Genomic DNA, 70892 nt, shown 5'->3' with positions numbered 1-70892 from the left:
ATTATTATCCAATTAAGTGTTGCCTTGAGGGGAGTTGGTGCACTAGCTTAGATAAGTGGCTGGTAGACAGTTGGAATTTGATTAAGAATGAACATCCCCCTCTTTTATGCCAACAGATGGAACTAATATATTAATTAACATGTATCAAGGGCTTTGTACTAGACACGAATGCAACCCTACAACATGTAGGTAAGAAAAAGAAGCAGGGTGGTGGAGAAGGGCTTAGGTTCTCATTCAGGTGATGGAATACTCCTCCTAAAAATTGAGTATAATTGCTTTTCAAAAACAAAAAACAGTAGTTTTTAGTCAAAATACAGTCCATCAAGTAATAGTTGATATACAGCAAAAGCAAATATAGCTCTCAGCCACCAATCCAAATTGTAAGTTCTAAAATTTTAGATTCTCTCAACTGCACTTATGAATACATGCTTCTAAATCATAACTGTATAAGTTATTGTAACTCACACAACATGCAACTCTAAATCAAGAGTCTAACATGGCAGAGCTAACCAAGCTTTGACAGTTACCATTCACATTCTATCAACTCCAAGCTTATGAGTTCATGCTTCTAAATCGTAGTCGCCTATGTTACTGTAATTGAGGAAACTTGCAACCCTAATTTAAGACTTTCACTTGGTGGAGCTAATCAAAGCTTTGACAATTCCCATTCGAATCTTGCAATAAACTGAGGCCAATTACGCCTGTTTCTCACACACAAATGAGACAAAACAAGTGAGGCCATCGCCAATCGATAAATCATTTTCAGAGCAACTCTTGACAAATCACCAAACCACAAATTTGATTGTTTGCCAACCAGACCCATGGATACTCTCCCATTCATTGAGCTATTCTGGCACATACATGTTTTGCATATGCTTATGGGAGATGGGTTGTCCAAATCACCTCAGACAAAGTACCTAGCATATCAACATTTGTTAATTTGTGCAGTCATGGTGCCTTTTAGTGCCTTAATATGGCAGCTGTTGTAGCTTTAGGTGTTTAAAGATCGTTGGTATTAGTAGAAAATTTGTAGTTGGCTTTTCTTTTTCAACCAGTGTAGTGTCAGACTTACTTTTCCAAAGCAACCATTGGCAGTTCCACCACAATAAGACTGTATGAAAGATTAAATGGTTTCAATAACTAAGTGAAGCAATCCAGCAATGATCTAATCACCTAAGTAGCTAAAAGACCGTCGACTTTCATGAACCTGCATCAACACTAAGCTACAGAAATTTTTTAAGCTACAGAATTTTTTCTCAAATCATAGGCACTAACAGAAGTACAACAGAGTGATTAGTGCAATACCCAGTAATTTTTGTAAAAAAAAAACATGGTTTAACGTGGTTCAGTCTAATGATGACTTACATCCACAAGTAAAGAGCACTAGCTGCTTGCTCTGTTTTTCATGTTTTAATGTCTTTCTCTAGCTCCAGTATTTATACAGAGATATACGAGAGACATTAGGATTACAACGGTTATTTCCATGATTCTCTCTTGGATAAAGGCAACCTGTTAGATTTTCCTCATTTGTGCTGAGTTGCTTGCGGCCTTGATCTTCTCCTTCGCTAGTGAGAGATCCTCCTCTGATCTTCTTTCCTTGATTGATTTTATCTGCTGGTTGGCATATCTTTGAGTCTTTGACCTTATCACTTCTGTCACTATTGGTTCCTATGAACAGCCCTCCTCAAGCTAACGGTGGATGCTACCAGTGGAAGCATGTTGATCATGTGCGGAAATTGTTGCCGTCTCAATGGCTTACTGAAAACATATGCAATCTGCTCCTTAGAGGAAATATACTTGACATCAAGTTCTCCACTAGCTATCTTTTGTCTCATAAAATGTATGTTGATTTCAACATGTTTGCAAAGACTGTGGTGAAAAGGATGAGCTACAAGATGAGAAGCTCCAATATTGTTACACCATGGTTTGGCTTTGGCTCCTTCTTTAACACCTAGTTCTTGCAACAAAAATTTGATCCACATTATTTCAGCAGTGGCATTGGCCAGTGACCTATATTCAGCTTCGGTACTAGATCTGGAAATAACATCTTGCTTCTTCGAGCTTCAAGATATAAGGTTGCATCCAAGGAAAACAGCATAGCCTCCTATTCACTTGCGATCATCTGGGCAGCCGGCCCCATCGACATCAGTATAAGCTGAGATAGATAGAGAAGCACAGGGTTGAATGATTAGCTCATGAGATATGGTGTGCTTTAAGTATCTGATGATTCTTTTTATTGTGTTCCAATACTCATCTATTGTTTGATGCATGTATTGGCATACTCTATTGACAGAGTATGTTAAATCTGGTATTGCCATGGTGGCATACTGAAATGCACCGACTGCGACTGCACTCCTATACAAAGTGAGATCATGGAAGTTGTGACCTTGATCAGCACTGAGAGGAAGAAGTGCCATGGGAATGGCAACCAGTTTGGCACCCAACATGTTTGTCTTCTTGATTTGGTCATAGACATATATTTGTTGAGAATGTTTTAGGCCTTGCTTTGAAAATTTTTCTTCTACACCCAGGAAGAAATGAAGTTGGCCAATGTCCTTGATGGCGAATTTCTCTCTAAATCTCTGAATAACACTATGGATTTAATTAGTGCTGCTTTCAACAATGAAACACATATATAACATAATGCTCGTTCCTGTAAATAAAAAGTGAAGTGTCATTTTTAGCAGTAATAAATTCCAATTGTAAGAGAAATTTGTTTAATCAAGCAAACTAAGCATGAGGTGCCTGTTTCAATCCATAGAGAGCCTTTTCAAGCTTGTAAACATGGTTAAGTTATCTTATATCCTCAAACCTGGGGGGCTGAGCCATGTACACTTCTTTTGAAAGATGTTCATGCAAAAAAGAGTTTTGAATGTCTAATTGACGTACTGCCCACTCATGGCTCAAAGTAATGGTTAGCACAATTCTAATTGCAGTGGATTTAACTACAAAACTAAAGGTTTGGGTATAGTCCACACCTTTAATTTGGCTATAGCCTTTAGTCACAACACGAGCTTTATACCTTTCCAAACTTCCATTTGCCTTCTGTTTAATCTCAAGTTCTATTTGAATCCCCCGACATGTTTAGTAAAATCATTTGGAACCAGTCTCCATGAGCTGTTTGTCATGAGAGCATTGTATTTGTTTTGCATTGCTGCTCTCCAATGCTCATTTGCAAGAGCCTCTCTAATGGTTTTAGGTTCGCTGTTTATATTAAGTTTGGAATGAAGGGCAGTAGGCAATGGGTGTTTGTGAGAGGAATATAGATGATAGTCATTGTATCTAGGAATAGGTTGACGAGTGCCTACTTGGAATTTTGTAGTCATTTGGTGTGTGCGGACAATTTCTTGAACTGGTTCATGGGTTTGTTGACTTTGACTAACTGATTCAGTACCATGGAACCATGAAGGTGGACGTTTGATTGATTTTCAAGCGAAGGAGGAAAGAGATATGACTATGCCTTGTTTTTGTGAGTCTTTATTTTCTTCTTTGGAGACTTCTCTTTTGTTTTTGAATGGAAAGTCGGTCTCATTGAATGTGACAAGTCGAAAGATGTAGAGCCTTTTGTTGTTCATACTCATGCATGTGTACCCTTTGTGTTGAAGAGCATAACCCAAGAATACACATTGTTCAGATTTGAAATCCAACTTGTTTGATTGATAAACATCAAATTCAAACACCAACCACTAGATAAGCATTCTAGTTCACCATACCTCACGCTCTTTGTCATCTTCCTCTTTGATTTTGGCATCTTTTTTATCAATAGTACCGACAATCAAACTCAAATTTAAAACCAAACATGATCTTACAGACTCAAAACAATGAATCACATTTTAGACAAATCAAAAGTAAAAGTGGAGAACCAGAGAATCCTGCTACTCAAATGTGGCATCAGCCAAGGCTCGGTAGCTTTCCTTCTTGATTAGAGCCCAATTATCGTTGTACCGCTCCAACAGCTTGCTGAGAACGGGCTTCACTGTCTTCCGCGGGATGCCAATATCCCTGATGGCCTTAACGGCCAAATTGAACCGTGAGTGCGGCGCCATCACTGCCGATCCCTATTGGTTGGAAAACCACAGTTTCAAATGCGGTCCCAGAATTCCATCATCAGTTAAATGAGAAGGCAAATGCACGAAACCGCGATCCCACAACTACTCAATTCCTTTGATCCAAACACCGATCAAAACAAGAAAAATAAACCAACAATGGATGTTGGGGTGTCTGGGTTTAGGGTTATAACTGAATGTGGGCAACGAATATGCAAGAAATTGCAACATAAACTTTCCATGCAGAGAGGGCAAGTGGGTAGGGAAGAAGGAAGGCCGAGGAAGAAATACATGCCAAAGAGGATAGAAGGGAGTGCACACCTGAGGCTTATCCACCGCTCAGTGATGGATTCAACAACAGCAACAGAGAGAGAGAGAGAGAGAGAGAGAGTGCGTTTAAGGTTTTTTGGCTGCTGAGGCATCTACGGAATCTTAAACAGCCACCTGTTTACGAATCGGAAGTTTGAATCGTTTCGAATCGATTGAACTTCGAAAGGAAATGGTGAGGGAGCGGCTTGCTGAGCCGTGGGCGCTATGAGACAAGCCAAGCTGGATCCCGAATGGCTTGGCTTCTCTCTCTATCTCTCTCTTGATGTTGCTGAATCCATCATTGGGAGGAAGATATGCCTCTCTTTGGCACTTGTTTCTTCCTCAGTTTTCCTTCTTCCCTATCCTCTCTACATGGAAGGTCTATGATCTTAAATTCATGAATTTCAAATTCTGAAGGATTTTAATCAAAAGCACCTTAATAATAGTATAAAATATGTATAAGTCTCATCATATACTGTCATATAGCTACTATTGAACTTACCAATACATAGCATTTTTAAAGAGAGTCAAAACATCAAACTGCAACATCCTTTCTTATGTAGAGAGAGAGAGAGAGAGAGAGAGGCCACCTTTTTAAAAGGCTAAAGCGCATCTGCACATCCTTTTTGGATTCCCTTGGCTTTACCTAACACTTGATTTTTTCTCCTTTTACATTTATTGGTTCCGTTCTTGCTTTTAGATCTGCTGTTTTCAGGATTATGTGAGCAAATTTTTCAGTCATTTTACTTCCTATCCAATAAAGGGCGAAACAGAAACAAGGTGAGAGAGAAAGAAGGTGGCTACATAAGCTAGAAAATGATGCATAGACAACAAAATCAGAAATGAAAATTATAGTTACAATTAAATATGAAGCAATCGTACTAACTAAAAAAATTTCAAGCGATGCATATATGAGACAAAAAATGGTTCCATCCATTTACCTTTTTAATCAACTCGGCTTTTGAATGGAGCGGATTATTCTAAGCAGCATGAATTAATAATAGCAGGCGGTGAAAAACGGATGTTTGGCCCTTTATTGCATATGAACAATGATTAGCCACCTTCATTGTTCATATGCAATAATGGGCGAAACATTCGTTTTTCACCGCCTGCTATTTTTCGTTCATGTTTCCTAGAATCATCCGCCCCATTCAAAAGCTTAGTTGAATTAAAGTATGGAACCGTTTTTTTGTCTCCTATATGCATCGCTATTTTTAATTAGTACGACTACTTCATATTTTGTTTAACTATATTTTTTGATTTCTTATTTTGTTGTCTATGCATCATTTTCTACCTTATGTAGCCACCTTATTTCTCTCACTTTGTTTTCGTTTTGCCCTTTCTTGTATATGGGCAATGAAGGTGGTTGCTTGTTGATGGCTAAGCAGTAACATGACTGAAAATGTTGCTTACATAATCCTGGAAACAGAAGATTTAAAAGCAAGAATGAAACCAAAAAAAGAAAGACAGAAATATTCAATTGTTATGCAATGACCAAGAGAATGCAAAAAGGATGTGCAGATGTGGTTTTAGCCTTCTAGAAACGCGGCATCTCTCTCCCTCTCTGAAAAAAGAAAGGGTGCTGCTGTTTGATGCTTTTGCACTCTTTAGAAATATTATGAGCATTATGCTATATATGCAAAACAAATAAAACTGCGTTTATAGTGCATAGTTACTGTTTTATATCTTACTTTTTCTTAGAATTATTCTCTCTTTTTTTTTAAATTATTTTGATAAACCAACATCTCAAATAAGATTACTAAAAAATAAATATGAAGCAATCGTACCAACTAAAAAATTTTCAAGCGATGCATATATGAGACAAAAAATGGTTCCATCCATTTGCCTTTTTAATCAACTCGGCTTCGGAATGGAGCGGATGATTCTAAGCAACATGAATTAATAATAGCAGGCGGTGAAAAACGGATGTTTGGCCCTTTATTGCATATGAACAATGAAGGTGGCCAATCAAAGAGTCATTAGCCACCTTCATTGTTCATATGCAATAAAGGGCGAAACATCCGTTTTTGACCGCCTGCTATTATTAGTTCATGTTTCCTAGAATCATCCGCCCCATTCAAAAGCTGAGTTGAATTAAAGTATGGAATACATTTTTTTGTCCCAGATATGCATCGCTTGAAAATTTTTAATTAGCACGATTGCTTCATATTTAGTTTAACTATATTTTTTCATTTCTGATTTTGTTGTCTATGCATCATTTTCTAGCTTATGTAGCCACCTTAGGACACAATTAAAAATACTTTTAATGTAATACTCTTAAAGGGTACAAGTCACACCCAGACCTTGTATCTAGAGTTAACTGTAAGCTGCAAGTCCTGCATTTTTGAAGCATTGTTTTGATTCTTCAGATGAGCTGCATGGGTGAAAGAGATAGTGGTAGATTGATACGTTGAAGCATGATTTTTGGCCATTCATTGGAATTAGCATGCTTCGGTAAATCGCCATAGGATCTGCGCAGGTCTCAACTGTTTCTTCAATTGTTTAATGCCATGTTTATAATGTCTAACTATACTAAATGGTTCATACCTACTGTTTAGACCTATATTGTAGAGACTTTTTTCCAAAAAGAAAAAAAGGAGAGTGAGGGAGTGGAGTTTGCTGATTCATTTGAACCCAAGCATTAGCAAATTGGTTTAACTTAAAGCTGATCTACTATCATTCAAGTCAACAGTGAAACTGTCCAAAAATTTAAGAGAGAGAAAGAGTTTCAAATATATGGTGTTTTTTATGCAGTGCAGGTGGAATTTTGGCACAAGTGCATCTTTTCAAGAGGCTTAAATCAAGGATATTGAAGAAATCTATAGAAAATAAATGAGAGTAACCAATCATGGCTGTATATAATAGAATATTTGTCCCAAAATGTCAAATGCATCTAGGTATTGGATTTTGAATCACTTTGGGTTCCAACTCTCAATGGGATCCTTAAAAATTGATGCATATGCTCAAACTGTATCCTGCCATGCCAACCACAAATGAAATAGAGAGCTATATTTTTGTTATTTTATTAATGTATCATGAATCCATATTTTATATGGTATGGATGAAACAATATTGATAGAAATATTGCATGCATAGACAAAGTTCTTATCAAATTTCATTTAGATATATAATTTCAGATATTTTATGTTTATTGTCCGATAAAATTTTGAATATAAAAGTTGGATTGGGGTTAGATTCAGAATTCAAATGTAAAAGATGAATTCAGTTAGATATCAGTTCTGAACAATTAAATCATGCTTTTTAACAAAATTTTGCTTAAAATGTCGGGTACTTTATGAAATATAGCCGGTATGTGTCACATTCACCTAAGCTTTGATTAAAATTAGGGTCTAGTGTGTGACACAATTTCCCATGCAAAATTTAGTCCTGTAATTATTGTGGAGGGAAAGTTCTTCCTTCTCTGCAGCTATTAATAGAGATGACTTGTGGGAGGTCAAGGCACGAATTTTAGGGCAAAGAGAGTTGGGAAAAAACCCAAATCATGCTCTGTCTTTGGTGATGAAAGGCCTCTTGGAGGCTTTGCTTATGTGATAGACCATATTATATTTCTTGCATGTGCATATAGTTTCCTTTAAATTATTATATATTTCAACTCATTGGGCATGTAGCTTGAGATTTTTCAGGGAGACACCGGAATCATTGTCGACGGCGATGGGTCTGGCCTTTCGCTGGTCGGTTCCGTCTATGAAATTGGCGACCATCCGGGAGAGAGCGACGCTGCCCAGTTCCGCGTCTGCATGATCACCAAAGGGCACTCTTCCTTCAAGCAGCCGCCTCAATCTTGTGCTTCCGACGGTTGATGATCTGAATGCCGATGCGCTCCTCGTGGGAGCGTTTGGCATTTGAATTGCTTCCAGAATTGGTATGCAGAAGAAGACAAGAAAAAAAAAGCAAGGAAGAAGCAAATAATAAGGAAAATCCTTCTTCCCTAATAATTGACCGATCGAAATAAAAGGTTGGTGGTTCTCAGAACTGATCAATCGCGATAACACGAAATAGAAAAGAAGGAAAAATATGAAAAAAAGGTTGGATGGTGTCTAAGAGAAAAACACTCCATCCAACCTTTTTTCATCTTCCTTCTTACTTTCTGTTTCGTATTATCGCGATTGATGAAAACCACCAACTTTTTATATTTCGATCGGTCAATTATTAGGGAAGAAGGATTTTTCTTATTATTTGCTTCTTTCCTTTTCTTTTTTTCTTTTCTTCTTCTGCATACCAATTCCGGAAGCGATTCAAATGCCATCCACTCCCATGAGGAGTGCATCGACCACATTCAGATCATCGGCCATTGGAAGGACGAGATTGAGGTGGCTGCTTGAAGGAAAAGTGCCCTTTGGCGATCATGCCAACATGGAACTGGGCAGCGTCGCTCTCTCCCGGATGATCGCCAATTTCATAGACAGAACCGACTGGCAGAAAGTCAGACCCATTGCCGTCGACAACGATTCCGGCGTCTCGGTAAAAAATCTCAAGGTAATGCTACAATAATTTAAAGGAAACTGAATGCACATGCAAGAAATATAATAGTCTATCACATAATATCACATAAGCAAAGCAAAAGCAAGTTCATAACTCAAAACAGTAAAAAAAAACAAAAAAGGAATAATTACCCTTGAATGATTTGGGTTTTTTCTCAACTCTATTTGCCCTAGAATTTGTGCCTTGACCTCCCAAAATCATCTCTATTTATAGCTATAGAGAGGGAAGAACTTTATCTCCACAATAAATACAATAAATACAGGACTAAATTTTGCATGAGAAATGGTGTCACGCACTAGACCCTAATTTGCATCAAAGCTTAGGTGAATGTGACAGTTGACACATACCAGATATATTTCATAACGTACTTTGAGCTGAAGGCGCCTATGAGACAAGCCGAGGTGGATCCCGACTTAAGATGGCATCTTGTTATACATGTCAAATTGTATTGCTAAAATCCACTTCGTCCATGTGACATGACATGAGACCACCAGAATAATTGATGTTAAATGAGCACAGTCCAACAAACTACTTTGCTCCGGAACCCCAATAAAAGGAAGAAAATTAAAAGTTGGATATGATAACTAACAATGGTAACAATGGCCCCAAGATGCAATAAAAAGAATGTGCAGTTTAACTACCATGTATGAATCACATGGACTCAATCTCGACACAAATGGGAAGCCTTTATCAGCATCAAAACCCAAGATTTTGGCACTTCCATACTAATATGTATGACGTCCCACCCATCATCCACCAACTTTCTAAGAAAATGATCACTTCAGGAAACAAACAAACCCCAAATCTAGTTTACAAGTTTGTCGAGCCTTAATATGGCATATAACTGCTGAGTCGAGCTCGAGCTTAACACGTAATTGTTGAGTCAAACTCAAGCTGCTTTAGTCGAGCTATTCTCGAGCTCGAGCCGAGTCGAGCTCGAGGTTTCATTAGTCGAGCCGAGCTCGAGCTGACTGAACTCGGGCTTGACTCGGCTCGTGTTCACCCCTACTTAAAGGGGTAATGGGCAAGGCCCTCTATCTGCTCCCTGCTCGGTGTTTCTGCTTTGGTTTTTAATATTTGAATCTAAAAATCTTAACAATATTAAAGGAAGGAATAAGTTAAAATTTCAAGTTACTATGATGTTGCAATTGCCTCTTCCTTTTCCTTGTAAATCACCAAATTCCATAATCAGGAATCAGGAAAATCAAGGGAGCAACTTGCTAAGTACTGAGTGGAATGGGTTAGGTGGACGTAACAAAGTTAAAAAGCCCTTTAGCCACCAGCAATGGGATCTGTCTCAGTATTGCAGACAACTATTGAAGGAAAAAAGTGAAGATGAAAACAAAACAGATCTAATTTCTTAAACCCAAACTGAATAATTGTAAGTAGGGATGTCAATATATTCAATTTGAATATGATATCTGACCAAACCAATCCAAAAAAATCGGATATGGAAGAAAATTTTAATATCGGATTAAGAAATCGGATTGGATTCAAATTTAAGAAATGACTTCCAACCAAATTGGAATAGACATAAATACCAGATTTAAAATTATTTTGATAAATCAATGTTTCCAATAAAATTACTAAAGAATAATTAGCAGCACCTGGATGAATGTGCAATTGTAGAATAAACTGACCCACTTATGCATATTTTATTCTCTGCAGAAATCTACATTAGAATTTAAAGAAAATAAAGCAGCCGAGTACCCTCTCCAACACTAGTTAATCTAAATTCATATTGGGCACCACAAGCAAATACTTAACCTCAAATTCTTTGATAATTAGAATAAGTTTGAAGTTATTAGGTCACAACTGAACTCTTTAGTTTGCTAACCTCCAAATTTAACTGCAAAACCCCTCCCGTAACAACGAAGTTATGGAACATCAATGTAAAGATTTGTGCTTAACTAATTTAAATCCATTTTGAAATCATGAGTTATAAAGTGTATCCAATCATGAGTTAACATGTTTCACTTAACTTTTGAGTAGGCAGGTCGTGTGCAACATCTGTATAGATCCACAAGTGCTACAATTAAAATAATGTGTCAATGCATGCCTAATGAGCTAAAATATACAATAATTTCAAGGAAACTATATGCATATGCAAGAAATATAATATAGTCTAACACATATGCAAAGCAAAGCAAGATCACAACTCAAAACAGTAAAAAACAAAAAGGGAATGAAGCCAAGCCGCCAAGAGGCCTTTCTTCACCAAGGACATAGCATGATTTGGGTTTTTTCCCAACTCTTGTGCAAGCTCTTCGCCCTAGAATTTGTGCCTTGACCTTCCAAAAATCATCTCTATTTTTAGCTGCAGAGAGGGAAGAACTTTCCCTCCACAATAAATTCAGGACTAAATTTTGCATGGGATGTCGTGCAATGCTCTAAACCTTAACTTGCGTCAAAGATTAGGGGAATGTGACACATACAAGCTATATTGCATGAAGTACTTGACATTTTAAGAAAATTTTCGCTACAAAATATGATTTAACTGTTCAGAACTGATATATAAATGAATCCATCTTTTACATTTGAAATCTGAATCTAACACAAATCCAACTTTTATATTAAAAATCTTATCAGAAAATAAACACAAAATATCTGAAATTATATATCTGAATTGAAACTTGTTAGGAACTCTGTCTATGCATGCAATACTTATGTCAATATTGTTTCATCCAGACCATATAAAATATCGATTCATGATGTATTAATAAAATAACAAAAAATATCGATCTCAATTTCATTTTGTGGTTGATATGGCAGGATACAGTTTGAGCATATGCATCAATTGTTAAGGATCCCAATGAGATTTGGAACCCAAAGTGATTCAAAATCCAATACCTAGATGCATTTGATTTTTTAGGACAAACATTCTATTATATATAGCCATTATTGGTTACTCTCATTTATTTTGAATAGATTTCTTCAATATCCTTGATCTACCCCTCTTGAAAAGATCTAAAAGTGCCAAAATTCCACCTGCACTGCATAGAAAACACCATATATTTGAAACTCTTTCTCTCTCTCTCCCCCCCCCCCCCCCCCTTCTTTCTTAAATTTTTGGACAGTTTCACTGTTGACTTAAATGATAGTAAATCAGCATTAAGTTAAACCAATTTGCTAATGCTAGTTTAATAATAAAACTAAGGGGCAGTGGCAGGCAGAGCGTTGTCAAACTCTTAGAATGTTTTTTTCTATTCTAACCAGAGTTTTTATGACCCAAGTCAATATTTTTTTACATTGTTCAATATTAAGTTAATATTTTTGTTCCTTTAAAAGAAAGCATATCAACTTAAAATTGTATCATTTTGCTCAATATTAAACAAACTAAGAGGTGCCCTTTTGGGGATTCAAACATGAGATGATGGAAGAAACGTTACAAGCTAATTGTAACCCAGCAGAAAGCGTGACTGGGTAATTGGACCAACTGGATGCATGGGTTCGGAGTTGGAAACCATTCTAATTTGGATATAAAATTGGTCCAGACCTGGATTGCGGCTAGAATTAATTATTTACCGGTAATCATATTTATAACCTAAGCAGTTGGATAAATGTGATGCACAAGAATTTGATCCACTTTTGTGTGACAGTTTCTGGAGAAATTAACCGTTCAAACACACAGGAAAAAAAAAAAAAGGAATATCAAGAACAAGAAGCACCGTACTGTTTTACTGGTTGTCCTTAAAAACTAGGTTTTCTCAAAGAAAGGAGAAAAAAAATCCGATATGGAAAAAAAAGCTGACATCCGATTAAGAAATTGCATTCAGATTTAGAAAAATGGCATCCAATCCCATTTAGTTTTTGGCAAATATCTATTCAATTATGATTCAGTTTTAAATAAATATCTTGAATCCAATATCCATACATTATTTTGAAAGTTGGTTTTTCATTGTTTGTGTCCAAATTCGAATACGCGAACATTCTATGCATCTGATTCGAATTAGACATTTGATATCCTAATTGGAGCTTGCATTTTCAAAATATCCCGATTTTGGTTACAGGAGGTATGAACAAAGCGTTTCCGGTTATCGTCTGTTTAAAAAAAGTAAGTCCCTGATATCGCATTATTACTTTATTATCATTTAAACGTAAGGTTATCGTTTTTTGCCTTTAATTTTAAACATGAATACTATAACTTCGTCTGGGTGATTGGGAAAGAGGACCGCGGCCCCCCCTCCCTTTTACAGCACAAAGAGTTGATATCTCAACATTTTGAGTTTCAAAAAAAAAAAGTTTCTTTTTTATGTAACTCAGGCAACTGAAGTGCCTACTGCACTTAAGTTTCAACCACAACGTATGAATGTTGGTAACTCCAATTCTTTACATTCATGCACTAAATCAGCGAAAGCAAATATAGCTCTCAGCCACCAATCCAACTTGTAAGTTTTAAAATTTTAGATTCTCTGAACTGAACTGCACTTATGAATACATGCTTCTAAATCACAACTGTATAAGTTATTGTAACTCACACAACTTGCAACTCTAAATCAAGACTCTAACATGGCAGAGCTTACCAAGCTTTGACAATTGCCGATCAGATTCTATCAACTCCAAGCTTATGAGTTTATGCTTCTACATCATAGCTGACGAAACTTGCAACCCTAATTCAAGATTTTCACTTGGTGGAGCTAATCAAAGCTTTGACAATTCCGATTCGAGTCTTGCAATAAAGTGAGGCGAATTACACCTATTTCTAACACACAAGTGAGGCTGTGACCAATTGATAAATCATTTTCTCAGCAACTCTGGACAAATCACCCAACCACAAATTTGGTTGTCTGCCAACCATGCTCAGGGATACTCTCCCATACATTGAGCTATTCTGGCACATTCAGGTTTTGCATATGCTTATGGGAGATGGGTTGTCCAAATCACCTCAGACAAAGTCCCTAGCATATCAATATTTGTGAATTTCTGCAGTCACGGTGCCTTTTAGTTGAACCCAAGCTTTATGCTTTTCACCAACCAAAAAAAGAACTCCTGAGGTTCGAAAGTTAAAATTGGTGAAATAAGAACATGTTGATCATATTTAAACAAATAAAAGCCCATTAAAGGCAAAAAAAACAGGATTTAAGTTGTTGAGAACACAAAGATGGAAACGGATTTCAAGCCTTATCCGATTTTCTCTCTTGCTTGTGGGGGAAGACTATTCACAGAAAAATAGAAACATTTTTGTGGTTGAAGCTAACTCTTGCTGTCAGCAAAACACAACTTTTCATGTGAGTCACATGCACAGTTGTGAGTCATATACACAGTTGTGTTTTGCTGGCAGCAAGAGTTAGCTTCAACCACAAAAATGTTTCTATTTTTCTATGAATTGTCTTCCCCCACAAGCAAGCAGTCAATCCGATAAGGCTTGAAATCCGTTTCCATCTTTGTGTTCTCACCAACTTAAATCCGGTTTTTTATTTTTGCCTTTAATGGGGTTTTATTTGTTTAAATATGATCAACATGTTCTTATTTCACCAATTTTAACTTTTGAACCTTAGGACACATTTTGCGTTCGGCCCGTTGTACTGAACGCCCTTCGTGTCGAGCTCCTAATCACAATAGTGGAAGTTTTACTGACACTTTACCGCCTTTTATTGTCCTTTTTTTGGTTGGTGAAAAATATAAAGCTTGGGTCCAAATGAATCAGCAAACTCCATTCTCTCACCCTCTTTTTAACTTTTTGGAAAAAATTGTCTCTACCTTGACAATTTTGAAAAAAGAAAAAAAGGAGAAATATTCAATTCTTACGCAATGACCAAAGGAAGGCAAAAGGACGTGCAGATGTGGTTTTAGCCTTCTAGAGAGGCGGCATCTCTCTCCCTCTCTCTAAAGGAAAGGGTGCTGTTGATGCTTTTGCTCTCTTTAGAAATATTATGAATTGGTAAGCTCAAGAGTAGCTATCTGATAATATATAAGTTTCATGGCTTTTTGTTTTAGGTATATATATTTGTTTGGTGAGGATTTTTCCATAAAGTTGATTGACACTTAAGATTGTAAGCTTACAGTTCATAGTTACTGTTTTATATCTTCCTTTTTCTTAGAATTATCCTCTCTTTTTTTTAATTATTTTGATAGATCAATATTTCAAATAAAATTACTGAAGAATAAATAGCAGAACCTGGATGAATGTGCAATTGTACTTTGCTAATCAGTCACATTACACAATGAACTTATTTTACACCAAGAAGAGTTCTATCTAGTGATACCAATATCAGCATCAATGTTACATATGGCTTGCCCACTTATACATATTTTATGCTATGAAGAAATCTACATTAGAATTTAAAGAAAATAAAGCAGCCGAGTACCCTCTTCTCCAATAGTTATTCTACATTCATATTGGGCACCCCAAGCTAATACTTAACCTCAACTTCTTTGATAATTATAATTAAGTTCAATTTATTAGGTCACAACTGAGATATTTAGTCTGTTAAACTCTGAATTTAGCTGCAAAATCCCCCCCATAACAACGAAGTTATGGAACATCAATGTAAACATTTGTGCCTAACTAATTTAAATCCATTTTGAAATCAGGAGTTCTAAAGCGTATCAATGAAATGCTAAGTGAAATTAGGGTTTTTAAAAAAGAAATGGCCTACTTAACATGTTTCACTTAACTTTTGATTAGGTATGTTGTGTGCAACATCTGGGTTGATCCACAAGTGCAACAATTAATATAATGTGTCAATTCATGCTTAATGAGCTAAAATACCGAATAATTTAAAGGAAACTACATGCATATGCAAGAAATATAATATAGTCTATCACATGTGCAAAGCAAAGCAAGATCATAACTCAAAACAGTAAAAAAAAAAAAAAAGAATAAAGCCAAGCCACCAAGAGGCCTTTCTTCACCAAGGACAGAGCATGATCTAAGTGTCTTCCCAACTCTTGTGCAAGCCCTTTGCCCTAGAATTTGTGCCTTGACCTCCCACAAGTCATCTCTATTTATAGCTGCAGAGAAGGAAGAACTTTCCCTCCACAATATAAGACTAAATTTTGCATGGAAAGTTGTGCCACACACTAAACCCTAATTTGCATCAAAGCTTAGGTGAATGTGACACGTACAAGCTATATTTCTTGACATTTTAAGCAAATTTTTGCTAAAAAACATGATTTAATTGATCAGAACGGATATCTAAATGGATCCATCTTTTACAGTTGAAGTACGAATCTAACTCAAATTCAACTTTCCAAAATCTTATCAGACAATAAACATAAAATATCTGAAATTATACAGCTGAATTGAAATTTAATTTGAACTTTGCCTATGCATGCAATATTTCTATCAATATTGTTTTATCCAGACCATATAAAATATTGATTCATGATATATTAATAAAATAACAAAAATATCGCCCTCTATTTCATTTTGTGGTTGATATGGCAGGACACAGTTTAAGCATATGCATAAATTTTTAAGGATCCCAATGAGATTTGGAACCCAAAGTGGTTCAAAATCCAATACCTAGATCCATTTGACTTTTTGGGACAAATATTCTATTATGTACAGCCATGATTGGTTACTCTCATTTATGTTGTATAAATTTCTTCAATATCCTTGGTCTAAGCCTCTTGAAAAGATGTACAAGTGCCAAAATTCCACCTGCACTGCATAGAAACACCATATATTTGACTCTCTCTCTCTCTCTTAAAATTTTGGAAAATGATAGTAGATCAGCTTTAAGTTAAACCAATTTGCTAATGCTAGTCTAATAATAAAACTAAGGGGCAGTGGAATCCAAAGTGTTGTCAAACTTTTAATTAGAATTTTTTTCTTTTCTAACCAGAGTTTTTATGACCCAAGTCAATATTTTTACATTGTTCAATATTAAGTTAATATTGTACCCAAGTAAATATTTTTACATTGTATCATTTTGCTCATTTTGGGATTCAAACATGAGATGATGGAAAAAATGTCCATCCACAAGCTAATTGTAACTCAGCTGAAAGTGTGATTGGGTAATTGGACCAACTCGCTGCATGGATTCGAAGTTGGAAACTATTTGAATTTGGATCTAGATTTGGTCAAGTTCTGGATCACAGCTAGAATTGACTATTTACCGGTAATCATATTTCTAACCTAAGCAATTCGATAAATGTGATGCACAAGAATTGATCCATTTCTGTGTGGCAGTTTCAGGAGAATTTAACCATTCAAACACAAAAAAAAAAAAGGATCAAGAACAAGAGGCACCATATCGCTGTACTAGTTGTTCTTGAAAACTAGGCTTTCTCAAAGAAATGAGAAAAAAAAATCCAATATGGAAAAAAAAAATCTAACATCCGATTAAGAAATTGCACTCACATTTAAGAAAAATGGCTTCCAATCAAATTTAGTTTTAGGCAAATATTTATTCAATTATGATTCAGTTTGAAATAAATATCTTGAATCCAATATCCATAAATTATTTGCAAAGTTGATTCTTAACATGTCATAATATGGTTGGATTCAACTGTGCATAAAACGGTGGATTTGAATTTAGTTGTGAATTTAAAAGTAAGATGGGAATCATATTTAGATTTTGAATTTTAAAAATTGGATTTAGATATACTTTGGCATTTCTTTGTTCGTGTCCAAATTCAAATATGTGAGCATTCTATGCATCAGATACAGTAATGGGTACATCTGATTCAAATTAGACATTTGATATCCCTAAATAGATTCTGCATTTTCAAAGTATCCCAATTTTGTTCGCAGGAGGTAAACAAAGTGTTTCGGGATATCTTCTGTTTAAAAAAATAAGGGCCTGAGATCGCTTTATTACTTTATTATCGTTTAAACGTTAGGTTATCAATTTTGCCTTTAATTTTTTAACGTGAATACCATAACTTGGTCTGAATGACTGAGAAAGACCACCGCTTGGTAGAAGGCCGAAACATCACCCAACCGTTTATTACTTTCATCAATAGCCCTCTTTTTACAGCACAAAGAGTTGATACCTCAAGATTTTGAGTTTAAAAAAAAAAAGTTTCTTTTTTAAGTAACACAGGCAACTTAAGTCCCTCAGTTTTCTTCTCTTTTTCTTGAACCTGCTTAAAGAAAAAGCAAGTTTCTCCCACAACGTATGAATGTTGGTAACTAACTCCAATTTTTTTACATTCATGCACTAAATCAGCAAAAGCACACATAGCTCTCAGCCACCAATCCAAATTGTAAGTTGTAAAATTTTAGATTCTCTCAACTGCACTTATGAATACATGCTTCTAAATCATAACTGTATAAGTTATTGTAACTCACACAACTTGCAACTCTGAATCCAGAGTCTAACATGGCAGAGCTAACCAAGCTTTGACAATTACCGTTCAGATTCTACCAACTCCAAACTTATGAGTTCATGCTTCTACATCATAGTCGCCTATGTTACTGTAACTCAAGAAACTTGCAACCCTAATTCAAGACTTTCACTTGGTGGAGCTAATCAAAGCTTTGACAATTCCCATTGAGTTTTGCAATAAAGTGAGGCTAATTACGCCTGTTTCTCACACACAAATGAGTCAAAACAAGTGAGGCCGTGACCAATCGATAAATCATTTTCTCATCAACTCTGGACAAATCACCAAACCACAAATTTGGTTGTCTTCGGTGCCTCCTTTTAGTGCCCGAATATGGCAGCTGTTGTAGTTCCAGGTGTTTAAAGATCGTTGGTATTGGCAGAGAATTTGCAATTGGCTTTTCTTTACTTTGCCAAAGCAATCATTGGCAATTCCGCCACAATAAGACTGTACTAAAGATTAAATGGTTTCAGTAACTAAGTGAGGCAATCCAATGATCTAATCAACTAAGTAGCTGACAGACCGTCAGCTTCCAAGAACCTGCATCAACATTAAGCTACAGAAATTTTTCTCAGCTCATAGGCGCTAGCAGATGTACAACAGACTCACAGAGCGATTAGTACAACTCCCAGTAATTTTGTCAATAATGAAATGCCGAAGGATTTCCTTCCTCAGCAACAAATAAAACGATTCAACACGAACAAACCAAGCAAGTAAAAACCAACAATAACCAAAATCCTAGTTTCACAGAGAGCAACTAAAGAAGCACAAGTACATTACTTTCATTCAAGTAAACTGTACTCAACAATTATACACAATACTCACGCGAACCCAGTGTTCCCTCGAAGGCCTAGCCCCAAACCTCTGAGACCCAAATCCCGGTAAATCGATATCTTCTCACCCCAACCAAGACGGGTCCCCAACATCAGCCATTAAATCAAACGACGAACTCCATAAGAAAGAGAATGCAGTCGAACACTACATCGTAGAAAGAAGACAGAGAGCAAAGAAAAGGGAGTGAACGTCGAAGTGATCACTTGGGCGGGGCATCATCGAGGAAGGGGCACCAAGAAGGCTGGCCTGCTGCATCTCGAGCTCGTTCATCTGCTGCTCCCGATCCATCTCGATGATGAGCGGGACGACAAGCACGAGAAAAGTGGTGCTGGCGATCCAGGCAGCTTTGCCGGTGCTGCGCAGGAGCTTCAGGCCGCAGGCGGCCGTCGCCGACGCCGCTTCCCTCCCCTTCTGAAAGATCGGCGACCCCTGGATCGAGCTGGACACTCTCGCCACCACCCCCTCATTGGGGTCTCCTCCTCCCCGCCGATTGAGCGCCATCACCTCTGCCCCTCTACACCTCCTGGCTCTTCCTCCTCCCTGAGCTCGTTCGAGGACACCAACTGCGTCTACAATGGTTCGGTTGTTTTTATTATCAAACCGAACCCATATGTCCAGTTCGTAAATCTTTTTAGAAGTTCTCGTTTTCAGACCAAATTGTTTCTATAATTCTGAATACGAGCCTCCATTGGCCTTTCTTTTGCGAACAAGCGCTTCAAGTTAAATTATCGCAGCTGTAACGCATGAATTTTTTTTGCTTTTGTTTATAAGTTCAAAAAAGAAATTACTTTCTGGGGATAACATTACCAACTGCGTGTCCTGCCTCCTTATTTTATGATTGCCTAGCAAAAGTGAGGTTTGCACCAAAAAATAAAAAGCACGGAGCATTTTTTGAAATTCTATCTAAAAGGTGGGTCCTTGATTTTCCCTTTCTTCCGGATTCTTTTTAAACAAAATCAGATCTTCGTGAATGAACGGACGGTGACTACAATTCTGGATTTCCATGGGATCAGAATCAAACTATATCTAGTTAAAGAAAAATTTGACCCCCTTGGTAATATATTCTTCTCGTTTGAATCCGAATATGATAATCCAATTCACATTCAATAGTATATACTTAATCGTATGCCACAACATTTACATTTCATGACAAAATGCTACCTGAGTATGAACACTTTGAAACCAGAAAGGTTTGTTTCTGTAACATTGGTTGCATTCCACCAAAATCTTGAACTGTTACACTCTGACAGATTACAATGAAGGCTGAATCAGCCAATTATGCTGATTCACAGTAAAAATCAGCTATTTCTAGGCATTGGCTGATGGCTCTTACTGCCCAGCATCGTTACAGGTCAATAAGCACTGATACCGAGAATCAGTCGCAGCTGTTTGTGCCAACAGCTCACTTTGATAGACAATCTTTTTTCCACTATAAAGCTAATACAGTGCACCTTCAATATCATTCATTACATAGTAGTCCATGAAATTAGACATCTAAAAATGAAAACAGTAAATGATTCGACCCGGAACACTTCAAACATGTTATTGCAGGTTAGAAATACTTGCAAGTGGGAGGAGGCAAATATATTATCGTGGACATTATTTTATATACTCATGAGAATTGAATATAAATATACATGCAGATGGCTCGATGCAGTTATACTTCTAAAGATACAATGATATACACACCAATAAAACTAAGGCATCTATCTTTTATACATACGGAAGTTTAGCTGCCTAACCTTCTTCATGAGTCTAATATTGAGAGAGACGCCGAATATAGTAAGGAAATTGTATCGTTGGTACATTCTCAAAATCCAACCACAGCCTCCTTTCTGTTGTTCCATTCATGGTGCAACCTCTGATTACAGTGAAATTAATTTGTCAGTAATTTGAAGCACAGGATCTGAGAATTTTCGGTCCTCTGACATGTACGAGGTGTGTTTTCCTCTAGCAAAAATTGGAGACTGGTCCAAACAAATCGTCATTCTTTTAATGTGGTCATTTATTGTACATTTTAGAGAAGAGAGATGGACTCTGGCTGTGGATTATGGCGATTCCGATGGAGAAACACTGCAGAGCTGACAATGTAGACTGAAAGTGAATGAAATACAAGCCTTCATGTACGTTCACCATTCTCAGGACGGGTAAATCTTCCCTGTTACCCTGAACATCAACCATATAACAATGGGTCAATCGTTGACTGTTTCAGTTATAGTTCTAAAAGAGTAATATCCCTGCCTAAATTGTACCAATGACAACTAAAACATATCCATAAGCATTTTCACAAGGAGAAACTGAGCATATAAGATGAGTCCTCAGAAGCCTTTTCAGCCTACAAAGAAACTAACTTCAATATCTAGTGAAAATCAATATATGCTCATGGGAGATCTAAGTTTAATTATCATAGAAACATAATTTTGACATTTGAATTTCTTACTTTGCTCAAGCTGCTAGTCTGCAACATGAATTCATAGAGGTACAGCTTGATGATTAGGTTTGTATATTTTTACAAATAATTGATGCCTATATTCATGGAAATTCGTAATTCATCTTTCATGTGTACCAGTGAAGTCTGATGTGCTGACTTAACCATTTAAATTTCAGTTCTGAAGAGTCAAGTTACTAATTGCATCGGCTTTGGAACAAAACTTGACTACAAAATAACAGTTACCTTTACAAACAGATCAGTCGATTTACATTCTTCCTGAGATTCAGCTTCATTCATATTTGTGCCTTCACATGACCGATCATCAAGCACTTTCAGAGGACAGCCAAGATCCCAACCACCACAATCACAACCACCACCAGATCTCCATCTTTCAATAAGGCTCGATGGCCCACCATTTCTGGTCATTGGTCCACCATGAAAATCTTCAGGAACTAGAACAGTTATGTTTGCAGTAGATTTCCCTTTACTTCTTTCTACAGGTTCATTAGAGTTCCCAACCTCTCTTTCTTTGAGGAATTTCAGGCCCCAACCTCCAAAGGCTGACTCTTGGTTATTCCTATGATTCAGACAACCTTTCACCACCACAGCAGCCAGCTCAAGATTGGGTATGAGCTGATTCATTAAAAGGTTCTCTGCATTCAAATGATTGAAGTCTGTCCCCTTAGAACGAGAGCCTGTCTGAGAATGGTCATCATTGTTGGAGCTCGACAGAACTGACTTAGTAATAGTTCTAGGCTTAGATTGGTGTGATGCCTTAAAAAGATCTGATACTATCTTCTGCATCCCCTTGTTCTTCTTGCCGTCCATGTTTACAGGTGACATATCTTGCCTAAATTCTTCATGACATCTCGCACTTACACCAAACAAAACATATTCTGTCTCAAACCGTAACTGATTTACATTGTCACAATCAAGTGAAAGCAAGCTTGATACTTTCATCTTGCCAACAATATCTGAAATGTGATCAATGCCATTAATTTGCTTGTGACCACGGCCTTTGTTATAGAATAGATATATCCAGTCTAAGGATTTATCTTTTGAAGATTCTATCCTCCATGGTTTTGCCCCATAAACCTTTCCCTTGTCATCCAATGAAAATATAAAATGAGGGACTCCACCTTCCCAGCTACATTGAAGCACTCCTCTGAAGAAAGACAGACAAGAACTGGATTGACATGAATCTGCTGTCTTAGAACTAGAACATGAAAATATTACACCATCTGAGAATTCCTGCCTAGTTATATCTGAATCATATCTGTCTCCCACTGATGCTGCCTCTGGTGCATGTGACGAAGTTCCACAAATTTCAAGAGGAAAACTATCAGAATCTGAGCAGCTTGTGCTCCTATCCTCAGTAGATGTCAACCTGTCTGGGACAATATTTTTAACCTGATCACCTAACTGAATAAGTAAAGGACTTCTTAAAATGCTAGCAACCTTTCCATTCCCATTAACAGCATTTATAACCCACTGGCCCACTGGGCTAATTTTTACACTCTTTGGACGATTACTGTCATCCGAATCGGCCATTATCATATTGTGAAGCATAAGGCTGTTCAATCTGTTGCTATTTTTTGTTTGCTTTTGAAATTTTGAACTACCAAAGAGAAACTCCATCTTGGTTTTAAACTCGACTGGATCCTTAAATGATATTGACGCTCTGCATATAATGTTTAAGGGGGCAGATACAGTGAGATAGTCCAAAACCTTAGTTTCTGCTGAAGCTGAGCAACTACATGCTTTGCAATCTCTGTAAATCATGGTATTTATACAATTACAAGATCTAGGTCTCCCTACAAACTGGTTTGTGATGGATCCTTCTCGAGTGTTCCCACTGCTAGCTCCATATGTGTTCCCACAGTAAGTACTGACTTCTTCAGCCTCACCAACAACAGGGTTTGTTGTGGACTCATTTTGAATATTTTCATCAAAGTTGGTGCAAGAAGAATCGACTTGGTATGAGCTGGAGCACAGCTCCGAAGATGCAAATAGCTCAGGTGAGTCCCCCCTTACCCTCTCAGCCAAATCCTGCTCGTCAGAGTCTATCCCATCATCTCTAGCCAATGCTACATCAACATTCAGGAATGACTTTGACAAATAGTCATCTGAGAAATGTTCATGTGCATCTGCAAAAGTCTCTTCTGTCTCCATCACAAATAGAAATGAAAAATGCTCAGTCTCAGATGAAAATGACAAAGCTGCTTCAACTTGTCTAGACTGTCTCAGCCTGCACAACACCACATGACTTTTAGTACTAAGATTATTTTTTCGCCATTTGTACTCATTAAATTATCAACAAGAAACTGCAGGATTAACAATTGCTCCTCCAAATAAGGTTAATCATGAGAAAAGGTTAACAGAAAAAATAATATTATGTATAGAAGGTACATACTTGCAGGTCCTTCAGCTACATATTAACCACAAATCCTGAAAAAAAATTCTTAAAGATGCAATTATGGCTGTCTCTATTGAAGGACTCATAAATGTACGACCCAATTCGTTAAGCGAGAGAAGGGCACAGAGCATGACAGATATGAATTAGATTATCACTGGTAAATTTGATGGTTATATGGATGTAAAACAGACATACAATAATGTTGTCAGAGTAAGTTTTATTGTGATATAAAAGAGACAGATAGTTATAAAATGGACTCCTCCATAATAACCAAATGTACAACTAACAGATGAACAAAGATGTAAGTTTAGAAGAAACGTGAATTAAAGTTTCTTTGATAAGTATCCGATATAACATAGCACAGTCAAAATCCAACATAATAAGAATGTCACCTTTTGACACACTAAATCCCGATATCCCAAATTAGAAGTGGCTCTGGATTTATGAACATTAGCATATTGGTATCTCAGTAGACAAATTCATTGGCTTAACCAGTTCAAATCAGGCCTCTCTTCCAAGTTTTAGCGTTAGAATCACAAGTTTCACTCTAATCTTGACAGTTAACGGTAACCTTACTCAGTTATTAGGCGAGGTATGTGCCAGAACTCCATTAAATCAAGCAGCCACTCATCTGCTAGTCAAGTTAATTGGCAGATGACTCACTGCCTACGAATTTTAGAACAGATGGAAACAATAATTTTTTTGGTTGTCACCCTCCAGAAAACAAGATTCTGCATTCATTATAGTTCCATTAACTCAATTAGTTTCCGTGAAACACTCTCCAGGTGAAGAGAGCCCAGACCGCACAGCCTGCCGCCAGGCTGCCCAACGGAAGCTTTGGCATGGTGCAGTCACCCATGGTTTACCCTTTAAATCCATTAGCTTCCCGCCCGTGCATCGCTTGTCATCACACAAAAGCATGACGAGATGCAATTTCAAACTGACAATTTCAGATACAAAACTCAAATAACATATATTCTCTCTGATACTCTACAATTCATCTTCGTTACCTTCGCCATTTTACAGACTCGTCGCTTGTGTAGCCAGTTTCTGCTGCTTAATTGTACGTTGATACTGCTCTCGAAAGAATTCCTGAACAGAAAAAAAGAAAAAAAAAATGGAGCTATAAGAAAGAAAATATCATCGCGCAGATATTAAGCAATCCCCATAAGTTTAACAGCAAAGTAAAAAAGTAACAACATGAAAACGAAAGAAACAGCCAGCACATCTGCCTTCCATCTCCTGCCCTTCAAGTGCCACAGGGTTGAAGAAGAAGATGGTGCCAAAAGTACATAATCAACAAAAGGTTTCACTGTGTGGAAAACAGAAAAGCAAGGAAACCAACTAATATTTTGTTACGAGGCGAGAAATATAAAAACGATCGAGAACAAACACGCCAAAAAACATGTCCAACCTTCTTCCCTTCCATCACAGCTCCAGCATGCTCAAAATTCAATTTCTAGGATCTCCATCAATTCCGAAACCTCCACCACCAACTAAACCAGACAACTTCCAGAAAAAAAGAAAAAGAAGAGAAGAAGCTCCAGTATTTCAAGCGCAAAAGAGAAAAGAACAAAGGAAGAATGACGAAGTATCGCTCTCCCTTCCCTCCCTTCCTTCTTCTCACAGACCAGGCATAACCAACATCAAATTTCTCAATTCACAGACCCCAGGAAACAAAATACCACCACCCACAATCCAACAAGTATACTCATCAAGAAAACATTTTTTTTAAGGATAACAGCAACATCACACACGAAACCCAGCCTTCTGACCCACATTTTAGGCCAAATAAAAAGGTGGGTCACAGTGGAAAACCGCCATAAAAGAAGGAGAAGGAAAGAAAAAAAACAGAACGCAACATGAGGTCAGCCATGTGAGAGTTTCAAAAACTCACTCAAATTTTACCTCCAGCAGCAAACAGACCAGGCTCCACGAGCTACTCAAAATCCTGTGCACCTCCACAAAACCATTCGTCAAAGAAAAGAGAAACACTGGACCACTCCTCTGCCTTCCTCCTCCTCTGCGACCAAACTCAAAGCACTTGCTTCGTGCGTTCTACCTTCCACTGCAACTGACTACGACGTATTCCCACCATCTCTCTCTCTCCATATTTCAAACTCCAAAATTCAAACTTTTCCATCTAAAAAACTCTCTCTTTACACCCACTGAATCAGATCCACACCATGGCTTTTCCTGGTTGTCCTGTTTCCAGTCTTCTTTTCTTTGAGACGATGCTTCCCCATGGAATCGACATATTTACATAATTGCCCTTCTTTACAGTTGGGCCGTTGACCAACCCCCCTTTGACTTTCTGAGTTCTTTCGGGCCAGGAACCCACATGCTTGTGGGTCTTGACCCTGGTCTGTCTAGCCCTTAAATCCATGTTCATTTTTTAAGAAGTTCTTGGCAAATTATTCTGATTATGTGTCTAAGTGCATCGTACAAGAGCACGTGAACATGTCCCAATGCATATTAGATTAAAAAAAAAAAAGGATATGAATGTACAACTCAGATTCATATAATTGAGAAGACATAGCGTATGATCATAATGATATAGCAAATCGATTGATCAAAGGTTCAGTTACGTGCACGAAACAAGTTGGACTTGGTTCAGCTGTGATGATAATGAACTTGGCTCCAAAATTTGACCGATTTCTCCTTTCCACGAAATGTTGATCGACTAAGTTTTAATTGTACATGATACAAGAATTAGATCCCTCTTTATCCTCACTGGCATTATCAATGCAATCAATTATGAACGTCGTCCTTCGTTGCAAGGATGCTTTGAATGAAAGCATATTTGATGTATAAAGATTCTCCAACGAGTGTTCACGCACAAAAAAAGAAAAAAAAAAAAAAGATTGTGATTTGATACATTTTAAGATGTTTTTGTTAACCGTAGATCCGATACAATTAAATATTCAGTGAAACAATAAATATTATAACAGACTTATTTAAAGAAGCGTATTGATGTAACCGGCTCCCATGTGGGCTTGAAAAAAATAATGAGGTTGGCAACTGAAGACAAGAAAAACAAAAAAGACAGATGCAGATGAAAATTTAGGAAACCTGTAGGCTTTTTTTTGTAAAATAAGTGTTTTAAGGAGTATAACATGATTGGTCAGGTTAAGAGATTATAAAAAGGCAGGCCTTTTAGTTTGATTCATGCCAGCATTGTATTTTTATATCTTTAAGTAGTGGGTAGTTGATGGGTATATTGATACCGACATAACTCAAAACCCCACAAAAAAAAAAAAGAGGGAACAACGAGTCGAGCTCGATTGGTGAAAGTTCGGTTCCTAAACGAGTTCGAGCTGAGTCATTTGTTTAATGAGTCGAGCTTGAGTCATGAGTCAACTCGTTCAGATAATCGAGTTGAGTTCGAACTCAACACGTAACTACGGAGTTGAATTCGAGCCTTAATCAAGTCGATATACTCAAACGAGTTTACAAGTTTGTCAAATCTAGTCAAGTCAAGCTCGAGCTTCACACGTAACGATGAATATCAATTTTATTCAAAACTAGTTTGCCGAGCATTAATCAAGACGAGTTCAAGCTCAACACGTAACAGCCGAGTCAAGATCGAGTTGCTTTCGTCAAGCTATTCTCGAGCTCGAGTTTAAGGTTTCATTGTCGAACCAAGCTAGAGCTGATTGGGCTCGGCTCGGCTTGGGTTCACCCCTACCTTTGAACATATTTTCCGACGGGTAGAGCATGCACCCATAATGATACAATGAACAAGTTATTTAAGAAAAAAAAAAAAAAATCAAACGGGCCCGAATTAGCGACAAAATGTCTCCCATGACAGCGCGCCCCCAAACGCACCTCAGGTCCTCAGCAAGGGCGATTAGCCGAGTCGAACTTCGACCACAAGGGCGAGACAGTAATTTGGCACGGTGGAAAAAGCCTAGCTTGCCTTTTCGGACAGCTAGAGTTGAGGCCTTTTGGCTTTTCAATCTCATAGCCGTTGCTTGTCTCCAAGACCGGAATCGCGATATGGTAGGTCGGAAAGGACTTCCATGTAAAAGGGTAAAATTGTCATTTAATAATTTATTGAAAATTATTACGTTCGTGATAATATTGATAATATAGCATAGGAGATTTTTTTTCCAAAGCAAACACAATTAACATCACCTCAAAATGACCGAATTACCCTTCAAGAGAAAGGGCCTCCGGGTAGCTGTCACCTCACAAAACGAGAGAAAGACAAAATCCCCTAAAAGCTGCTGCCTCGCCTTTGCATTTAAATTTTAAAAAAAAGACCTTTTTTTCCTATTTTCAGAAAGGTCAGTGTCTTCTGGAATGACTTAAATGCCCCTGGACGAAGGTGATTCGAAAATGAAAAATGCCGGTCCGGTAATTTCGTTCGGATGCAAGAACCGGATCTGAGCCTTCGATAAAACAGCAGGTATCGGGATCCACGATGCCAGAGCACGGACGCTCCAGATTCAGCTCGACGCTGGAACTTGGTAGAGCGGGTGTCAGGTCAAAGTTGAATTCAACCCGAATCCATTGGCTCAGGATCCAAAGCGTGGGTTCGGACCCGTACAATCGGCTAGCCGCTCCGGGGGATCGGAGCGAGTGGTACGCGATTGTAATTTTGGGAAATGGCAGCGTCGTAAAGCAACGGCCCTCATGTTGCATGTCCGTTTGTCCAATTTATTCTTGTCACGGAGGAGAATGCGCGGGCGCGGGCGCGGGAGCGCGCGCATGCACACTGACGTATAAATTTCTGCGGAGGGAGAGGGACCATCTTGTCGATAGTATCGTACTGTTGAGCAGCAAAGGTACAAACCACTTGTTCATTTGGATCGTGGCAATATGAATTACTAACTGGCGTTCGGACTTGGATGCTTCGGAATTATGAAGTTAAATAATTGAAAATGTTTCTTTGCATAGATTGGCGAAGAGTTTTTCCAAGAAAAAACGCCCAGTAAAAAGTGAAAAAAATAAAGTAAAATTCGATTGTTACTTGAAGAAAAAAAAGGGTGTGTCTTGAGTCTCAAATGAGAGGTTAATCTGAACCCACTTTTTAACATGGATTTCAGATTTTAGCAAACTTTTAATTGTCTAGTTTGTTAGCTCAACAACTATCGGGGCGGGGGCTAATGGGTGATTAATTTTTGTTTGAATCATTGATGTAATCAATTCTCTATTTTATAAAAAGAGAGCTACTGACATGCAAGTTGAAACGGCATTTCGAAGAATCAAAAGCAAACCCTGTATCCTATGGCAACGACGGCTCACTTCTAAGCAGTAAGATGAAATACTCATCATAATCACCCAAAAGAAAGTTAACAAATTCAAAATTTTAAACGTGGAAAGTGCATGTGTGTAGTTCAAATATGGTTGAGCTTTTAGTTCACCTCATAAAATTTTAATTATCACCGTACTGGCGAGATCCAGAAATATTAAACCTAATTATAAGAGGTCAAATGAAATAAATATAAAACGTAGCCCAATTGGGTTTAACCATTGGCAATGAATGTCGAACGCTCATTTCTTATCCCACTTGCAAAGCTGAAGAAAAAAAAAAACACAAGAAATGCACCATTTGGTGAAGCGTCTCTGACGGTGTTTGACTAGTGAGGGAGACTAATTGTCCGGCTGAGATTGTCTCCTCCATTAGGGGTTTGACATAATTGGTCGGACTATTATATCATTTTCTGACCAATTAATTAGGCAAATACTGCAAATCATATCTGTCTATTTTCTATTTTTTATTTTAAAAACAGTTAAAACAATGGCCAAATAATTGAAAATTTCAAAAATATTTTAGGAAGTATATAGGGACAATATCATGTCTCAAATAGGTTTCACGCAACCTATATTGGCTAATATTTGCTAATGGTAAGAACACCAAATCCAACGACATGTCTATGTTTGAAATGGTCCAAAACCTAAAGAAATGGTCCTTGAGTCATCCGAGCCAAATAAGCATCAAAATTTCAATGATTTTCTCCATCATAAGACTCTTTGTCTCTGTCTCTACAGGCACACACATGTGCACAGGAATGAATTGTTTATTTCATACTCAGTAGCTATCAACAAGAGATCTATACTTACATAAATGGAAGGATGTTGGGCTGGGAATTCTTATGTGCAGACCCATGCTTAGAAAAAAATTATTAATCATACTATTTTTTTCCTATGTTAATTTGTCTTAGAGTACCTTTTATTTTGTAACAAATTAGCAAAGCAAATGACAAAAAATTTTCGCATATATACTATCAGATTGTCAGTTCAATTCTCATGGGTGTTATTTCTTTGGATTACAAACAGTTAATACAGTGCATTGTAGTTGATGAGTGTCCTGCTTTCCACTCAGGAGCCGAAGGAGGGGGATGTGGGTTTTCGATTTAATCGTTAGATCAAACCCAAGTGTGCGTGTCTGCATGCATGCATGCAGGTGTGTATACCCACTTTGTTCCCTTACAAGTAGCGTTCCATTTTCTCTATCTTATTCTCCTTCCAAAATTCTGGAATTTTGGAATAATACCAAATGGGGGACAGGCGAATAGATTCTATTTTTGAGAAAGGTACTCGGTCACTCTTGACAAGAATGCCTTGAAATGTTACTGCTCCATCAACTTGTGCCACCTTCCCTTATCTCTTTCTTTCTTTTGTTTGTGTGTTTTCTAACAGAAGTTGCTTTAAGATAATATGGGAATATTTCCCTTTATCCCAAACCCTACTTTTAGACATAGGCCTTTTGGGATGAAGGAGGAGAGATATATATAATATGTGCCACTAACCATGAGAAGCCTAGCACCCCTTCTTGGCAACAAAGGGTTGGTGTTGGTGAGACTACACAATTTTGGATTCAGCTATTTCTAGTCTTTCTTGTTTTGCCACTGGCAGATGAAGCATTTATTAGTTAGCCAATTGCCATTCTTCCCAAGCATGCATCTTTATGTTGTTGAAGCTATATGTCATTAATAGAAACATTACCATATCTCAGTTGGACATGTATATATATATATATATATATATATATATATATATATATAAGGGCATTTAAACTGAATAAATATGAACTAGTATATAAGTCATCTAATAACTTGAATGATGGTTTAAAAGGGGTGGCAGGCAGGGGCCAGGTGGGGGGGCCGCTTGGGCCATGGCTCGGGTGAACGCATGAAAAAAAAATTATATTGAAAAAATCAAATTTTTTTATTTTGGCCCCACCCGTCGCTCCTCTTGGCCCGACCCGTGGACCGTTTGGCCCGCCCCTGAAAAAAATCATGGTTTCGCCCCTGGTGGCACGTAAAGTTGTCCTTTTCCAAGCTTTTATTGTCCATGAGAAAAGTATCTTTACTCATGACATATTGTTAACTATCAACTTTGCTAATAGACTGGTGATAGTGAGTTACAGAAACTTTTAGTGAAAAGAGTCGAATTATTATTTCAAAATTTTAATAAGGGAATATCATTTTTCAAAATTTTTATATAGGATAAATGAAATTTTTTAAAAATTATATGTAAATTTAAAAAAATTTTGAAGGGGAGTCAGGCATCTACAGCCCCATTTTGACTCCACCCCTGGTTACATATTCCTTTTTCTATATTTGCAAATTTAACATATTTTTGTGTGAAGCAAATAGGCCATGACGTTTCACAGGTCAAGTGATCGATTTACACAAGAGATTCTGAGTGATCCTTATCACAAAAGCGACTGTTACGACGCACCATTCTCTTGAAGCTTTCCTTGATTTTGCATGCCATGAATGCGATCTATAATCCCTCTAACCGTTCATTGGCAGCTTCTTTGTGTACGTCTTCAATTCAAGGAAATAGATAAGAAGAAAGGAACAGAAAACGAGTGACGCCAATCAAACAGCGACTTCGTGGATGGCAATGGTCCAACCACCTTCTCTCTTGAATTGTTTCATTTTTCAGAGAAAAAAAATTCTTGCTGAAGCATCTTTTCATTGTTTCAGTTCATATTAAAAGAAAAAGATAAAAAACTTTTTTTCCTTGTCAACTGAAATTCATGTTTTCGTGAAACTTTTCCCTGAGAAAAAGGTTTACTGTGGTTGGTACACCTTTTTTGAAAAAATTTTGTGCTTCCATCGATAAATTTCACTTGTTCTTACTTTAGACTCTTGCAGGACTTGGTCATCATGTTTGCTTGAATAAAGGTCACCAGATTTCAAAAGCCTTCATTTTAAAGTTATAGGCAATTGAAAAGGGCACCATAGCTATGAAAAAGTGTCTCTTTTTTCTCCTGAAGCATCAAATTCATCGCCTTATATATATATATATATTTGCAGTACCAAAAATTGAGAATAATGGGAAAATATCTATATTTTTGGAGAATAAGGCAAAGAAAACAACAAAAACGAGTGAGAGTGACGTGACATGTACAAAGAGCTGGCGGACAAAAATTGGGACAAATGGGTAAATCTAAATTGATGGTTAGCACAGACTCTAAGGCGACTACGCGTTTTAACCTAACACAACAGTTCACATTTAGAGGCAATGGGATGCAACTCATTTACAGGCATTCATTTTCAAATCATCTCTCTCTCTCTCTCTCTCTCTCTCCCACTTTATATATATATATATATATATATATATATAAAATTTAACATTTTTAGTTTTTTCTGCTTAGAAATCATGTCCACCCATTAAAAAATGCATTACAATAGATGTTGATTGACAGGTTGTTATATGTGGGGATGGCATCTGAACGGTTGTATTTTAAAAAATAAAATTTTGTAAATTAATGGCTCAAATGAGGTACCCAGTGCATATTCATCGTCCACCTGATTGATGGTTTGCATCATCATGGATCACATGCAAAGCCTAGTACCTCTAAGTCTAGCATCTTGGACCTTCTTACCTAACAATGTTGGAGCAAGCTAGGGCTGCATGCACTGACCAATTGGACCTAGTCTAGCTAGCACATACAAAAGCACTAATTTGGTGGACTGACAAGAAGATCATCAACAATCTTTTTAGCAATTCTGCAGATTGGCTTATTGGAATCCCTAAAAGTCATGCTAGGAATCATGTGAAGCATGACCAACTTGATGGACTACTCTTCTATCTTCTTCCCAAGATTGTCCATGAGTCTGAATATCTCAGTGTGCCCAGCCATGCATCTAACTGTACATATGTGTATGAGTATATATGTATTAGATCTGGTTTGAATTTGATTTTTATTTGTATCTGATCTGAGTCGGGCTTATGGGCACACTACCACTGTGTTCTTTTGCAGACTATAAATCTTCAGGATATTTTTTTGAGATTTTGGTTGTATAATCGAACCAAATTCGAGCAATCTGATGTTCAAAGACGCAGACTACCTGCATTCAAATCAATTGTGACTTGTTCGTCAGACTGGTCAACTGATCAGCTTGCTCATTAGTTATCTATACAAATCTCTGTGTGCTCATTCGTTCATCGACTGCTGTTGCAGTTTGGGTTTCTGTATCAATTCAGAACAAGTTTTGTTTACATGGGATGAAACCAGATCTATTTATCATCCCTGCTGAGCTCCAGCAGCATCTTTAAATGGCAGCTCAGCCATTGCTGAATGGTCAGGCGATGTTGCAGGTGGTGCACTGATGAATCCGCACCCGTGACTCAACAGCGACTATACATGATGCATCCTGCCTTCATAGACGAAATGATGCTAGTGACCACCGAATGGAGCGTCACTTCTTTCATTTCAGGAGAGCTCGACCACCATGCATTTTGAAGTCACCACCATGAAAAAGGCTCCAGCTGAGTTGGATTTCAACGTTGCTTTCGGCTCTGTGCAACACAAGAAAGCCAAAGCAGCAGAACAGCACAGGATGGAGACAAGATGTGATCCAAGACATTTGTCCTGTCTTCGGTCTGTACTTGGGACTGTAGCTAAGGCGAGCAGCCTCAACCATGTGCACTGCCATGGAACAAAGAGAAGGAAGAAGTTAAAAGGGAGGGCAAGCACATAAATGCATGTGAATTCTTTGGCTGGTCCCCTTTCTGCTTTTTTAGGAAGGTGAAGGGATGAGCGAGACAAAGAGACATTCTTAAGAAAACCACACTCTGTCACCACAAATACATGACCTAGAGAGAGAGAGAGAGAGAAAGAGAGCAACAAAGTGACAAACACTCAAAGCTAAACTTGTTTTTAAATTGGAACAGTTAGGCCTCCCTATTTAGCCCAAGCACACAAAGTTCTTCCATGCTCTTTCTCTAAATAGCAAGGATTTTGCCTGCATGTTTTTTAGGGTAAATAAACATTCCTCATTCCTTCATCAATAATCACAAACCAACAGCATCTCAGTGAGTTTTTTGAGCTCATGAATGCAAAAAGACTGCCATATAGTGGGGTGTGCATTGGCTGTTAGATTGGCCAATTATGGTTTGATTCCTCTGAGCTTCATTCCGTGCCCCGGCAGAGGTTGGGCAGTGGCAGAGCGAGGATATTTTGACTTGGGGGCACAGCACAAGTCTGATGTGAGTGCTTCCTTATAATTTTTAAGTCATCACACAGTTCACACTGTCATTTTTCCAATGAAACTTTTGATGGGCCGGTATGAGCAATCCCATGTATCTCGGCTACTGAAGTTGGGTGTATCTTAGCAAGACAAGAAGAAATTAGGTGTGTGAGAGTTGGTAAGATGTTCCTGCTACTTTCTCATGAGAATTAAAGCAGCCGGCTTTTACTGTAAGGTGTATTTGAATCTTTCAAGAAGTTATTTAGGGTGCCTTCATCCTAGATATCTTCTTCATGGTAAAGAAGCTCGAACCTTACAAGCTCTAGTATTTCACCACTTTTTTTCCAGACAGAAGATGCAATTCTCTGAGAAGTTGATAGCCTCTCCCTTGTTTGAAGGAGGAATCGAAACATGCCCTTGGATTTGTGAGAGAACTCCTGAAACCCTCTCTTTCCATGACTAAGTGTCTGTTTCGACCTTGAAGTAATGAGTGGATAAGTTTCAGATCCATAAAGTTCCATTGGTGCAGCGGCATTAATACAAGTCATAACTACCAAATTTCTGTCTGTGGGTTGTCCTGATCCATTTTTCAAGCGCTCACATAGTTTTTTCTTTGTCACTGTCACATATCCAGGCTGTGGCAGTAGTATGTTCAAGATTTTAGTTGGAGTTAATTATTGGGCATGTGCCGTGAAAAGGATTGATGTTCATCAAGTATATAACATTTTGAGATCATGTTTTCTTTTTTTTTTTTCTCTTTTTTTCTTTTTTTTTCTGTCTACTAGACAAGAACTCGACTTAACTTTCACACAGAAATCACAATGAGAGAAACCAACACCAGTTCAATGGACTGGCTAGGAGTTTGAACTTAAGGCCTTCTAAGTTAGGCGACAAGTGTTCAATACATAGCCCTCGAGGGGTATAATGTACTGGGATGTAAGGTGGTCAACTTTAAGGGAGCCTCTGTCACGAAAATTATGGTTACCGTCAAAACCTAGTGTGCGAAAGGACCGTAAAAAGTTCTTGAAGCATGCCCGTGAACTCTAAGGTAAGGGGTATAGAGGGGGCTCAATCCTCTTTAGGGGTAGTAGAAAAATAACCACTCACCCTGAATTTTAAAAAAAAAATCAATACATCAAGTGTGGAGCGTATATTTCAAGAAAGTTATAAGGCCAAAGAGTTTGCCTAACCCCAGCTAGCATACCCAAAAAAAAAAAAAAAACACTGACTTTACTGTCTTCAGTGGTATTTCTTTTTTCTGGATGCTAGCAATTTGATACTTAAATAATTGCACAGCAAAAGTGGGATGTCAGGACCATGTTTGGGTCAAGTAACTGACAGAATCCAAGACATCAGATTGGGTTAAGGCAGATAAGAGTCCAAGCTGCCGAACTTTTCCTGTGGCACAATCTCTACAGCACTTGTCCTGAGCAGGTACTGCTTTTTGAAGGAGGAATTTGGTCCTTGAACCAGAAAGGAAGGATGCATAGTTGGTGCATCTAACAAAATAGATTCTCAAAGCAAGTAAATTTGGGTTCTGTCTGTAGTTCCAACATGAAGCTGAATTGACCAAGAAAGTAAGGATGCATAATTGGTGCATATAACAAAATAGATTCTCAAAGCAAGTAAATTTGGGTTCTCTCTGTAGTTCCAACATGAAGCCGAACCCAACTGTGAGAAAGATTATAAGAAACTGTGCATGACATGTATCTGACCAGGTGGATGGAGTTCTCATTGCTGGTTTAGCCAGTTAAATTGCTACCAATCAGTCGGTTTCTTTGCTATGAGGTTGTGTTTACGCAATTTAGGCGTTCAGTATACCATTTCAAAATTTAATAGAGAAGGTTCTGTGATTTTATCTACTGCTTTGAAGCACCAATCATAGATCACTAATCGTTGTGGGCACTTAGTGCAAGTACAAACCGTGCACCATAGGTCCATAGTTTTAACGTTCTTAATTTAAAATTGAATGAAAAGTCCGAAAATGTAATATAAAAATGTCAGGAAAATGAACATTAAACAGGCAGTGGTGCAGTTCCACACCCCGTCTTCTTCCTGGGTTGGAAGCCCCAGATACCATGTTCCATAGCTGACCCAGAATACAAATTGGGTACAGTTGTTGGATGTCAACCCGAACCCGTATTCATCATGCTCACCGATGAACACCAACCGAAACGGGCTGCTGAAACTGTCCATTTCCTGCAACTTTCTCCCTGTTTCTGATGAAAAGAATTGCCCCCTTTCAATGGATGGTGTTGAAGGAGCATCTTGCCACGAGACCACTTCTCTCAGAAAGCACATAACTAAAGCACATCTTTCTCTCCTGCGGGACAACCAATTGTTCATCTCCTCTTTGGGCTTAGGGTTAAGCCTCTTCTGCATTCACAGATGCAGCTATTGGGAACCCTTAGCAGCAGCCATTAAAGCCTCATACGGAGGTCTCAAAGGTATGAAATCCATTCAGCAACTTCACTCGCTTCCTGACGCAATTGTATTTGCTATCAAGGCTCTCATGAAGGGGTACAAGGTGGTGTCAAAACGCATAAGTTTGCCCCAAACGAGCAGCGGGAGCTCAGGATTCGGGGCAAAGAGGCTGAAATCTTATGTGGGTATTCTTAATTTGATTAGATATGTTCGCTCCATGAAATCATTGACACCAGAAGAAATTGGGTTCTTGGGTTTCTTGAGCATCATCTACAAATTGACGAAGAACTCGCTGAAAACTGCAGAGTGTTTTGTGGGGGTTGAGTCTGGCGCTTTATTAAAGAGGGAGCTCGAAACAATAGGATTGATCGTCAAGACGGGGTATCTGACATCGGAATTATCGCGAACGAGGAAGGTGGTACTTGACGAAGAGGGTGGAAAGTGTGCATTTTTATCTGCAAGGTGTACAAGTAATAACCGTCTTTGTAGGGACTTTTTCTGTTTACACATTACGAAAACAGATTATGATGTCTCCTGTGGGAGATTACTCGATAGACATCAGATTTTTTTCTTGAATTGTGGAGTTGTAAAAGATGCAAAGGCTGTAGAATCATGTATAAGCGACATTCTTTGCCTATCAATTCCTGTCGATCAGGAGATCAGAACAAATCATTGTTATAGAAATATGAATATGACATAGCAAAAGTTTGGTTTTGGACGTTTTACTGTATAAATGCTTAACATTGCAAAAGTTGTTTTCGCGAGTTCACTTGTGATCAGCTTGAAACATTCTCTTTGCTCGGTGAATCATGTGATACTTTTGTCGTTTTGATACACTGGTGACTGAAGAGAGTGGACGGGAGTAGGTTAAAAACAAAAGTATGAAATGTAGAGATGTCAAAGTAGAAGTAACTTTCAACTCAAGCTCTATGTTGAGCCGTTTGTATCATCCTGAAGTGGACTCTGTGCTGGTCTGTAAAAACGTCAGGACCAGAATATGGGGATCTAGCTATACCCTAAGACTATGCCTGTATCAAGCGGTTCAACTTGTAGAGTATGCAAATAGGATCCTGCCTCTATCAAGCAGTTCCACTCGTAGATTTTGCACATAGGACTCTGCCTATATCAAGCAGTTCAATTTGTAGAGTCTGCATGTAGAGGTACGGAACAGGGAAGAAAATGTGTTGAGGCTCCATTGTTCATAATGTCTTTTCTAGTTCAAGAGTTTGAGACTCCGTCAAATTTGGTGACCTGGCCACTAATTCGTTTGATAATGCTGAAAAAACTGACAATCAACAAAATTGCAGAATGAATTCGTATGTTAACACAAGTTAAACTCTTGGAATATTCTGTCATCGTTCTGCAGTTTCCTTGTAATTTTTGCACGATGGGTTTGGAGAGATTCATCTGGCATGCTGGAAGTCCACAAACCAGTGGAAGCCAAAGATAGCATACCTCTTGTCTTTTACGGTCTGAATTGGACGACACGATAGGCTTGAACTGGATCATATGTTGTTTTTCCTCCATTTTCCCATCTCGTGGGTCTAAAAAATGTGGCTTCTCTCACCAAAGCTTCTTTTGGTTGTGAACTATCTCACTGAACATCTCTGAAAGTATATTCAAAATCTAATTGACTCACGAATACACGCACATGCATCACACGGACGTACTGATTGATTCATCAGTGGGAACAGCAGCCAGTTTTGAGAGTGTGGTCATCTTGGTATAGTGAATATAAGAGCTATGACTCCTGATCCTAACGCAATTTCTACTCATGGCAGCTGTCCTTCCAGGATTTGAACTTCTTTTCCTCTTTTAATAGTATCACATGTTTCGGACACAGCATGAACCTGACCACAGACTCTACGGGAGTAGTGACCGATCAAATTGCCGCTGTTAATGAGTACTTCCTGCAAGTGGTTCTTCCTTGGTCTCAATTGAACAAAGCTCACAGACAAGGTTGTTTTCTGGTTCAACTGTAATATGATAAAATCTATGGCCATAGTTTAAGAACAGAAATTAGGTGGAGGGCTGATTTGCAATGATGAAGAGTAAATGAAAGTGCATCTGATTCCTCTGATCTATTGGGAAAAAAGGAAGCTGGACGCTGACTGGATTTTGTTCGTGTCCGATCAGTTGGAACCCTGTCTGATATAGATAATTTTTTATTATATGAAACGGCAAATCTACTTTATGGAATCCACAAAAGTTAAAACTCATAAACCATTTTCCTTCATATATTGGATTGGATGGCACAGGAAAGGTCTCGGTAGCAAACTTTTTCACCTTTTACGCACAGATGAACCAGATGGGTTTAGAATCTTTGACATGCCTGCAGATAATATTGCAGATAGAACTCAAATGGCTACAAAATCGACCTTTGAATTCAAATGGCTACGAAATCTATCTTTGAATCAATTCCACGAGAATGAATCAATAATTGCTGCCTTTAAATTTGTCAAAATGAAACTTTTGTTCTCAAGTCTCCATTTACAGTCTAGCCTACATGCACAAGCCAAAATATGAAAGGAAAAAGGGCAAAGATCTTTCTGCCGATAATGAACTTATAAAATTTGAGGGCTCAAATTTAGTAGCTCCTGAAGCAAAGCACTTCATACAAGCGTTTTCAAGTAACAGTTTCTCTTATTGAACAAAAAAAGGATACGTTCCAGGCTTCATTCAAGTGTTGATGTACAAACTCAATCTCCAACAGCGAATAATCTAAATCCAGGATTGAATAGGATTATTCGTATCGAAAGAGTTCACGCCACTAATGTGGGCAAAAATGTCTGAAGAGTCGATCAAGTCCTGCTCTTTGTAGTCTGCATTATCGACCTGGACAAGCAAAGGAACTTCAGTTCATCCCAACTCTTTTTCTTTTTCCCTTCCTGTTCTTTTATAAGAATATCTTATGGCAACCATGAGAAATATTGGCACCACAAACAATTTATTGATGCTCAAGTATGTTTGGCTTTTCTCAACCATTAGTAAGAAATACATACTGCAACGAATCATGATAACACTTCTATATAAGGATCTGGTTCTTCACAAGTGTTTTCTTCCACAAGGTCAAGAAAGCAGGCCCTTTGTTAATACTTTCAACGGAGATTTTGGATAGCAAACACAAACGATATAAAGTGAGACAAAGGTAACGAATCAATTGCTATGTTATGGCAATGTTGCATGGAAAAAAGGTAAAGCTGACTAAAACTTCTCCCCTGTAACGAACAAAGAATCTCGTTCATATTCTGAAAATTTCTACTTTCTTTCTGCCAAAGAAGAATCTTTACCTTGACTGGATATGAACAAAAAAAACCAAAGAAAACTGTACCTTTCTCTTAAAGAACAGAAGAAGAAAAAACCGAAAGATAGGCACCTTTTGTCTTGTGATCATTCAAGAAAGTCATTGTGATATGATCTGACAACTATGAGTTGCAGGTATAGAGAAACCATGACTTACTTCGTCGTCGTCTTCAAAGTGATGCGTTCTTGTTGCGTCGCCGAAGTCATCATTCTTTGCAAACCTTCCCCGAACACGTGGTCTGCTGTCCGCTAGTGTCTTCCGGCAGGCATACTACACATGTTACCAGTCAACGCAGAAGGGAATTATAAAACTTCAAATTCTGCTGTAATGAACTAGTCTAAAAATGGGACTGATTTTCTTCGAAGATTATGCTTTCTAAAACTCAAATACTTAAAAACATGATTTTTATGTTAATGTCAATTTACATAGTTTGGCATACACATAGAGAGAGAGAGAGAGACCTTGATCTTCTTGTTGAAGTTTCTCTGGTTCCTCTTTTTCATGTACCTATGAATCCTCTGCTTTCGCTCCTCCACAGAATAGCGGCCAATTTTGAAGCCTGATTCCTCTAAGGGAGGCGCATCGGACGTCAAAGCGGTGCCACACCCACCACCACCCACTACCTGTCCCTTCTCCTGAAGCCGGCCATCCCACCCCAAACACAGCAACTACTACTGTCAATTTAATCTCAACGAACGCAGAAGCAATTAATACTCCAGGACTCTACCAGTGGCTTCTTTATTTTTTGTTACTTTTTTTTTTTTCGCAGTTTCTTCAAAATCTATGAATCCATTTTTCTAACTAAAAAGAAACGCTTGTTCAACTGAAAGACTTCACTATCTGGGTGAATTTTGAAAATGTATAAAAAGTAAATCGACATTATTAATGCTTTCCTTCTTTGTGGTTTGATCAGCAAATAAAATTCCTTTCCATTGTGTCCTTCTGAGCAGACGTCCTATCAGTAAAATACATTCATTCACTAGAAAAGTTCCCTCGGCAAAAGCACACGAAATTCCAACATATCATTCCTTCAAACTTACTGAAGTTCATTGCCCACTCTTTTACAGGATGACTACTGCCTTTCTATGGAATGCCGGAGTACTTAGGCCCAGTTTGTTTCACTTATTATTCTATCCAGATCTATTTATTTGCTAAGAAGAAAGAAAAGTTTTATGGTGACTGAAGCAAACGTTAAAAATGGTTGCCTTCTGTGAGACCCACTATTAAGCACAGTTTATTTTCTGTGCATGTTTACTTTGACAGCAAAATGCTGTATATGCATCTTTTCTGCAGTCATTATCTTTGGTCTGTAACAGTTCCTCTTACCTCACAATGAACCAAAAAAGGCGTTAGTTAAACTGTTGAAAAATCAGTGATCTTCAAGCTTGCCTTTTAGGTGAACACAGGGGATCGATTCAAGGGGAGGTGCTGGCCTCTTTTTGAGAAGACAAAAACCAAGCCCCTTTCTTCACCTTTTTGTTCATGTCTAGGACTTGATCAGGGTCCTTATCCAGTGTGAATATATGCTTCAGTTTGAAAACCATGTGTGTTCTTGACACCAACATGCTGATCGGCACTCATGTGCCAAAAGTCGATAGATGCCCAAACTTTAAAAAAGCAGAGCAGTCCTTTTACTTGATAATGGCAACCCTTCCCCCAAGATCACAAATAGTCTGGATCTGATTTGACGGTCTAGTCGCTTCTGGATAAAGGATCCGATACGAATACCATCTCCAAAATGTCTTGGGATGTTTTATTTGCATCTCTATAGCTTCCTCTGTAACGTATCTTTTCTAGATAACAAACCTCTAATCATGTTTGCCATCCTAGAACTAGTGGCAGAGGCCAAAAAAATTTGGCTGAGAGGCATTTTGAGTCCCCTACTCGGGTCTATTATGGGCTTCGCATGTGACTGAAGCTGGGTCTAGCTGCAGTACAATGAGATTTTTGAAGGCCCACAACCAGCCACACTGTAACTCTGCTAGCCAGAAAAATTTTTTGAATTGGTATTGATTCACATGTTTTCATACCTAAAAGTAGGACACTTACATGTATAACAAAGTAAATATTAACAATTTTAATGCAAGAGTGAAAGAAAATTGAGAAGCTGGTGTGGGTAGTTGCCCACACTAGCCTATATGTGGCTCGGCCACTGCAGGGTATCCAATTAAGTTGATCCGAGACAGACCTCTTCACACCCATAAGAGGGGGTTTGGTAGGGACTTCGTGTTCTTACCCAATGTCTCCGAAGAGACAAGAACCTTGTGTTCTTATCAAATGTCTCCAAAGAGACAAGAACATTGTGTTCTTAAAACATGCATGCTTGTAACACATATTCCAAGAACGCTACACTTTTTTGTTTAAGGAAACATGCTCTGATTTTATATGCCCAGCGCCATGTTTTCTCAACAACAACATGTTGCTCTTGATTCATGTATTTAATTTTGGGAACATGTGTTCCAAGAGCTTAATACCGCTTCATCAAATGCAGTCTTATTGAACACAAATCTTCATGTTACCAGGAGTGCTTCACCCTCCTATCCTAGCAAGGGAGATGCTTCCTTTTTTCTAGAAGTGACTCTATGCAGTTGATGGTGAAGTATTGCATGGGAGGTAGATCGAGTAACCGGTACTCGACCCGAGGATTGATTCCAGTTTCCTTTCTTTGCTCCCTTGAACACAACACATGTAGACTCTAGGACACAAGTTGCATTAAGCCGCAAAATTTGGTGGTCCTATTGTGTTTAGTTGAACAAATTTTGTAAGATCCTTATAAAAAATAATACATTTATGAAAGATGTAGTGAAAAACATGGCGGTTTTACAGGTGAAACCTGCCTTGCAGTATGCGACTTTTGGAAACGAAAAACTGTATTATGCTCCAACTCTTTCCACATTTCATTTTTATTTTACAAGAGCTATTAAATATAAAGCATGTTTTGCTAAGTTATAGCTGGTACCCCTACTCAGAAGAATTAGTACAGTGTTTTCCAAGAAAACGCACTAGAATTTGGCCTATAACTTCATGGTTTTGAGAGCCCAACTGACCATCTGGTAATATTGTGTTTACTGGTAAAGCAATATTCAAGATTGAATGATATGTGTTAGTGTGCCTTACCATGTGTTAATGAAACATAAACAATTGTAGCTTGAGTAATTCTTCCATTGAATTAGAGTGTAAAAGTGACTGGTAAGAACATTGTCTTCTTGGGACATATGCTTTACAAATATATTCTTGTTTCAGAAAATATATTGTAATTAATTATAACTAGCATTTTCTTATTAGATATAAGAATATCATTGATAATAATCATACTATATTTCTTGACATAAAAATATATAGTGTTTTTGAGATATATGTACTATCCAAAATATCGCCAGCTATGGCAAACATGCCTTACGACTATCTTCGCCCTCGATCGAACGAGAATCCTAGCTGCATGAACGACGTTTAGTATAATACTAAAAAAGGCCTTATATTTCTGAATTTTTGACATGCACTATACTTGACCACACTCTCAGATGATGTGACTCTCTTGACGGGAAACACCATTAGACATATTTTAGACAATTTTTATTCTCTTCTAAGCAACAAGACACCAATCGATCGAAACTGGTTACGTGTTTGGTGATAGATCATTTTTGTTGTTATTTGTGAACCATAAAAAAAAAGTGTGAAGCATATGATGAAATGTAGAAATATGAGCGCGTTTTCAAATTAACTGAGAAATGACATGCTTAAATGAAAACTTCTCAATCCCACGGCTGAAGAGGGCATTACCTGCATGTCTCCGGCGCTATAGAGCCCGCGCATCGACTCGGCGGAGAAGACGCCTCCGAGACTCTCGGCGTGAATCTCCAGCTCCGCGGCCATGATCCCCGGCTCGGTTTGGTGCATCGGCCGGCAAGCCCTTCCTCTGGCAGCCGCAGCCGTCGGGCTCAGCCCACCTGGCTGCACGAGGCCGAGCGTGGCCGCCTGGGCGAAATCAATAAATGGTAAGAGGCACTCCACCTCCGCCTCGAAGGGCGGCCCGAAGGAGCACGGCATCGGCGAGGAAGAGTCGAGGCTGGCCCCCGCCTGGCCGAACACGTAACAGAAGCCAGTTCCGGCGGCATTGTCCTCATAGGAGGAGGCGGAGGAGGATAAGTGGTGGATCGAGGAGAGGTCGAACTGGTCGTGGAAGGTAAGAGCAGGCGCGTAGCTCGTCGGAAAGTCGACGCCCTGTTGCTGGGGGGTGCCCGTAAGATGAGAAGCGGCGGCGAGAACCGGGGTGTTCCGGTTGCTGTCGGCGGATGGAGATGAGGAGGAGAAAAGGGTGTCGCCGGAGCTGTTAGAGCTGCAGACGTCCGGCTGGTTGCTCAGCGTCTCGGCTAGGAGGACGTCGTCCTCCGCGAAGTCGAAAAACGACGCCGGTGGCACAGCGAGATCTTCCTGCAAGCGAAGAACGTCGTCACAATTACTGGAATACCCTCAGCCTCCTGTTTTATTGGTCCGGTGATCTAGACGAGGCGGCTTCAAGTGATAATCTCATATCTCATCGGTTGGGTCATCGAGTTCAATCGAGCGTGGCTGCATTTGAGTACAACCTCGGTGTTCGAGCACCTTATCTTCTCGATGATAGCAGGACTATAATTCGTATATTTAATCACAAATCGACTATTCTTTTGGCCGGAGATTGTGACCGGAAAGACGATGAGGTTCTTCCAAGTTTAATCTGTCGCCTTCCAAAGATTTTAACAATTTCAAGGAACCTTCACTTGAGCAAGCATGGTAAGGTTCTACCGTAAAAAAAATATTACAACGATGGTTGAACGCTCGAACTCTGTAATAACTAAGCTTAAAGAGAAATGCTCCTCCGCGTTTCGAACAAAAGAGTTATTCATTTACCAAACAAGGATCCATGGAAGAAATTAGCAACGTCCTATATCAGATGGGCAATGTGAAGAACAAAAACTCCGACGACAAAGTGAGACATTTTCATTGAAGGGGTAGCAAGTTATCCCGATTCTTTTTCGTTTCCCTTCAGCAAGCTTCTGCTAAAAGCCTAAAAGTATTTAAATTTAAAAGTTCTACACCTAAAGAAGCGATCAAGAAAGTGGAAATGGAAAAAAAAAAGAACGTGAAAGTAAGGAAGATGGTATCATGAACATTTACCGGAAAATGTGATTCCGGTGGATGGAGCACGTCCTGTAACATCTCTATCTCTCTCTTTCTGTGCCTCACAACTACAATGGCGATTTTCTCTTTCTTATTTTTGCTCAGACTCTCGAAGAGAAAGGGAGGGGGTGGAATGAGCGGAGGGCCTTAGATATCGGTCGGGGGGAGGAGGGCGACGCCGGCCGCTTTATACCCATCAGACCATCGCCACCTCCTTCTCGTCTGACGTCAGCGAATCAGCGCAACGCCGTCGAGCCGCGGAGGTGAAGGGGCGCGTTGCCCGGCCCCGCCATTAACGGCCCTCCTCTGCCGGAAGCCACATCGGACGTTATTCTTCCGACGTGGCGACTGCCGATCTGTCGGCCCGCAGGGCTCGAACTTATTTTGGCGGTGGTTGGCCGAGCGACCGACCGACTCCGGTCCGCAACAAAATCTGTTTACAAGACACCCAATCGCCAAAAGGCCGCCGCTCCAACAACATGTCCCATGAGTTGGTTCGTTTGACTGGGACTTAGTCAGGGACTAGGCAAGTCAATTTGGTTTGGGAGACTCAAAGCCGAAACTCTTACTCAATCCTCCTCGATTCGCTTAAAGTATATGACATGTTTTTGATATCTTGAGGTACCATTCTAGTCGCTTTAACTTACAAAGTTTGATTTTGTGAGAACCCGGTTTGGACTGTCCCCAAAACACACCTTAAATACTGTTTTAGAAACAACACTTTGGGGGCATTTGGATGATACCCTCTTCTAATCCAGTTTTGTAAAAATTAGTTTTTATAAAAGGTTTTTAATGAGTTTTAAAAACTTTGTTTTTTTCTTTTATTTGGGTGACACTGGTTTTTGAATAACTTAAAGGGAACCAAGTTTTTCACTCTCTTTTACACAGGTTTTGTTAAAACTAGAGTTTTCTTCAAACCTAATTTGATAGCACCCAAACATTCCACAACCTGATTTTGAAAAGTAAGCTTTTAATGAAGCGATGGCAAACAGTTGGAATTTTGATTGAAATCTGAAGCTTGAAGATATCAAAAGTTCGTGTGGATATGGTCAGAACAGAGAGCTAATGGGGTCCGGATCCTGATCAAGGAGACATTGATGAGCGCAACAAATAGTGGCATATTCTGTCATACGACATGGGTTTGAGTTGCCTCATGACCCAAAAGGGGTCCAGACTCATATCTAAGGACATTTAATGGCTATCCAGCACTTAAATATGGCAGTTGCCAGAAAGGATAATAACACCGTCTCGGCCCTTTATGCTTTATTTCCATGGAATAAAGCATGTTGTCTTTCCTTTTTGGTAAATATTTAGAATATTTGAAGCTTTTCTCTCTTGTGGTATGGTAAGACTTTTCCAATCATGAGAAAGTACCCTTCTTGTCCTTTCAGGTTAGTAAAATGTTATAGTGTCACATGTATATATGCACCTGTAAGATGGTGAAAATAACGCCAACTCTATTGTATATACCAGCAACATCCAGTTTTAACATGCAAAGTGTAAACATATAGGCTAAGTTAATATATTTGATCTATTAGGTACATCATCATAATGGTACGTCCGAAGGCATCTGGATGAATACTATGTTCTTAAAGCATATATTCTTAAAATGCAAGTATGAAGAACACCATGTTCTGGGTTCTAAAGAAGGCAGTATAATTGTGTCCAGCATTTGATTGTTAGATTTAGAAACACCTATAATTGCACAACTTGTTCCGAAATAAAAACATGGCAAATTCTTCAAACATGAAGAACGTCCATTTCAAAAAACATGTTCTTTTTCTTGCCAAACGCCCTTCATGCAATCTTAATGAATTTGATTTTCTGGAACAGATTGGTCAAAGGAATAATGCAAATAAATGGAGAAGGTCAAGGTGTTGCGCGCTTTAGAAGAATAAACCTTCACATCAACAAAACTGGGTGTGAAGGAGGCTTCATAATCACACCCAACACTTGAACACTTAACAGTTTGCATGATTTACACATTTGTTCTGTAAAAAGGTGTTTGATTTCATTTTTCTCCTGAGAAATGCCAGGAGCAGGACTTGCTGTATAGATCGACTAAATCTTAGAATTAATTTAATCAGCAGCACTTGAACTTCAAAGCATAATAAGAACAATTCATAAAGTTGAAGGGAAAGAAAGAGGAGTCTTTATGAGAGAGCACAGTTCATATGCAAAAGAAAGATTGGTCAGGAATCTCATGAAAAGAGCAGCAACTTGAAGACAACTTCAAAACTCCTCATAAAAGAGAGATTGAGAGAAAAGAGCAATTACCAAATCTTCACTTTTTTTTTAGAATTTTTGCATTCGTCTTTAATTTTGACTAAAGACCATCTCTTCCTTTCGGGAAACCTGGATGCTCTATCCGTTACCTGCTGGACAACTTGCTCGTGCAGGATTCTTTTGTGCGACACCCAGCGTTTGTACGGATCTGCATCTTAATAACAAAGTAATTCTTTTTAACAGGAGTTAGAGAACATCACAAGTAGCTGTTCAAATCTTTTGAGAAACTCTAAATAACCGACTTAGTCCACAAAATAATTCACAAACTCAAACTTCATCAAAGGGATATAGGAAAATGTAACTAAAAAACCATTTTTATCCTGATAAAGGGAGAAAAAATCCACTAATGAAGGGAATCTTCCCAAATTCACTTTTCTGTTAAAGGCAAGGAGTTGTAGCCCACTTGGGCAGTAAGTTAGCCTACCTTTTCAAAGGATTTTTTTTTAAGGATTTTTTTTTTAAATCATGAGTGGTTACTGTTACCTCTCAATGTGCTTCTTCTCTGAACCATAAGAAGTCCCCAAGCCAGTTCTGTGAATCTTGGGAGAGAGGAAAGGGGGGTGGGCAAGCGGTGGCATCTCTTAGGGGCAGAAGAATGAACCATTCACCCTTTAAAACAAATTAAAAAAAAAAACCATACAAAAGAAGGTCAATTAAATGTATTTTCAAAAGTTATCGTCGATGAAATTGTATTTATGAAAGGAAATTATGCATCCTATGACCATGAATCAAAATTTGGGCTGTTATTTATAAATTTTTCAATGTTTTATAACCACTAGCACAACTTTTGATCGAATAGTAAAAGCATACTCATGGTTGAATGTTTTTACCCTAAGTTGCTTGATTTGAGGCATGCACCACAGAAATTGTTGAGAAGTGAAACTGAACATGGTTTCACTATTTTCCTAAAATGTATGTTCCCTTTTGCAAAAGCTTTCAGGCACGGGTAGATATTAGTTGTTGATGGGCATTTGTTTACATCAATCTTGTGTGAGAATCACCACTAAAATCAGCAAAATTCCAATCATATCTGGAAATGTCCAGAAATAATCCCACGGGCGCCGAAGAGGCATGTTTACCGCGAATGGTTAAAATGCCTCCAACACCAGCAATCAGTATATTGTCCTTCGACAAGATCTTTACTACTTTGTAGTTTGGATTATGTGCTGTCTACGCAGTGATACGTTGATCATTGCACGTGTTCCGATTCTTAGAGGATTTAAGTGCAAGATTTTCTTTCTCTCCATCATATTCTAAGAGGGATGCCACTTGCTCTTTATGCTTTATGCTGCAGGTCACCTATACATTGTTTGAACCGCAGTCAAATACTGGTTATATTTTCTAATACATTATATATAATGTATCTGCCCTAACCAGAGATGCATCCCCCAAACAGTTCACTACTTAGAATGTGATTCCTCACGTAATTTCAGGGAACCAATTACTCACAATCACTGTGAGCCATCTAATCGAAGTGTTTGGATGATTCACATGTTGGTGCATTACCAAAACATGGTCAAAAGCAAACATCTTGACTTTGTGAATTACTAATGTAAATATCTGAAAGGCTACCCAATCATCTTCATAGGGCATTTCATGTATATATATATATATATAATTGGCTTTGACTTTTTAGAATCACCAAGCCAGCGAGGTGAAAGTGAGAGTTCGTGAGTGCCAGACATTATTACAGCGTCGACGCCGATGCCATGTTTCCTTTTCTTTGGTCTTCGTATGGTTGTTTTCTGTAGGCATATTTTCTGGCAGATTTAGATGCGAAGTGCTGGAACCTCTGCTAGATATTGGATAAGTGCGTATCAGCAATAATCCTGGAACTTTATACTCGTAATATCTCATTGGGAGGACCAAAAGAGGAACTAATGAGGTACTGGTTTAGAACTTTTGCCAGGCACCGGAAGAACAGCAACTTCCAATTAGACCAATAAAGAGAAAGGCTTGATTGAATTCCCCAACCCATCAATGCTTATATCATTCCAAGTCTGATAAAGTAATAAATTCATAAGCTTCTTTTTCTTTAATTTTCTTTGTCTAGGGAAAGGGGAAAACCTTTTCCTGTTCTGACTACATATCATGTAGGCTTTCTAGCAAGAACGGTCCTCAAATTAGAGATCTGACCTGCGTATCAGCAATAATCCACTGCATGTTAGGGTCAGACCTCTGATTCACAGGTCTAAGATCCTCAGTGATTAGAGATCCATGGTAACAAACACACCTTACAGTTCATCAAATTATGAATATCAGGTCTGTCACAAGAGTTCCACACCAAAATTTATAGTCCATCAATCTAAGAATCTTAACTCACAACTAGAATCTGCAGTTGCAATTTCTCTATTGTTTTACACTGTCAAAAGGTCTCATAAGTGGTAACAAAGGCCCCTCAAGGTATTTTGATTACTTCAGAACTGATCCGGGATCTTTGAATTTTAATTTCCAGGATTTCATATCCATGATGCTTAACTAAGATTTTGTGTCCCCTTTTCAAAAGGTCCGAGAGATAAATGAGAAATGATCCCGGCGTTCCGTATACTTGGTATATCTTCTTAATGGATCTCAAGTAAGACAACCTCTCCTCGAGGGATCAATGGTGTCTTAAATTCATGGTTATTGAATCCCTCGCTTGCTAGAACCATGAATGTAACAAGGTCCATATTAAATCAAAACCCAGATCCTAGATCTGGAGTCGCAAAATGCCCTTCATAAGCTTCTAATTCCAATCTCCCTAGTTAAGGATAGGATCGGTTCATGACTCATAGCCCTTGCCATTTGAGTATTCCATTTTAAGGTCCGACCCATTTTACCACGTGGGGTGAGCAAAAGGTTAACAACCCACCGTCGAAAAAAGGTTAACAACCCACCGTCGAAAAAGACCCAAGCCCCCCAACCCCCTCCACCCCCAATTCTCCCTACCTCCAGGGTCTTGGGCTATATCGAGACCTGGGTGGGGTACCTCCCATCTTTTACGATCCAAGGGAGTGACACTTATGAATCAAAGATTATGAATCAAAGAGGCAACTTACCTTCTATGCACCCACTACCCAACCAGATATGCTACGCCCTTTAAAACCAATACATTTTACCACTAATATGAGCCCAAAACCACATAAATTAACAACAACATGTATATGCGATATAAACTTTCTGAAGATTGGCAAATAAGGAACTCCAGATAAAGTCCATCATCCTGCAGAACGTAACGTTCCTTCTTGTTTTTCCTCTCCCTTTCTTTCTTTTTTGGGTTTACTTTCCCATGCCGCCTACACTTGTAAAATATCGATTGACACCCATAGGAAGGAGATAGATGCAAATTGGTTTTTGGCCCAATTATACATGAGGTTGAACATTAGTTTATGAACCATGGGAAAGGGATATCTCATAGGCTCGCAAATGAAGCATTGGTTTCTGTTTTAGGTGAAAAGGCTACCCAGGAAGGGGAAAGATACGAGTGTTCTACCATTCAAACTTAGGCGGGAACTATCACGAGTCCATTGGGAATGGAAAAAAAAGAGGGGTCAATTTAGCTGCTTCAGGAATATGAGAAAACAAATTTGAACGCATTGAAAATGAAGAACTGGTCAAGCTAGCCGTGCGTTGAGATTTCCCTAGAATCTCTCTCTCTCTCTCCCTCTCTCTATAGATAACCCTCGACCCGAAACGAAGACAACAATTTTCATTGCTCAACAGCTACGAAGCACATTCATTCATTATTTTGCAGAACCATGATTTTTCACAAGAATATAGTTAAAATGGGCTATAGAGACATATCTAGCATGAATATTTCCCTGTTAAGACATGTCAGCACCAGCTAAATGATTCCTTTATTGCTCACTGCTCCATTGCCTGCACAACACACCAAGAGGCAGCGGGAATTTACCAAATGGAATAGGCCCTGGCCGTGCATCAGCCCATCCTCAAGAACAAAAGCATCCCGTATCCATCACGGATTGATAGTATCTTATATCCATTGAGAGACATGAATTAAAAATTCAGGCTTACTTTTGCACCTGCAGACCACTAATTACTTCCAGCCATCCATGCACGCAGAAGGCAAGTTGAAGGTGCGCGTCGAATCTGGTAAAGAAGAATAAGCATTTAGCTATGCACGGGACTTGGTTTCGACCCGACAACAAAAGCACCTGACCGACCCGTTCCCCTTTGCTACGATATAAACCAGAGATAGCATTCAAACACCAATGTCCTCCCTATTATCTGCTCCCCAAGTCACGCAAATAAGCCATTGTCAGAAATGAAAACGAAGGCAATCAGGCACGAGGAAATTCCTGCAGCACATGGATTGGACTGAAGAGGCTGTTAAGTATCGCAGCAAATCAACGCAAGCTTGTTGCTTGGTTGGTTCCCTCATTTCTGTATAAAGCCCATTCAGCTCAGAGCTTGCATTAGCCGCACATAGCAATTCAGATTTACCTGGTACCAGGTTAAATTCCAATCTAAAACATCATTTGCTTTCAGAACTCGGAAATGCTTTTCTTCTCACTCCTAATTTTAAGTTGTTCGACATGCTAAATTATGTAGCACGTCTAAGATAATTAACTGTTTGAATGCACAAACCTTTGTTCTTAATGCTAGTTGGTAGATCCACAGCCAGTCGAGCTTTGTCCATGGAATAAGGGATACAACACTTGACCTTTCAATCGTTGCAAATAATCACGCTGTGGCAGTTGAGGCTAGTAAATAAACAAAGCAAGTCAGATCAGGTTTCGACCTGAACCAACTGCATTACTGAAGCTGAGCGGAGAAAAGTCATCTGAGCGTTGGTGGAGGGGAGGGAGACGCCTGCCACAAACAATTTAAAATTACCAAATAAAATAATGAATTAGTTCCATGCATTAGCTCTGCAGAATGCATATCTTGGGACCATGGAGAGCTCGTGCAGGAACCTGGCATGTGAGAACCTTAAGGTGTGGACCAGACATGCCTGGCGAGAGAATTTCCAAATAAACAAAATACCTTGTTTTATTGTGTTTGCTTTTCTTCTGTATTTGCATAAAGCTGATGCTGGTGAATGTAGTCGATTACTTCATCTGCCGTCAAATATTTTACAGAGAGTCCTCGTGCTATGCACTCCCTGCATATTATAAAATGCCCAAAGTATGTCAAAAACTAGAGGATTACTGGCACACCTATATACAGAAAAAGCAAGACCCTGTGCCCAAAACTCAGAACTGTAAGATAAACAAAGGGAGCTTTGCTCTCCCTAGGATGAGGACAATGGGGATTGTGACTACAAAATCCACAGAATATATGAGATTTATGGTGTGCAACCCCAATACTAGAATAATGACTATCAAATCCTCAAGGGGCATAGCACGGCTGGTCGGATGACGGTGCACCGGAAGGCTGCACCTTTGTTTCGAATCTTCGACTCCCACCTGGGTCTTAAGGGTGGACAGTGACATTCAGTTGATAATGCACCAGTGAGATGCTCGGGCTGTGATGCAATTTTGGACCCAGAGGGGCTTCGGTCCTCTTTTTCAGGCAGTGAATTGTAATCCTCTCACCCACCCGAAAAAATAATGACTATGAAAACTCAGTAAACAACATGGACTCCCTGTTATTGTGTGGACTTTGATGAGAGGGTGTAATTTCAATTATCAGCATTTCTTTTGAGCACCAAGCATTAAAAAGGCCAGATCCACTACTACAACAACCAGTGCAGCTCCGAGGGGCATATGAGATGCAATAAAGTGAGAGGACAAAGTTTTACTTTTTCTCCAATTATGGTTCTGTTTATTTCTAGATACAGACATATTTTATAGTTGAGAAATTGAGTTGCATTGCCAGAAAGAGACTTACCTAATTCTTGTTGAACTTATATGGTTGGGCACCAGCTCATCAACAACAACTATGTTATCCTGGAAAAGGCAACGCCACGAAAGTTACTTAAGAAAAGAGACTACCAGATCACCTAAACCTTCCAGGTGAGCTTTCTATAACCTAATAATCAAAGAGTTAAGTTAATTTATTCTTTCTGATCCTAAGCAAATAGTTTCACAGGATAAATCATTCAGAAACATCAAGAACAGTTTCTATAGTCAAACTTAAACTCCAAACTTGATAGAATGTTGAAACCACTTCATAGAAATTGCCCAAGAAACTAGCAGATGGTGAAGCTTCAAGTATAAACTTCCGTTTCCATATATTTAACCAACACTTCCCACGTTAATACCATTTTTACGTGCAGTGACATATTGTCCACCATTAACCAGTGATTCTTCTGTATTCACTTTCCACCAACTGGCCTTGAAAAAGTAACCCAAACAAGTTTCATTGACCTGCAAATGTGTTCAATTTCCAGCCTAATTCCTTCCAGCGTCATCTACCAACCACTCAACATGCTACTACTTACCCAAAACTGACCTGTTTACATCCTTAACAAAAGAGTCTCGGTCAAAACATTACCTTATTTTCATGCAAGATGTCGTCTTTGGCTATAATCTTTTCAACATCTTTTCCTTCCCGACGAATACTTACAACTCCAAAATCTCTACAGATTATCCTGACCTGAAATTTAAAAATAAAATTCCTTTCTCAAATAGCAACTTTTGATGACCAAAAGCATAATTAAAATAACTAGAAAAACTGAAGATTATTGTATGGACAAATAATGTCAAGTATTTCTAACAAGGTAAACATTTTAATAAAATAACATACTGGCCAACAGGAATTCTTGCTCAAAATGACAGAACTTCATTTTCTCATCTTCACCTAATGCTAGCATGATCCTCTAGACACAGACCTAAGGATCAACTGTTAAATTGATTTGAAAATAAACCACTTTACCTAGTAATGCTGATGATTTTACACAATGCATGAAAGGGGAATTAAAAAGTTTTGGGAGAGTTGGTATTACCAACACATATCTTTTCATTTTACCCTTTTCAGTGCAGAGGTGCTTTTTATTCCTATCAATAAATTGTTGTAACATAGAATTATAGATCATTTTACCTGATCACGAATCCAAGCTCCAGGGATGCTAAAAGATTCAAGTAAATCAGAACCACACAAAAGCATGACCTTGAGAGACTCTACATGCAAACACAAAAATTTATAATGGTCTGCTCAGAAGTCTGTGCTATCATACGAAAAGTTAGTAACGAATAACAAAACTACAGCAAATGATATTCTGAAAAAGCACCAGATTTTTTGGTCAAAAATATGAATAATTCAGAAAACAACAGAGTATCTAGACCCATTCTATAAGAACACCCAGCGACAGCAAATTGTGTCCAAATTAAATAATCAATTTTGGCAGCAAATTACATCAGCATTAGATTAACGAGGGATGATACACCAAAATTCCTGTCCTTTGAATTCAAAAGATGGGTTAACACTCTTTTCAATAATGAAGGACTCAAGACACTGTGATGTCATTTCCACAAATATTAGGATAGGATTTGATGATTGCTGGGAACATGAGTTAATTGCAGCAAAGAAAACGTGTTATCATTCTTTTAGAATCTTCACTGATTTGATTTAGAATGATAGGGAAACCAATTACAAAAATTCTCACAAGAGGGCATCGCAGCAATATACGTATAGCAACACATAAACAAGAGGCTTTTACGAGTTATAAATTTCAAAAATTGAAAACATAGAAGTGCATGCCAAATACATGCATAGCAACACATATAGACCTGCATAAACCCATGAAACAAATGCATGTAGACAACAGACCTTTGGGAATCAATTCGCTGTCAACCAGGGATCTCTGGATTCTGCCCAAAACTGTCAATGTACGCTGGTAGCTGCTTTGTTGTGCCTGCAGCAAAAGCAGATAAAATTGAGTACCAAGAAACATTCATATTTGCAAATAAGAAAAGGCAGATCATGGAAAATACTAAAAATACATCATTTTTGGAAAAACAATAGATGAACTGAGGCACTGAACTATAAAAACTAACAAGATATGCATCCCAAGTCAAGTCAGAATAAATGGATTCAAAATAATTTGCATGCCTACACCTGGCCTCTGTCTATATCACGAAGTTTGGGTCTAATTCTAATATCTGACCAAAAACAGGTGAAAGTATGCCCAATCCACATCCATCCTCAATCATGCATGAATCTTAGTGTAATACTAATATATTATCTTTTTTGGCTGAAACTAGAATTGCACACAAAAATGGGTATAGACCACTCTCATACCCACATCTTTACTCCACTGAGTCCACTCACTTTTCTATATGCAAGGATATGGTCCAGTATGGCAGTAACTACTTTGAGGGATGAGGATCAAACAGCATTCAAACTAGTCATTCATCATAAATTTTGTATGTACTGTAACAAAAATTTATGACATGATTTGAACTAGTAGCCAAAACAATAGTTGTCAGCCCAGATTGCCAAGTCGACATGGATCGTCTAGGAACTTGTCACACTGTTCAAAGTCTGTCCTCAACATGGTGGCAACCCCCAAAAGAAAGGGTTACTAGAGCCAAAAAGCCAAGGGGAGAGGCTCAGAGGCCTCTTTCTTTCCTCCTCTCTTTGTGGGTTGCAGAGCAGGTCTCTATTTTTTGTTTTTGTTAAACAGAGCATCCAGCAGAAAAGATCTAGTTCATCAACCTTTTGTATGTGCCAATTTGTTGCTTTTTCTTAGTTGATTAGCTTTATGTGCATTCTGTCTCATGAACACCTCTTCATACTTATTTGCAATTTCATAGCACCTCTGATTGTACTTGACAACCTAACCTGGATGAGTCTCCTATAGTCAACCAACTGATCTATGACCCAATAGTCAACCAATCCAACTTTGATTATGGGTTTCTCAACCATTCCACAGATATGATTTAAGAATAGTACCTTAAACAACCATACAGTAGGTGTGACTCTAGTAAAGACTGTAAAGTTAAAAAAGCACAACAAAAATAGAAAAAAAATCCATCCAAAAATTACTTATAAGCAAACTTTAGTATGCTTGAGGATATAAGAAGAAGAAATGGAGATGCATTTATATTTACACCACATCAGATGACATGCATAAACGATTGCCTCCAGTGGAAGAAAACAAAATTAATTAAAGATAAAAAACAATACATGAACATTACTTCAGGAGTAGAGTAACTAATACAAAAAGGGATTCCCAGTAAATGTTCCGGGACGCAAACAACTCTATCTTTGGCTATAATGAAATGTGTATGCATGTTTGCATGTGCATGTTTGTGAGATCACTTATATGCCACCTCAGTTATCCAAGATTTTAACCAGGGGTGAAAACGTTACCTCCCATGAGTCAACCATTATGAATGATGAACTCTTGCAGGCCAGCTCACACAAGTGAATCCTATGCTGTGCAGAAACGAGTCCCTAAGATTGGATAAGTGTCATTGTTAGGCAACCATACCAAGATTCAAAAGTAATACTTGATGGATTATCTTTTCCAAAGGTCCTAATTCATTACCACAAAATGTGGAAATCTTCCAAAGTTTATTATATGTTTTTTTTTCTCATTCAACAGGAGATGCAACTCCCATCAAGAAATCTGAAGGAAAAACATGCAACTTAAATTAACAGACACAAAAGCTTTAAGTATGGAACTCAAAACATATGCTGACAGTCTGACACCATAAATTACGCAACAATTTCTGGGCATGTTTTCTTATCCTACAGTTCAGCTCAGACATGTTTTCATGGTTAGCCCAGAGAAAATGAAACAGTAGAATAACACTTTAAGCAAAAAGATGAGGGTTCTAAAGTATTATGCAACTTTAAAGTTTAAACTCCACATGACCCACACTGTCCTGGACTGTATTGGCTTTTGAGGCACGTGAACCTGTAACCAAATATACTGAAACTTCATTTCAACTTTACAAAATATGAGATATCACTGAGAGCTACTTATGTAAAATGTAATTACTACAAAACAAACCACGGTTTAAGTAACCGAAGTAGACTTTGACAAACAGTCAAGATGCTGAAGTTCGAAATATTCTTATATGAAAAGTGCTATTCATGAATTATGGGACCTGGTTAGAAATGTATATACATTCATTCAAAATTTCAAATAAATTGGGTATCAATGTAATTGCAGGTGAATCACCTGCATTTCCTCATCCATCATCAACAATGAACAATCATATGCAAATAACTATACAATTTAGGCAACTGCATTTTTTTTCTTACTAATGTAATGTAACAACAAATGATGTGCACCTTTTTACCATATGTGTCATTTACAGGTGACATATATCCACCAATAACAAAAAATCCTCTGGAATTCAGTGCATCCTTCGCTAGTTCTGCACATACACGGAGTTTATGAGGAAATTTACTGAAAATAGCAGTAGTTTGTTGTAACTAAATATATATAATATAGACTTGCATAGATAAACAGTTCAAGAGACTCCATCTTCTGATAAACAAAATTTGGAAAGAAAGGACACAACCCATTAATAATTCAAGGGAACATGTATGCACCAATTCAAGTCTTGGTAATAGGACTGGAATTAAAGGAACAAACTTGCTTGTAAAAGATTTCTTGATGTTTACAAATTTATTCAGGTAATGCCTTTGACATAAGGATTTTTTTCTAAGTACAGCTGAATGTGAATGTTGAAACAAAAAGAGCTGTAAAATTTGGAGGACCAATAAATGTTAAGCAGAGGGAAGTTGGAGACAACATGAACATTTCATCTATGTCACCTGAGTGCGGGGAGCGGGATGCGCCAAATCCCAAAAAAAAATCAATGCTGGAGCGGATATATATATATATATAATGCTTTTGAAGATCTAATCAATAAATATAATCATAAAAATATGTCAAATACTAAAAAATGCAGCCATGCATCATCATATACTTTTCCAGTCTACCTAGTTTCCTACATGTGCAGACAGTGTATTGCACACGGCTGCTAGATAATTCTTGCAGCAAGCAATGAGAGATTGATAATTGTAAAACAAAAACTAAAACCAGCATTCGGTAAAATTAAAAAGTAAAACTGTAAAACAAAAAGGTTGTGTGGGATTAACTAATAACTGACATATAACTAAGAACAACATTCCTCAACAGAAAAAGCATGGCTTGGACCCCTTGTCACAACAAACGTGTATGAATATTATACAGCGAGGAATTTCTTGGGTATAATACGGCAAAGTTGTATATATTGAGAAAATCTCCGCAAATTTTTAAAAAATTTAAAACATTTAATAAATCCTGAGAATTATAAAAAAAATACAAAATTAATTAAAAAATACGAAAAAAACAGGAAAACGTGTATAATACCTGCATTATGCACGTATAATACCCGTATTATACCCATTTTTTCACGTGTTTTATTTTTGGGCGTTTTCTTTAACACGTTTTTTACACATTTTATGCGGCTGACTTGTTTTTCACGTTTTATACGCGTTTTTTTCGAATAAAACGCATTTTCTGTGATTTAATGCACACCGCCATGCCCGCCGGTCTTCGTCGAATGCCTAAGGTCCCATTGAATGGAGGAGGGCTCACCGCCGGAAAAATCTACTACTCTCCAGAAGTAGGACACTCGGCAGTTGAAGACGGAGGAGGGAGGTGGTCACTGTCCATGTGTGAAAGGGTTAAACCCTAAACACGTGAGCCTTTTAAAACTTCAAACGTAAGTTAAAAAAGAGGACAGGATTGTTCTCCACGCATGCTGACCACACCGACTCGTTGTTGACATGAGTCGGGTGCAATGAACAAACTTAGACTTGTGCAGCTGACCGCACTGGACTCGGCTGGAGCCGCGTCGGAAGCGAATCCACACCTGCACCCACACGTGTGTTGCGTCTACGCGCGTGTTGGTGCCTAACGCATGCACTCAAGTGACTTAGCATTTCACGAAAGAAAAAAGATGAGCTGCAACAACAGCAAGAAGGCGAACAAGGTAAAGGGTTCCCTTTTTGTTTTTGTGGTGCTCAATAGTAAAAAGAAGCACATTTGCAAGCCTACAATCCAAGTGTCTATACTAGTGAATTTATTGTTTAGATAAACCAAGACAAAAACACTATTTCAACTTACCAAACATGCGCAAATGCATGTAGGTTGGAGGGTTAAAACTCCCAGTTGATACCAGTACAACAACTTGATCCCTGAAGTGTGAGAACAAAAGGCAGAAGAATTTCATTTCAATTAGTAACCAAGGAACAAATGTTGCTCAATGTCAAAACTTTTAATATGGGAAACCAGAGAAAGAATAGAACTTTCTATCAGTAAAATCCCTAAGTAGAAAACTTAAATAATTATACAAGTCATAAGCATATAAATTCAGAAGGTGACAACACATCATTACATTGGCACAGCATGAACTACTGGGAAAGAAATACTAATGATGCATACTAGAGAGACCAGTATAGAAACACAAGATCAAATGCTTACGATGTGTTTGAAGTGCAAGTAGGTCCAATTGTCACACCCCACCCCCCAAACAGAAAAAAGAAAAAGGAAAAAAGAACATGCATACAACATCAGTAAGCTACACCCTACAAAAATGTGTTTTTTCTGGATATATGCACATGATCATTGTGTTCTTATGGAAATCAAAACATTCTTGTCTCACACTATGTGCTTCCCTTCAATAGGGATTAAGAAGACTCATAATGTAACCAAGTACAATATCCCATTGCAACCAAGATAAGACCTGACTCCTGAAACTTCAACAATTTGATTTAGCATTCTACATGTTAAACAAGAAAACAAAACCACCCATGTCAAATTAATCTTTGAAAACCACTACAATATCAACAATCACAGACATATCTCAATTTTCTTTTCCTTCATTTTCAGCTTTACTTCTAATTCCTGTCAGCACCGTGCTATCAAATATCCTCAATGAACTTACATAGCAAAGCATAAAAATGTTAAGTCAAGGACAAAAGAATAAAATGTTTCCCAATCATGCAGAACATTTCTTTTTATACTGAAGAATGTTGTTTGATCAATAACTGGCAGCATTAGTCAAAATGGAAGCTCTTGAGAAGTGTTTGGATACATCCAATTATCCAAAAGTTGGTTGGGCCTGAAGGCTACATTGTGAAGTACATACTGTCTCATCCTGCATGCCTAATAGGTGTCCTTGTGAGACAATATAGTAATATTCCAAGTTCCGACCAATGCACTAATTGCACTAGGAGAATAATAGTGAGAGCCGGCATTCATAATTTTCATTTGACGGGGCCAAAACTGCAATGATTCAAGAGTTTCTCTTCAGACTTCATACCGCCGTAGCTTGTATTGGAACATCGACCAAAAAGGTCAGCAAAAACTCATAAGATGATAATTTGTCCAACTAGCAGTCTTCTATGTTCTAGAACAGTAACACATCAAGTTCGCGTTTGGAACATCAGCAACAAATTTTCCACAACAGAGAAGTGCGGCTAAACTACTGTGTCCATTTCATGCAGGAATCCCTAAGCACATCAAGATACTCATCGAAACCAACGAATAACCCTCCAAATTGTCGTCGTAAAAAATACATTACTTTAGAAACGAGGAACGGAATCCTAACCGAAGGCTGCAAACCGAGAGTAAATAATCAAACATACCTTGGAGAGGCGTACACTGGGTCGGCTTCGTCCGCGTATGGCAACGAAAGTTTATGCAGGGGCAACGGCACATCCATAGACCCTGACGTGAAAAAGGAAATGAAATGAAAAGATAAAAGAAAAGCAGAACACATTAGAGTCAACGCAAACACGAACAAGAAAGGAAAACCTCGGCAGCAAACAAATCTAACCAGACAAACTTTCTTCGTAGCTGTAGCTCTACTACCGCTAGGGAAAGGAGAAGACAAAACAGCAACAGCGCTACAACTCTTATGAAACTGATCTCCGTACAGGGATTCAAGAAGTATCAAAACTGACAAAAAGGACGAGCCTCATACGCAAGGAAAAGAAATCCATGCAGATTAAAACAGAGCCTCGATCGATGTGTACCGAATGAAATAAAGAAATGAAGCGGAATTGATCCATTCGAACGCGAAATTGGTGACGTATGGGAAACTCGCGGTGCACGGAGTAGGATCACAGAAATGTGGAAAGAAAAACACGATCGACAGACGCGAGAAAAAAAAAACGGCGAAAATATTGAAGTAATGGAACAAGCTCCCGGAATTCACCTTTGCCGAAACAAGAAACCCTAGATAGGCTCCCTGGAAGAATCCCAAAGACTCTATAGCTTCTGATTCCAAAGTCGCCTATCTCCCTCCCCCGTTCTTGGCGGTCGCTTTGATAACCGTCCTTTATAAAGGAGGGAGGGAGGGACGTTTCGCGCCACGCAGTCCCCGCGCTCGGACGAGTAAACCGTTAATTTCATTTTAGCGGATAAAATTCAAATACGATGATGCGGTAACTGAAAACGGGTGTTTTATAAGACAGGTCATTTTTTTGCAAATATTTTGGAAAATTGGCGTGAATCGGAATCCGAACGAATTGCTTTCCACAGATCTAATTAGGAAAAGTTTTCTCACACAGAAAAATAAGTCTTTCGTAAAAGTATGATTGGTCGCGTAAAAATGTTTCCGGGTGCACAAATCTGCGAGGAAAAGTTTTTTCAGGCTATTTGAAAGAAATGTTGCTTATAAATACAAATAATGAGGAAAAGTTGGATAATGGAGGAAAATATTATTAACAAAGCAGAAGCTCCCAGCGAGGATCGAACTCGCGACCTTTCGCTTACGAAGCGAACGCACTACCACTATGCTATGGAAGCTTCAACTTGGTTAAAAATGGCTTCAGTTCTTTAAAGATCTGTTCATTAGTGCCATATATGGCTCACCTATGTTCAGGCATCGCCGTACAAGATTGGAACTGGAAGCTTATGCCTGCTTTCTTATGTTGCCTCCAGCGAATGCAGATTTTATGAATCAGACAAAAGGACATAGAAACACACAAAATTAAATTGGTCAGTACACTACTAAAGCTCGATTCATTATGGGGTACATGTATTTTGTGGGAGCTCATAACTTTTCCAGCATACATGGCTGGGGCAATGTAAGCGCATCAGATTCATGAGTTTGCATCATAATTCATAACCAGTCATTATGTTTTTTTAAGTAGAAAAAAGTATAATTACATTCATTCATCCTGACCGAAGCGGCCCAATCTTTTTCTAGCATTTCGCAAAATCAGTCATGGGCTTGTCTCGTCCTACCGTGCGTCTATATGTACGTGAGCTGTCTTTGTTTGTCCTTCACGCTACCTTCTTCCGGGGAAAGGAAGCTGGGGGATGGCTCCCCTTTTACACTCACATCTTCATAAAGCTTGCAGTAGCTTGTAGCCATTACTCCTTGCACTTACGCCGGAATAAGCTTATGCCGATGCTTGTACTTACGCCGGAATAAGCTTATGCCGATGCTTGTACTTCGGCTATTTGAAGGCTTCACGCTAAAGATTGTATGCTGCTTTAGAAACCCGTAAATTTAAGGATCCATCCAAAAGGCTAATGTATGTAAATATGCAACCATTTGGTTGATAACCAGTTCTGCTATGTTGGTAGGGATTATTGCCGTTGGACCCTTCACCTACGTTGTATTCGTGTAAAAGAGCGATTGATCAAATATTGAAGAAGACATTTTCAAGTAGTCGAGTGTTCATTCAATGAGGGCATATATTTGACCAACACCTAACAAGTTCCAATATAGAGTTTCTACTTAGCAAAGCGGCTTGTTGAGATTCTCATTCGAAGTGCTCTCTCACTGATCTTATTTTGCTGTCAGCACGTTAATCGGGAAATTTGTGTTGCTTAATCCACGCTGGTCTCTCTCTCTCTCTAATTTTTCATGTACTAAGTAGATAGGTCATTGTAGAACAGACGCTATAAACAATCCGAAACAGGCTATACTAACTCAATAAAACAACCGATGAACAAACAGAGGCAGTTCAAGTCAGTCTGCACAAGAATAGCTTCATGCTTGCTATTCGGATACGGGCATACCGTTCGTAGCAGTTCGCAAAGGGCAGTATCTAAATTAATCCGCATATGAATCAACACGCGACTTGCCCTCGTCGAGCTATAGAGCAAAGTGGTGTTAGTCCCTCGTACATCATAAGCATTTTGTTATTGGAACCACAAAGGCGGTGATGTTACGCAAGTAACTAGCTGAAAACAAAAAGCCCGCATTCGATCACGCTACGGGCGGCGTTGTACACGAAAAAAGTGCAGCACATAACTTTCTTGACAATATCGTACTTTTGCAAACAGTCCAGGGTTTTTGTTAAAATCTCAAATCCTGAGCATTAGCTTCATAAAATCAACCTTGAAACAGACTTTTGCCATTGGTTTTTCATAATAACATAAAGAACGCCGCTCTTGCTATCTCAGGTGGTGGAGACCTATCGGAGTATGTTCAAGTCTCAAGGGCCTTCCGTCAACGATATGCTAGCAAGCTTCCAGCCGTCAAACGCTTTTGAGGTCTCCATTATCCACCGGAGACTTGCTTTGGCCTCATAGTAAAAGATGCTCCCTGTGGTATTTGAGCTTCTCATATTTTTGCTCTGCGATTCACAGGTAGCACTTATTGACTGCAATAAATGAACGGCTGTTATATTTTTTTAGCACATTCTGCCGTGTTTGTTCTTATTTATGTTGATAATTTGATGGCATCAAGCATCTACGAACGTCCAGTTCTTGACATTTTTAACATGCAGATGGCAATGACTATTACTCCGTACGTAATGAGGCAAAAAGCCAACTTAAACCTTTTTCAGTTGGGCGATCCTTACATGCAGCATCAATACCCACAAATAGATCTTTTTCCAGACCCATCCTCAACGTGATGATTTTTTTCTCCCTTTCAGCTAAAGCAGACGGTAGCTTCATGTTTCCCAAAAATAACAAATACATAAATTATAGCATTTAAGAGCAAGCCGAGGTCCTCTTCCACCAAAAAACAACCTGACCTAAGGAGAAATTTCAATCTTTTCCCTCAGAGCAAAAAAATACACGTTACGAAGATTCCACAGAATTGAAGAGAATCTACAACATTATACATGAAAACAAATTTCCTAAATTGTGCCACAAATAATCAAATTATTTTCCTAAATTCACGACAAAATAATTAAACTAAGACAAAAACCAAAATCACGGCCCTTTCTTCTCTCACAAGAAAGCACTGCAACCACGATAATAGGTGGTAGGAAATAAACTAACACAACGAAGAAGTACCCACTTTTGTTCATGTCATTAAGAACTTGAGTTCAGGGAAGATATCTTGAGGAATGTGTAAACCCCCAAAGCTGTAGAAATCAATAAACAACCCATCAGCATTAGTTAAGACAGATGATGCTCCACTGAGTAGGTCTAGAAGACTATTACACATGCAGAACACGTCATTGCCATTGAATGCCACCAAACAGCAGATCTAGATGCGGTAGAAAAGCAAATCTTTTTAAAAATTGCAAAAGCCATTAAGGACAGCATGCAGCATAAGACATAAAACAACCTAACAGTGCAATGTGGCAATCTGGAGAAGAGAAACTCCAGATATACATTCCCAATATGTGAAGAAATAGAGAGCGCATGTAAAACCATCAGACATTTCGTAAGTAAGAAAGAAGCATGAAGGCATGCGATGACTTCTGTTTTCAGATTTATTGAAAATACCCACACTCTCTGCATATGCATGTGCTTGGTTTTAGGTGGGAGAACACTATCATTGAAAACCATCCATAATGTTAAAAAAATACACATTAAATTATAATGTGATGGCTTCTCTTTTCAGATTTAGTGAAAATACCCACAATTCTCTGCATATGATGTGCTTGGGTTTAGGTGTGAGAACAGTGTCATTGACAGCCATCCATAATGTTAAACCCTTTTAAAAAATTGGTCTAACATTAGATTTTAAGAAAACAAAAAGTGCACATAATTTATGGCTTATATTACAAAAAGTCGTTCATGCAAATAATCAGTACATGAAATGTAAATTTGTGATGGTCTTAGACTCTTAGATCTTATTGACATGCTAAAATCTAACTCACAACTCTCATAAATTGTGTTAATATGTCAAGCCCTGTCAGTTTAAAGTGAACAATCTCTGGCTTGATTACTCACTGCCCTAGTGAGTTTATACTTTTATAGTAAGTTTGCATCAAGCTCAACTCTGATGGCCAATATACATTGATTGTTACCCGCCATCAATGCTGTCAAAGGAAATAGGTATGTACTAATCTACAGACCTTGGTTGTCATTCCTGAAGTCAAATAATGAAGACCAAAAGAGATAGAGTAAACAAGCCGACACTGACTGATAGCATTTGCTTTCCCAATTTTTTTGCTTCAAAATAGGACCTATATGTGAATAAAAAGTTGTCTGATGAAAAAAAAAGGATTATAATCGTGCAAGAACCAGATGATTTCTGCAAGTACTCTCCTGAAACCCTAGAACTGCAAGGATATTAACTTGCCTTCCCTTTGAACCTTGAGCAAGTTGCAGACCATGTTTTTCTCAATAATAATAACAGGAGCTAATAACAATCGAGTCATAACAATAATGACATCAGCAATTGGATGCTGCTACTGACACCCACATTTACTGTATCAATAAACAAATAAGGTGCCTGTGTGTGTGTGTGCGTGTGTGTGCGCATGAGAGACAGACAGAGGGAGACCCACCTCCACGTTCTTCAATTCAAATTCCTCCTTATGAGCCAAGCATTTGTTTCCAAAAGTTTCACACGGCCCACTAGTACCATGCAACCTTTTCAAGAAAATAATTTTGGTATGTGAAATAACGACGACACACTGACACTTTCCAGCAACCAAATCAACAAAATGAATAAACAAAAAAGACTCACAAGTCTCCATCAAGGCATAGTGCAAAACTACCACCACCTCCAAGTGCCAATTGGTCGTCCAAACACATGTAGTAGTACCTGTTAGCACCTAAACAGAGGAAAATATAATATTAACTTTGCAAAACGTAACAATGTGTCCTAAATTGCAGTTTAACATAAAATAGACGTGCATGTACACCCAAAAGCTTAGGGGAGGACTTCTGCACTCGCCTTAACACACAAAAATCCCTTTTCTTTTTTGAATGAAAACTTAAGTATTTAAGGATGAACCCTAATTTGTTGTCTGTGAACAGAGGAGACATTAAAAGCCAAATTCCTAGCAAAAGGATACAATTAGTGGAGAGTTGGCGCAAGAAAAAAATGAAACCCAAGAAATGAAGTACTAATGATGGTAGCTCAAGCATTTTTGCTCACAAAAGTTCTCCACTTGTTGCGGTCATATAACAATTAAAAGTTCCGCAGCATCCTTTTAGAGAGCTCTCTAGGCGAGACTCTAAGATAAATCTTAAATCACATCACGCAAAACCATACAGAGTAAACTAGTTATCATCACAAACTTATTTCATTACTGCAAGAACTGCAAGGAAGATGAAATTAGAAAACTGTCATAATTTTAATGAGACAATTTAAGATTCATTCTATATATTAACTATCAATGTGTTCCAAAAATATCGAATAATCACCCAAATATTTCAGGAAACAGGGAATTAATTTTTTGGCAGATGAATAAAATCTGTAAGCAGGTATTATCAACTGTTACATCATTTTTGCTAAAAGTAAAACTTGGAAATGTTTCCATGCAAAAGGAACAAATATGAGAAGTTCTTTTCCTGCTTCACATGAACTCTATATAAATATTGGCCCTACATGCCCTATCCAGATAGACATCACCATCAACTTGATGATGCACTATGTCAAATAGACAGGTATAAACTATAAAGCATATGCCACGTCCACATACTATGCCATTATAGTATCTTTTTGCATCATTACCTGTCGCTCTGAAGAGTCTTGGTTCCCCATATATGGTTGTAAATACAAAAGTTTGATTTGTCCCCTGTAAGCAAGAATTCACCATTAGCTGATGTTAGCAAGAGATTGAGATGCTGATATAGCACATGGAGAGCACAGGGAGACTGAAGTGCACCAAATCTGTGGTGCTGATCCTCGAACAATAACTGTAAATCCTACCTGATATTTCCGTTTTGCCGTCGGTTTCAGAGGGCAATTCAACAAACCACCAAATACAGCACCTTGCATATCCCCAACAACCTAAAAGTGCAGGCACAGAGGTGGACAGGAAAAGGGAAAATTAGGATGTAATCAATGTCTTATCAAAGCTACATGAAATTGAATTATTCTTAATATTATAATTCAATTATCACTAAGTGCAGAAGCACTTCCACAGAGTATACAGATAGCAAGCAGTCATTATGCATTTATCTGATTATACATATGCTCATGGACATAAAAATGTGGGGACTGCTTATATATAAGACTACCATGAGCTTTCAGGTGAACATGAACATGCATGAAACACACAAAAGGTGTGGAAGTGCATATGAAGTTATGAACCGATATCGACACAGCTGGATGTGTCCACACATATGCAACAAGTAGAGAGAAGTAAAAGGGCTTGACATTTCCAGATTCCAAGACCCATTTGTGAAGATTAAGAAGGCCCATTACTTCGGGTTTAATGAAATGTGACCTCTGAAATCATAACATACCTACCAGTAAACAAGGACCTGCAAGATCAGCACTGTTGCGTAGAAGAGTGCGGAGGGAAATTCCATGTTTCAACGTACTGCCCTTCATTTGCAAGAACAAACTATAAATCACAAAAACAGCTGAGATTGTTGAGAGAGAGAGAGAGAGAATCTAGCGAAAAAATTAACTGAATGTACCTATAGAGCAGAACCCATTGGCAACCCCTTACTATATTAGGAACTGAAGAATGTAAAAACTCATATAAGTCAGGTGATATGAATGAAGACTCGTCCAGAAGATTTGGAAGGCTCTTCGATATGTTCTCGGAGGTGGAGGTTTCATCAGTATTGGGAGAAATATTTGAGCCTCTTTGAAGGTCATTATGATGCCCAATGTCTTCAGGAGGCTCCCACCTTCCATTTTCACCACTTTCATCTAAGAAATTTGTGTCGCAATCTGTAGCAACTTCTTCATATGATAATTTTTTACTTCTCCACCGCCTGCTAGAAAGTGATCGAAACAATGATGTTGTGCCCTTATGATGTTCAGGAGTCTTATATACTTTGTTGCTGAGAGACCTAGGGCTTGGAAGAAGTGATAGAAGAAATGAAGAAAAAGATGGAGTGGTTGGATCATTTGAACTCTTAGGGGAAAAGGAAGTTCCCTGTACATGTAAAAGCACAAAATAGATCAAGTTTTCATATTACAAAGATCACTATTAAATTTGAGGAAATGCAAAGAGTCAAAAGAAGCAAGCAAGAGAAACAGAAAGTCGTTTATGCCTATTGGAATAAAACGGACCTCCACAATAAGAATGGGATCAAATCAAAGGAGCAGAAAAAAGGAATTAAAAAACAAAAAGAAAAAGTGTCATGAACAAATGTCCATGCATACACACACATACACATACATGTAACCGTTTCAAGAAAAACCAGGAAATGTAGAAATCCTGGTAATCAAGTTTAGCATGCCTATACAACAAGAAAAACGAAAAAGACGAAAATCAGTCATAATTGATAAGCCATGTTATCAGTTCATTGTACAAAATTAATTTACTTAATTCTGATACTCCTAAAGGAAAACGAGGCATAGAAGATAAACTATCATATGAGTCAACGGCAAATGATTTTGCATCCAATAACTCAAAAAAGTTACAGTATGTGTGAAATGAGTCTAGGATCCATTTTCCTTAGGGCCTATAATAAGCATAGTTGAATTTGTTCTTTGATGAGTTTAAACCGCTAGACATATATATCATTTGTTACTTCGTAAGAAACACGCTAAATAATGTACTTTATGTTAATTTTTGCTTTTAAAAGAAATTGAAAATAAATAAACTAAGCAAGGAACTATAAGAACGTTTCTTTAGATGGAATCCAACCTTATGCATGTTATTTAGTAAATCAACAATAAAAAGACGCATCTAACGATTTAGATCAAAGAAGAAACACCTCCACAACAGTTATTTTGGGGGCGCATATGGAACCTCATAATATATAATACCATGTTCTGTGGACACGAAGCAATTTGAGTGCAGACTTGCAGTGAAGCAAATCTAGAACATTAAAATTAGATAGTGCACAAAAGTCGCAAGGAAAGAATAAAACTATAGTTGACTTCACCCGACGCAAATTCGTAAACCGAGATGTTCTTGATGAAATGCCGCGGAACCATTATTGCTTCCTTTATTCCTTTTTTTTCAAAGAATAGCACAATTAAAAACACATAAATCTCATGCATCAACATGTATCAAGGCGTTCACGCCACTATTAGAAGCATGATTTGCATGGAACCCATACGTGTCCATATCCCCTAAAATTAACAACTTCAGGGACCTTCATGAACTAGAAATTTTCTAGCAAAGATCACGCAAATAATCAAATGCGGATCTGACACTTCACAACATTGCACGGCATAAATCGCAGCAAAACTAATGCAGGCCAATATGAAGGCATCGATATCTCTAATCATAAAAACATGACTTCTGGGATCGTGAATGTCTCGTGATACAAATCCAATACCTAACTCTATTGCACAACGAAAACGACCGAGCCAACGCCACACGCGCTATCAACTTGCCCCGGTAAACAACAAAAAACTCCAGGGAAAAGGAAAAGAAGAAAGAAATTTTTAGAAGCTTCGAGCACGGATCAATCCCTAAGCTCGAGAACGGAAAGATCACAACACGATCACCTTCTATAATAAGAATAACGAAAAAACGCGATCCGTGAGCTGAAACTCACACTCAATTGACGAACCTAAAAGCAAAAATAAATATGAGGAGATCGACCTGAGCTTCGGAAGAGCTCGCCGGAGATTCCTTTGCTAAATGGCCCGAAGACGACGGCGAATCGGCGAGGAGGCGGGAGAGCTTGTCCGCGACCTTCTCCTTCCAATGATACATGGCCTCTGCCTCTGATCGATCTGGAGCGAAGACCCCGATGATCCTCCGACGAGAGAAAAACGAAGAGAAAGACAGAGATAGAGAGTGCGCGTGGAAGTGTCGGTGAGGACGGTCGATCTCCGATCGGTGGCAGTTTTGGCAGAAGGTGGTAGGGAAAAAGGGTTAAAAAAAGGCAGGCGGGAAGTGAGAAGAAGAAAGGAAGGCCACGATTCTAAAGAAATCTATGTAACGAGACTGTCAACTACAGAATAAGCTCCTCTCAGTTTTCTTTCCACGTTTCCTCGATGCTTTCTTTTCTTCGAAATATTTGCTAGAGAACGCCTCGTCTTGATGTTCGAGCTACCTTCCGGTATCGCAACGAACGAAGAAACGTCTGCCGGTGTTTAATAACGCAGGCGAGTAATGAACGGAGAGTTTTCCTGTCGCGAGCCCGTGATTGCCGCGAAGCCGCGGAGTTCCTGGCGGTAAATAGTTCGGATCCTGGATCCCTGACGGGTCCGACCCGAAATGATAAGAGGGAGGAGGAAACAAAGCAAACGCTCTGGCTCGACCTGAAACCAGATCCAGT

At 38.4% G+C, this 70892-nt stretch overlaps 6 protein-coding genes and 1 non-coding gene across 14 annotated transcripts; 1 reads left to right on the top strand and 6 right to left on the bottom strand.

Moving 5' to 3' along the window:
* Positions 1–18892: 18892 nt before the first annotated feature.
* LOC116265718 (mitochondrial import receptor subunit TOM9-2-like) lies at positions 18893–19561 on the bottom strand. The gene has a single exon (XM_031646540.2). It carries the CDS (start codon positions 19467–19469, stop codon positions 19113–19115), a length of 357 nt encoding a protein of 118 aa, XP_031502400.1. The 5' UTR covers positions 19470–19561; the 3' UTR covers positions 18893–19112.
* Positions 19562–20537: 976 nt separating this feature from the next.
* On the bottom strand, positions 20538–26000 carry LOC116265716 (uncharacterized). 3 transcript variants are annotated; one of them, XM_031646538.2, is made up of 4 exons: positions 25713–26000; positions 24826–24907; positions 21643–23647; positions 20538–21134 (listed from the first exon to the last, which is right to left on the bottom strand). In XM_031646538.2, exons 3-4 carry the CDS (start codon positions 23569–23571, stop codon positions 20970–20972), a joined length of 2094 nt encoding a protein of 697 aa, XP_031502398.1. In that variant the 5' UTR covers positions 23572–23647; positions 24826–24907; positions 25713–26000; the 3' UTR covers positions 20538–20969. The 3 variants fall into 3 exon arrangements, with proteins under 3 accessions (XP_031502398.1, XP_031502399.1, XP_031502397.1); XM_031646539.2 differs by having other exon boundaries at positions 25724–26000; XM_031646537.2 differs by lacking the exon at positions 25713–26000 and adding an exon at positions 25230–25652.
* Positions 26001–36291: 10291 nt separating this feature from the next.
* Positions 36292–37401, top strand: LOC116266066 (uncharacterized). The gene is made up of 2 exons (XM_050080959.1): positions 36292–36698; positions 36981–37401. The coding sequence occupies exons 1-2, from the start codon at positions 36410–36412 to the stop codon at positions 37373–37375; spliced, it is 684 nt and encodes a 227-aa protein (XP_049936916.1). The 5' UTR covers positions 36292–36409; the 3' UTR covers positions 37376–37401.
* A 1797-nt stretch (positions 37402–39198) lies between these two features.
* On the bottom strand, positions 39199–45281 carry LOC116266078 (uncharacterized). Its single transcript, XM_031647161.2, has 5 exons — positions 45134–45281; positions 43760–44410; positions 40441–40614; positions 40136–40249; positions 39199–39510 (listed from the first exon to the last, which is right to left on the bottom strand). Exons 1-5 carry the CDS (start codon positions 45173–45175, stop codon positions 39397–39399), a joined length of 1095 nt encoding a protein of 364 aa, XP_031503021.1. The 5' UTR covers positions 45176–45281; the 3' UTR covers positions 39199–39396.
* Positions 45282–51105: 5824 nt separating this feature from the next.
* LOC116265142 (nicotinamide/nicotinic acid mononucleotide adenylyltransferase) lies at positions 51106–61670 on the bottom strand. 5 transcript variants are annotated; one of them, XR_004175001.2, is made up of 13 exons: positions 61534–61670; positions 60962–61043; positions 59439–59509; positions 57611–57696; positions 56681–56764; positions 55136–55220; positions 54407–54486; positions 53861–53962; positions 53255–53313; positions 52409–52526; positions 52010–52234; positions 51437–51511; positions 51106–51280 (listed from the first exon to the last, which is right to left on the bottom strand). XR_004175001.2 is itself a non-coding variant. In XM_031645663.2 (11 exons), exons 2-10 carry the CDS (start codon positions 61036–61038, stop codon positions 52415–52417), a joined length of 756 nt encoding a protein of 251 aa, XP_031501523.1. In that variant the 5' UTR covers positions 61039–61043; positions 61534–61670; the 3' UTR covers positions 51106–52234; positions 52409–52414. The 5 variants fall into 5 exon arrangements, 1 of the variants encoding a protein (XP_031501523.1); XR_004174999.2 differs by having other exon boundaries at positions 51437–52234; XR_004174998.2 differs by having other exon boundaries at positions 51106–51865.
* A 384-nt stretch (positions 61671–62054) lies between these two features.
* Positions 62055–62126, bottom strand: TRNAT-CGU (transfer RNA threonine (anticodon CGU)). Its single transcript has one exon. It is a non-coding gene; the product is annotated as a tRNA-Thr (tRNA).
* Positions 62127–63715: 1589 nt separating this feature from the next.
* LOC116265146 (uncharacterized) lies at positions 63716–70670 on the bottom strand. Of its 2 annotated transcripts, XM_031645671.2 has the most exons (8): positions 70211–70670; positions 68118–68584; positions 67945–68017; positions 67402–67482; positions 67204–67267; positions 66211–66298; positions 66029–66113; positions 63716–64651 (listed from the first exon to the last, which is right to left on the bottom strand). In XM_031645671.2, the coding sequence occupies exons 1-8, from the start codon at positions 70322–70324 to the stop codon at positions 64613–64615; spliced, it is 1011 nt and encodes a 336-aa protein (XP_031501531.1). In that variant the 5' UTR covers positions 70325–70670; the 3' UTR covers positions 63716–64612. The 2 variants fall into 2 exon arrangements, 1 of the variants encoding a protein (XP_031501531.1); XR_004175002.2 differs by lacking the exon at positions 63716–64651 and having other exon boundaries at positions 66063–66113; positions 67941–68017.
* Between the last annotated feature and the right edge of the window lie 222 nt (positions 70671–70892).

Source organism: Nymphaea colorata, chromosome 12 (genome assembly GCF_008831285.2).
Source record: "Nymphaea colorata isolate Beijing-Zhang1983 chromosome 12, ASM883128v2, whole genome shotgun sequence".
In the NCBI taxonomy this organism is placed as follows: domain Eukaryota; kingdom Viridiplantae; phylum Streptophyta; class Magnoliopsida; order Nymphaeales; family Nymphaeaceae; genus Nymphaea; species Nymphaea colorata.
This window is presented reverse-complemented; position numbering and strand designations above follow the sequence as displayed.

Excerpts from the sequence above, each read along its gene's own strand:
- LOC116266066 (XM_050080959.1), top strand. The coding sequence starts at position 36,410 with ATGAACACCAACCGAAACGGGCTGCTGAAACTGTCCATTTCCTGCAAC. Across the intron at positions 36,699-36,980 it reads CTCATACGGAGGTCTCAAAG|AGTGTTTTGTGGGGGTTGAG; the intron begins GTATGAAATCCA and ends TGAAAACTGCAG.
- LOC116265716 (XM_031646538.2), bottom strand. The coding sequence starts at position 23,571 with ATGGAGACAGAAGAGACTTTTGCAGATGCACATGAACATTTCTCAGAT. Across the intron at positions 21,135-21,642 it reads CGACTGATCTGTTTGTAAAG|GGTAACAGGGAAGATTTACC; the intron begins GTAACTGTTATT and ends GTTGATGTTCAG.
- LOC116265718 (XM_031646540.2), bottom strand. The coding sequence starts at position 19,469 with ATGGCGCTCAATCGGCGGGGAGGAGGAGACCCCAATGAGGGGGTGGTG.
- LOC116266078 (XM_031647161.2), bottom strand. The coding sequence starts at position 45,175 with ATGTTACAGGACGTGCTCCATCCACCGGAATCACATTTTCCG. Across the intron at positions 40,250-40,440 it reads ACTTCAACAAGAAGATCAAG|TATGCCTGCCGGAAGACACT; the intron begins GTCTCTCTCTCT and ends TAACATGTGTAG. Across the intron at positions 39,511-40,135 it reads ACTTTGAAGACGACGACGAA|GTCGATAATGCAGACTACAA; the intron begins GTAAGTCATGGT and ends TTGCTTGTCCAG.
- LOC116265142 (XM_031645663.2), bottom strand. The coding sequence starts at position 61,038 with ATGGATGTGCCGTTGCCCCTGCATAAACTTTCGTTGCCATACGCGGAC. Across the intron at positions 56,765-57,610 it reads ATGACACATATGGTAAAAAG|GGACTCGTTTCTGCACAGCA; the intron begins GTGCACATCATT and ends ATCCAATCTTAG. Across the intron at positions 53,963-54,406 it reads GAGCTTGGATTCGTGATCAG|GTCAGGATAATCTGTAGAGA; the intron begins GTAAAATGATCT and ends TTTAAATTTCAG.
- LOC116265146 (XM_031645671.2), bottom strand. The coding sequence starts at position 70,324 with ATGTATCATTGGAAGGAGAAGGTCGCGGACAAGCTCTCCCGCCTCCTC. Across the intron at positions 67,483-67,944 it reads TTGCAGGTCCTTGTTTACTG|GTTGTTGGGGATATGCAAGG; the intron begins GTAGGTATGTTA and ends CTGCACTTTTAG. Across the intron at positions 67,268-67,401 it reads CGGCAAAACGGAAATATCAG|GGGACAAATCAAACTTTTGT; the intron begins GTAGGATTTACA and ends TCTTGCTTACAG.